The sequence below is a fragment of the Crocodylus siamensis genome, chromosome 2, assembly GCF_052110815.1.
Source record: "Crocodylus siamensis isolate JL-2025a chromosome 2, ASM5211081v1, whole genome shotgun sequence".
In the NCBI taxonomy this organism is placed as follows: domain Eukaryota; kingdom Metazoa; phylum Chordata; order Crocodylia; family Crocodylidae; genus Crocodylus; species Crocodylus siamensis.
In genome coordinates, this window is record NC_143396.1 from 265334185 (window position 1) to 265405900 (window position 71716).

General features: G+C 46.4%; 1 protein-coding gene and 1 long non-coding RNA gene across 5 annotated transcripts; one reads left to right on the plus strand and one right to left on the minus strand.

Annotated features, from left to right (window-relative positions):
• The first annotated feature begins 12217 nt into the window (after positions 1-12217).
• PSMC1 (proteasome 26S subunit, ATPase 1) lies at positions 12218-38335 on the plus strand. The gene is made up of 11 exons (XM_090033894.1): positions 12218-12293; positions 12950-13003; positions 13658-13754; positions 16552-16676; positions 18290-18475; positions 18968-19096; positions 19987-20083; positions 20277-20466; positions 22966-23117; positions 36998-37152; positions 38006-38335. The coding sequence occupies exons 1-11, from the start codon at positions 12291-12293 to the stop codon at positions 38138-38140; spliced, it is 1323 nt and encodes a 440-aa protein (XP_089890020.1). The 5' UTR covers positions 12218-12290; the 3' UTR covers positions 38141-38335.
• Positions 38336-38490: 155 nt separating this feature from the next.
• LOC149872125 (uncharacterized) lies at positions 38491-59084 on the minus strand. Of its 4 annotated transcripts, XR_016440361.1 has the most exons (5): positions 58951-59084; positions 53834-53999; positions 46002-46081; positions 43788-43859; positions 38491-41970 (listed from the first exon to the last, which is right to left on the minus strand). It is a non-coding gene; the product is annotated as an uncharacterized LOC149872125 (long non-coding RNA). The 4 variants fall into 4 exon arrangements; XR_016440362.1 differs by lacking the exon at positions 46002-46081; XR_016440359.1 differs by having other exon boundaries at positions 38491-43859.
• Between the last annotated feature and the right edge of the window lie 12632 nt (positions 59085-71716).

The window sequence follows — 71716 nt, forward strand, 5'->3', positions numbered from 1 at the left end:
ACCCCGAAGAGCCCAGGGGGAGCCCCAGGATCAGGAACCCACGGAAGTAAATGAAAATGAAAGAAAAGAAAAGAAAAACTGCTTACCTGCAGCAGGATCTGTGGTGGAGCTAGAGGCAGGGCCCACGTGGCTAGTTAGCCACGTCTTTATAAAGTTGCAGCTGGCAGGTGACATCAGCAGCAGGAGCCGACCAGCAGGAATAAAAGGTGCCACCGGCAAGGAAGAGGGAGGATGGATGCTGGCCAGAGCTCCAGCTGGAGGTGTCGCTCCAGAGTCCCTGCAGGGGCGAGGGAAGCCAGAAGCAGATTCCCCTGGCGAGGAAGAATGTGGCAGAGCACACAGCAAGCCAGAGGCTGCTGGCTGCCGCAGGAAAAGCCTAAGGCCGAAGACGATTCCGTGGGTATGGGACCCAGAAAAGAGATTAAAGAGGCACAGACAGGCTCCAATGTCAGCCGCTACAGCAGAGGGGCTACAGAGATCGACGTGATTGATGACACCAATCCAGGTGGGACTGTAGAGGGCACCAGGGAAGCCGAAGAGGCACACCCGGTGAGAGACAAGAGGCAAGGGCAGCAGGCGAGGTTGCAAAGGACGGCCCCCAGTGACGTGGCGTGGTTTCAGCGAGGTTCAGGTAGACAGATGCCCAGTGGAGGATCGCCGGTGGCCCAAAGAACCCCAAGGCAGGACAACAAGAGAGAGGAACAGTGGCAGAGCCTGCAAAAGACAACGACTACCTACCAAGCCAAAAATAGACCTTAGGGTCTGGGAGAGTTGTTGGCCCTGTCCAGGCCAAAGGAGGAGCCGGACAGAGGGGACGGAGGCCCTCCTCCCAAATTGTATCTGTTTTTCCTTTTTGGTTTAGAGTTTTGTGTTTCCCACTTTAGGAGGGGTTGAGGGTTGGAGCAGGCAGCCTGGGCATTATTAAGTCCTTACATCTGTTGTTAGCTTTTGGGGGGGAAGGTGGTGGTCTCGTAGTCTCGGTAGTTGCCCAGGCGTCCCATACAGCAGGCAGGGCAGATTGCATTGGCCTCAAAAAGTGGGGAGGGGTCAGGGGCTCAACAGTCGGGAGTTTGGCCGGAAGGACAACTGTGACCCGTCAAGGCTGGGTGTAAGGGCGAGGTATAGGGGAGGTGGAGCCTCGCAGATCACCCGGCAACTGTCCCATAGTCGAGAGAACCCCAGTAGTCAGACACCAACCACTGAAGCAAGATCCGAAGTCGTGGCAGGAGAGATTGGGAAAAGACAATACCAGGAGGAGACACCGACTTGGCGTAACAGCTGGGATGGATGGGCGAACACTACGGAACATCCAGGTCCAAGCAACACGTGACCGGATGATCGAGGCCAGACGGGCACACACATTTCATAGATTTCATAGACATTAGGGCTGGAAGGGACCTCGGAAAATCATAGAGTCCAGCCCCCTGCCACAGGGCCAGGAAGTCAGCTAGGGTCAAAGGGTCCAAGCAAGATAGGCGTCCAAACATTTCTTAAAAGAGTGCAGAGTAGGTGCTTGCACCACTTCTGGAGGGAATCTATTCTAGGCCTTGGGGGCTCAGACAGTAAAGAAATTTTTCCTTATGTCCAGCCTAAAACGGTCTTGAAGGAGTTTATGACCATTGGACCTTGCTATTCCTTGGGGCACTCTGGTGAACAGGTGTTCCCCCAGATCCTGATGCATATCCCTTATGTACTTATAGGCTGCCACCAGGTCACCCCTGAGCCTGCACTTTTCTAGGCTGAAGAGTCCCATGGCTCTCAGCTTCTCTTCATAAGGCCTGTTCTCTTGCCCTCTGATTATGTGCATGGCTCTCCTCTGGACTCTCTCAAGCTTTTCCATGTGCTTTTTGAATTGTAGAGCCCAGAATTGGATGCAGTACTCCAGCTGCAGCCTCACCAAGGCCAGTACAGCAGGAGGATGACATTAATTGATGACTCAATTAATCGAGTCAGCTGGAGTGTGGTAATTACCATGCTCCAACAGACTCCAGAGTCACATGTATCAGTGTCCCCACGCTGAAAAATAGAGGCAGGGGTGCCTTAACTAAAGCTTGTTTGATGAACTTTAGTTAAAGAGCCCCCGCCATGATTTTCCAGCGTGGGGATGCTGATACACATGACGCTCCGGGGACTTTAATTAGAGCAGCTCTCGGAGCTCTCGCTTCCCAACCCCCCCCACCCCTGAAGCATGTCTATAAATGGCTAATGTGCCAAGTCACTTTCAAAAATGGGACCTGTCTACACATCATTGTTACTGTGCCAGTCAAAAGTGCCCTCAAGCATTTTGTGCTTTTAAAGGAAAGGGAATCTTGGTAGTCAAACAATTTTTTCTTCCTTGTCTGACCTTTAAAACTATTCCATATCTTCAAAACAGTAAAACTGGAATTGAACATTGAGGCATTCAACAGGTTCCCCACTACAGTACATTTCTGCAGCACTCACTTTTACCCAGCATTGTTAATGTTAACTGGTCAAACACAATTAATATATTTTTCTGCAGGTAATTTTCCAGGTTTTTTCCAAGAATGGAGATTCCACAATTCCTCTAGGTAGCCTCTTCCAATCCTTGCCCACCCTTGTAGTCAGGAAGTTCCTCCTAATTTCCAACAGAAATCTCCCCTGCTGCAGCTTGAGGCCATTTCTCCTCCAGTTCTGCCCACTATGGCCAGAGAGTCCTGTCTCCTATGGCTATCTCTAGCCTCTCTGAAATCAACCTTCACGTATTTGAAGACTAGTATCAAATCCCTTCTCAGCCTTCTCTTCCCCAAACTAAATAGCCCTTGTTCTTTCAGCCTTTCTTCAAAAGTCTTGCCTCCAAGGCCCCTAATCATTTTCACTGCCGTGTACTGAACTCTTTCCAAACTGTCCACATCCGTCTTGAAGTATGGGGCCCAAAACTGGACCTAGTACTCCAGGTGAGGCCTCTCCAGTGTTGAATAGAGTGGAAGAATCACTTCCCTTGATTCACAAGTGATGCTTCCATTAATACAATGTACATGTTATACAATGTACATAGCCTTATAGAATAGATCTACATTATTCAATGCGTGGAGTAAAAACAATTATAATATTTTCTACAAAGAACAACAGATGATAAGTTAAAGAGCTAGTTTTTGCTTGGAATCTGTCATCTGAGCATCACTAATGATGATATCCTGCATATTTAGCTGTATGCATATTCAATCTGTACCTGAAGGGGCAAGTGCGGCCCCACCACCAGGGCTAAATCTCTGGGGACAGACATGCTGACGACCCGCCCCATGTTGCCCGCCACTGGCCATGAGAGCATGGGAGGAGTGTTGGGATGAACTGGGCAGAAAAGCATGACCCCATGTCCCTCACCAGCCTGTAGCTGAGTGTGCTGCTTAGAGCACAGGGGCAGCCAGGAGCAGTGAAGCATCAGCTGTGGGCTCCCAGAGGAGCAGCGATGGGTGCTGCTTGTGTGCAGGACACTGGAGAAGGCAAAGCACACTTTGCATAGAGCCAAGGTGCACACAGCCTAAAAAAAAAACCTTGCTGCTCCCCAGTTTAGAATCGCTGCCTTAGGACACTGCAAAGAAAAGCCCACCGATTACTTCTAAGGCCTCTTTTTCAAAAGCAGATAAACCATTTTGGCTGAAATTTTTCACCCAACATGGAAAATGTAAATTCAAACAATTTGGCAAATAGAATAGTCTTAGGGAAGTTTCAGGCAAACTTAACAATCCCACCTGCGATTCCAAACAAACATGGCTCTAGAGTCAGACTGACTGTCCTAGAGGCCAAGTGGAAGAGAACAATGTCTGGAAGGGAAGATGTAATATCAGAAATGTGCTCTGAACTTAAAACAAAGGCACCACTATTGTAACCGGAGTACACCCAAGGGTGTTCCCATTCTCAGTTGGATGGGATGGGTAGGCAGGTGGGGTGCTGTGAGAGGGATGCCAGAATTTCGAGGAGATCTCTCTTTCCTCTATAGAGTTAGCCCAAGACCAAAGTCCTTGACTATATACAATTTATTGAGTTATATACATAAAACTAAACATCATATACATATATTTACACAGTCAACATTAACCAATAACCAAGGTCAAACTCTAAATAACACTATTTAACCATCACAATAAAACAATTTCAGCAGCATCAACACAACATCACAATACAACATTTCAATTACAAAATATAAGGTGCAAACAGGCACAATCTTAATAATATCTATTCCTTAATATAGTCCCTGACCCATAGCAAGAGATAGTCTTCCTTCCAACGGGTTCCTTTGTGGGGGGTGTCCAGGAAGCACCAGGGGCCCCTCCCTTTAGGGTCTTGACTAGGCAGGGGGCCGCTCACCCAGCCCCTTGTCTGGGTTTGCCTGCCGCAAATGTCTTTCCCCTGTGGAACCAAGGGAAACGCTCCCTCAGATGGGGGTGGTCAGGGTGCAGCTTGATGGGGTCTCCTCTGCTGGAGGGCCTCTCCAGGCCTCTCCTGCATTGCTGGGCTCCTCCCCACCCTGTGCCCCACTCTGGGCACCGAGGGCTCAGCTCCTCTCAGCTGCTGCACCACTGCTGCTGGCCTCTGGGTGATGATCCTCATGCTGTAGCACTACTATTTCATCATGCCCTGGCTTTGGCACTGAGGGCTCTTTTAGCATAGGCCAGGCCCTTCAGGCTCTGGCCAGCCAGCCTCACGCTGGGTGGCCAACCCAAGCAGCTTCTGCTGCTCTCTGGCTCCCAAGCCTGCACACCATGGGACCTGGCCATTTGCCGGGAGATGGGGCCTGAGCCACCTCACTGTGGCCCCCAAGGCTCTTGCCCTGTGTGCTGCCCTGCACAGTGTGGCCCACTGGCCCTGCCAGAGTTGCAGGCTCGAGCCACCGCTTATGGCTCCCAAAGCCTGGGCTCCGTGCGCTGAACCACACACTGTGATGGGTCCGAGCAGTCTCACACTGCTCCCAGGGCCAGGTCTCCCCGCACCGTCTACCTGTGCTGTCAACAGCCTGAGCGATCTTGCACCACTCCCAAGGCTGCGCCTTCAGTGGTGGCTTCAGAAGCCTTGGACCTATTGCCTGCTGGAGGAGAGCTCCCCAGCTCTTCTTGGTTCCACTCTTCTTGAGTCCCATGCTGAGCACGCTGGGCTTTTATTTACACCAGAGGCCCCACCCCTGAAGTCTGCCAGACCTGCAAAGCGCAAAGTCTTCAATCAGGTCCAGGGGCTCCTCACATCCCCTCCACTCTGAGGAGAGGTGGGACAAGCCTCTCCTAGCTGTTACCTGATTGGTGGACATGTTCTACCAATCCGAAGAGTCCTTCTCCAAGCTGGGCTTGCCAGGCAAAAGCAGTGAGCCTGCCATACCATGTAAAACATATCTACCAAGGAAGAGAATCTTGTTAAGATCATGGAAGACTTGTCTTACCTCATTTCAAGGCACCTAAAAAAATACAAACTGCTGAGTGTATAAGAGAAAATGGAGCTAACGCGCCAATTAGAAGAAAATAAAAAGAATAGTGAATGCTATTATGTTGCAGTAAAAATAGTAGACAAGAGAAGCAAGAGAGAATCCAGAGTGTAAAATTATCCTAGCAAAACAACCACAAGGAAGAGGTAAAAGCCCTTTGCCGTTCTGCACAGTTGGGCCAGAGAGATAGTGATATTTTATAAACACAATTCCTTACCCACAAAAGAAGTCAATTGCAAAGAAATATGAAATAACAGCCTAGAAACCATCAAAGCAAAAAGCAAAGCATATGCTACATCCTACTCGCAACTCTGAAACAAGGGAACATAGTCAAAGATTCTGTGATGACTGCATTGAAACACAGTGACAGACTGAAAGAACTCAGTCCATGGGATAGATCATTCAAATAAAGAGTATAAGTATTTATAATATGATAATCTTTCCACAGTCACACTATGAACATCCTCTTCTAGATCACCCTCTAAAATAAGCAAATAAAACAAAACCTACTTATAGGCAGTATGATCCTTCAAAAAGGTAGAAGTCACAGAAATTTTGTTAAGTCCACGAAGAACTTGCTATTATTTTTTTATAGACAGGCATTTGGGTCAGAGGGCTGTTACCATAGCTTTGCTGACAGAGCTATGGCAACACAGCCCTCTAATGGAGACCCATCATGGAGTGGTAGCTTTGTTATACCGCCTTCTTGAATGAAAGCAGGCTTCTTCTGTTGGCACAGCTGCATTCAGACTGGCAGTTTTGTCAGCAAAACTATACTGGGTAGAGAGTACACTTAACCCCTAGTTAAAACAAAGGCAGCATATTTTTTTGGTACAGACCAAATATCAGATACTATGTTGGGTGGCTGGGTGGGTGGGTAGGTAGGTAAGTAAATAGCATCTAAGGGTTGTGGCTGAGATTGGGGCTCATTGTGGTAGGCACTGTACATACACAGAGTAAGAGACAGCCCTATTCAGAGGAGCATTGTCATTCCATCTAAGGTATGTAGTGGAATGCCAAAAGCACTGCATACAAGACTCAACTAGCCCTGGTACTCCCAGGTACTAGAATTATAGCTACCCTTTACCTGGGTTACTCCTCTTCCCTTTGCATACAAGCACAGAAACCTCACCTATGAGGATATGAATAATAAAGCCTCAGTGTAAAGTCTTATTTTTCATATCATCAAAAGGTACAAATTAGCATTCACTGACCTAATACAGAGAACAGTTATCTGAATGTCAAATTCTATGCCAGCAATTATTACTGGAGTTCTAGAAAAGTGATTAATCCTGGCAGAGGAAATGGCTCCAAAAAGTTGAAGTGGAACTGAAGTCCACTCCATGATATGGTAGATTGGACTCTTTAACCTGGTTGGCAGCCAGTCTAGGACTGGAGCCCCAATAGATGGACAAATGGATGATTTCCTTTGATGTAGTGGCTCCTGCGATCAGGGCCAGATTAACCCTTTAGTGGGCCCTAGGCAAACAAACTTGTGGGCCCTGGGCCAGTCGAGACCCCCTCCCCACCCTGGCACTGCCACCCACAGGGAGCAGGGCTCAGAGGCACTGCTAGGAAGCAGCCACTGTGGTGGTGAGGCTGGTGGAGGGGAGGAGAGGGGAAGGGAAGGGAAGGGATGCAGGCGGGGCCATTCACGCTGCCGCCACGGAAGGCAGGACCAGGGCCCACTGCAGCTCAGGGCCCTAGGCACATGCCTAGTTTGCCTATGCGTTAATCCAGCCCTGCCTGCGGCCAAGCTGGTTCCAAAGATATTGGCACCTGCCTTTCCTTTGGATTAAACCAGTAAGGCTGAGCGGGAAATGCTGGTGTGTGGGCAACTCCATATACACTGCTCAGGCTTTTGCGCCCTGGGGAGGTCACTCCAACTTCACTTTATCATTCAAGTGTGGATTACTTTTGGTGATCTGATATCTGACTCAGCATAATTCTATTGTCTCACAAGATAGACAGATGCCTACTACTACTAACTTGGGTGAGGACAAACGCCTCATCAAATATCTTCCAGATCAGAAAAGAAGCAATTGCTGCATGAGTGAAACTTTTTTTTCCCTCTAAATTAGCTATATGATAAAATGAACTACAAAAAAGGCTAGAAAAACCACTCACAGTGCAGCCATTTAATTCTAAATTTAAGCATAATTTCTTCTCTTTCCCCTGGTGCATCTACAATCCCACAGAGATTGACTCACTGCAAGAGGTCACAGCTGAAAGGTCACCCATTTCTCTTTCCTCCTGACAGCTTAAATAAATTCCAGTTATGGGTCCCAGATAAATTTGAACTCCTAAACGTTATATTTCTTTTCTAGATACATATATGTAACTAATGTTTCTTTAATTCATGTTTTCACTCTTTCCTCACTTAAGACTCTTTCCTGGTAATGCTCTATGCAAATAATTTGGGTTTGATGCCCCTGTTTATTTTGAAAACAGTGATGGAAAAAATATTGCCAATTTGTTATTGGAAGAAAAGCTGTTGGGTTCTTACTCTCAGGAGTCACTACCATTGCTATTGCTGGAACAGACAAAAATGCATGAACGTTTTTTGTTGGTCTGCTACCCTCCATTTCAGGACATGGGTGAAAGCAGCCAGCAGTAACAGTGCTCCGATGACCTTCATGAGTGGAGGCTTATGAGTGCTCTGTGGACTAGCCCAGACGTGGTCTATCAGTAAGAGATTCTTCAGCCTACAGTGCTGTACAAGCTAACTGTCAGTTATTTTTGTTTTTCTATCTACACACTACCTTCGTCAGACTCAAGTCTGCTTCCCTGTACACTGCTCATTTCTTTCAGAAGAAATGTGAACTTCTTTTGCAATAGCAGTCCTCATATTAAAGTAGATTTTGCAGTCTTGTCAAAACTTCTTACCAGAACAATTTTAACTTTCAGGTTTAAACAAAGATTTGGCTTTGACTTTTAAAAACCTTTATGGTTTGAGTCCTGGTTATTTAAATAATTTCCTTATCTCTGCTTTACTGTAAGACCTAATGTCAGCTGGGATTCCTGACCTGGCAATCCTATGCTTGCTATATAAGGGATACAGGTACAAACTGTTTAACTTGTTTAACTCACAAGTTATTGTGAGATAAGCTAGGATATAGGCTTACAGTACACCGGGTACTCCACTACTTGCATGTCTGCACTTTTTTAGCTTTGGTTAATGAAGTATCACTCAACTAACTTAACTGAGGGACAAGCTAGATCACACTTACTGCAGGGTAATAGCATACATGTAAGCGGTCGCCGCAGAGCAACCGATGTGCTGTGAGTTCACATCTGCACTTACCTCACAGAAACTGTTAAAGTGCCCATACCCACAGGCCCTGGACAGATGTCACATCTGCAGCACTACAAAATGCCTTTGTAGCACTACAGAAGTGGATGGGACAGATGTGCACGTCTCCTGTAGCGCTACAAAAATGGCAGATATGCTACAAAAATATGCTTGGCTGGAACAGAAACTTCTCTGTAGCATGGTTTTGTTACACCACATGTAATGGGCACACAGTGCACCATAGTGCTACAGGGGGCTCTTGGTCCCTCGGCATCTCAGTGCTTCACTCATCCACCCCCTGCAAAGGGGGAAGGAGTGTGCACAGTTAATCTGTGGCATCGCCTGAGTGTTCAGCATGTTCAAAGAAGGGGTCAGCAATCTGGACCACAGAGCTGCAGCTCTCCTCTCACCCCTGCTGCCCACCACGGGGTGTGGTGGAAGCAGAGCCACAGAGCTGAAGCTGAAAAGCCCCATGTTCAAAGAGCACAGTACTAAATGCCTTCTCTGTGACTTTGTAGTGCTCCAGCCGGAGGCTGTGCAGTGCATGCCTGTCCACCCCTTATAGCACTATATTTTTCTTGTGGTTCAAAGAACTGCAGCATTTTAATGCTACAAAAATACATCCACAGCCTCAGTCAAGGACCAGCAATTTTGGAACCTGCTACTCTGATGGTCCAACAGAACCAAAATCTATCAGTCCCTCAAGGCCATCAAAGACTCAGTCTTCATTCAGGATCTTTTAAAGAGAACAGATTGAACTGAGAGTCCTGGTATTCTTTTCAGTGCACTTGGAAGCTTTTGTAGCCTCATACACCTGCTGTTACCACAGCTTTACCAAGTTTTGCAGGCCTATTGTCAACTATGCATGGTTGAACAGACAAGAGTTTGTGGGCTGGTTTCTCATGGGGAAGGGACGTTGCCTTCCTCTAGGTTCCTGTAGGGCTGAGCATCTTGCCTGTAGTTCACTGAAACACACTGACCATTACCTGTTTGCTGACAAGTAAGTGCCTTATTACATGTTTGAGATGTTCAAATGCTGCTCAGTGTTAGCGCTCACTCCAGCCTGGAGCAGTTGCACTTTTTGGTTGAAAACTTTCTCTGACTGTCCCCCACCTGCACCTCTGTGACTGGCCACTAGAGGGCTGGCTGGCAGGGGCGGGATTACAAGCCATGGTTGAGTTGCCACTGCAGGGCTGGTGAGCCAGGACGAGGGTTGCCAACTCTGTTTGAATCTACAAGTTTCCCTTGCTTTATTCGGGTTCTAGATGTTCAAATTTGCTCTTATGCCAGTGGTCTCCAAACTTTTTAAGATCACCTTTGGCATTTAAAAGCAACCCACGATCTACTGTGTGCCGCCGCCACTGCCCCCCACTCCCCAGTAGGTAAGTCTGCGGGGAGGGAAGAGGGGGGCATATTGAGGCAGATGAATAAAAAATTATTTGGAGGTGCACCTCCCCAGCAGGTAAGTTCCACCTGGCCAAACATTAAACTTACCTTTGCTTCTGCCTCTGTAGCACTGTCCCTCACTGCAAATGCCTTGATCTAGCCCAGGCTTGTCCAACATACAGCCCGCGGGCCGCCACGTGGCCTGCCAAGGCATTTTCTGTGGCCCATGGTGCTGGGACAGGAAACAAAAGTAAACACGGTTTACTTTCATTCCCACCCTTTGTCCCTCCCTCAGCAGCTTTCTAATGGCTGCTTAAGGGCTGGGGAAGGGACAAGGTTGCCACACGCACCGCATCAGCTTGATATTGCCGATGCGGTGCGTGTGGGAAGACGAGTTGCCATGTGCTGCTCAGGACAGAATGAGCCCAGCCGGAGTGGCAGGGGCTCAGTTGCACTTTCCCCCTACCTGTGCCAGTCAGTCTCGAGCTGCACACAGCTCTGCCGCCGCCTCTGCTGCCTGGTGCTGACCCGGGCGGGTCTGTCCCATCCGGAGCAGCACGCAGCTGAAGCCGGATTCCCACGTGCTGCTGGGGATGGGAGGAGCCCAGCTGGGTCAGCACCAGCCAGCTGAAGCGCAGTGGAGCCATGTGCCGCTCGGGACTGACGGGCGCAGGCAGGGGGAAAATGCAGGTCAGCCGCTGCTGCTCCGGCCGGGCTCGTCCAGTGCTGAGCAACACATGGTTCCGCCACTGCTTCTGCTGGCCAGTGCAGACCCAGCCAGGCTCCTCCTGACCCCAGCAGCTCGTGGGAACCCGGCTTCAGACACGTGCTGCTCCGGATGGGATGGACCCAGCTGGGTCAGCACTGGCCAGGAAAAGCAGCATGCAGCTGAAGCTGGCTTCACACATGCTACTGAGGGCAGGAGGAGCCCAGCTGGGTCTGTACTAGCCAGCAGAAGCGGCGAAGCCGTGTGCCACTCAAGATGGGTCATAAGAGCTCTGAACATAAGAGCTGGGCTGGGGCACACTTGTGCATGCACCCAGGCATTCATCCCCCACCCAGCCTCAGATTCACTGCAAGAGGCTCTGAGATCTACCAGTGAACTGCGATCCCCTGGTGGTGACCACTGTCTGATGTGACTACCCTTTATATCAAAAATTCGTTATACACGAGGTAAATTCACTCTTATGCGATTGGTGTGGAGGAAGCCTGCAGTCAGCTGCTTTGTGTGGTGCATTGCGGGAGTGATGTGCATCAAAATGTGTGGATCTGTGCTGCGCGCTCGTTGTCTGCCACACGTGTGTCTGTGTGTAGCATGTACTGTCTGCTGTTGGCAAGTACCAGAATTGTCTCATAAATATGGTAGAAATGGGCCAGTACAGCTGCGGTCTCAGAACATGTCCCTAGTTGTTTCAAGTTACGCGCCGTTTTCCAGGAACGCATGTACAACATAAAGCAAAGGACACCTGTGCGCTGGGAGATTTCCGTAACAACATCGTGATCCCGGCACACCACCAACATGACTGTGTGCTCGCATCGATCAGTTGCAGAGTAGGGTGCTCAGACTTTACATCAGGAAGGCAAATGCACGTTATTGTAACATTTAAAAAACCCACTGGACTACCATGAAAACCGGATTCGAGGCTTAAATTCAGTGTTCAAGTTGTATAAATCTTTTGCCTTTTGTTTTAGTGACTGCCCTATCACTGCTCTCCCGGGTGTCTCTCAGCAGTCCCCTGGCGATGTATGTCCAAAACCTGGAGCGCCTGGAGGCCGGGCCGCAGCCCGAGCCAGGACAGGCCTGCAGCCCTGCTCTCGGGGGCGCGAGAGGTGGGCTGGCGGGGCCGGAGCACGAAGCTAGGCGGGGAATGACATGCGAGGTGGAAGGGAAACGGGGGGGGAGGAGATGAGGGCCGGTGGTGAAAGAGAAAATAAAAGAGTTAAAAAATGGAAAGAAACAAGAAAGCTGGAAGCGGAGGGAGGCGACGCAGCCCCACAGCCCGGCCCCGGGCGCAGCAGCGCGTGCGCGGCGCCCCCTGCCGGCCCCTCGCGCCTCTTGAGCCGAGATGTCGCGCAACGCATTCTCTGCCCCGCCGCGTTTGGCCCCCGCCGCGCTCCGTAGCGGCCCCTCCCCGGCCCCGCCCCATTGGCCGCGGCACTTCCGGCGGCGGTTGAGGCAGAATGGTGAGTGTGTGAGGGGCCGGACGGGCCGTGTCCCACCGGCGCCGGGAGTGGGGGAAGAACCAGGGGGCCCTGGACTGGCGGGCGCGGAGTAGGGCGGAGCGGAGCCTCCTGCCTTTTCCCCTGGGCCCCGCTGCCTGCCTGCCTGCCGGGCCAGTGCCGAGTCATGGCCCCGCTCTGGGCCGCTGGGGCGGGGGTGGCTGAAGCCGGCTGTGGTGCCCCAGGGCAGCGCCGTGGCCTCCCGGAGCGGCTCCCTCCGCGCTCCTCGTTTCTCCCCAGCTCGCAGAGGGGCCGCAGGAATCCCTAGCACCAGCTGTACCATGGGGCGGCTGCGCTGCTGGGTCTTGGACCAGCTTGGTTAGGTGACCTGATGAAGGTTTAGCAGCTTGTCAGAGCTATGCCAGCCGGCACTGCCGCCACCCCAGTAAATCCTTGCCTCTGCCTAACTCGAATCATCACAGCTGCCACCACACTCATGCTCTCCCAGACTCACATACGCTCTCCCACTCGATGACATGAATTTGCTCACAGATTTGCCTGTATTTTGTTTAGCTTCGTTAAGGTGCATCTTTCTGTGTAAGTCTAAAACTGGAGGTTTAGGTGTGCTTCCTGTGCCAGTTGCTTTCCTTCGTTTGGGGCTCACCTTTGTTTTCCTTTAGGGTCAAAGTCAGAGTGGCGGACATGGCCCTGGGGGTGGCAAGAAGGACGATAAGGTAAGTAATGTAAGGTGAACTGCACGGGGATTTCAGCAGTTCATAGCTCAATTTGTGTTATCCTTGTTTCATCATATTCTGCTATCTGAAATTCACTGTTTTACATTTGCTGAAGTAGCTGAGGTTCCCTAAATATCAGTTGCATATGCATGTTTCAGGGGTCCCATGGTTTATTTAAGAAAATAGCCTGATTTGTTCAGTGTAATTTTTTTCTTATAATATGTGTAGACTAAACTGCAAAGTACAAACTTCAAACCCTTAGTTGTTCTGCTTTGATGTATAAAGACACTGCAGTAAGTTCCCACGCTGTAGTCCTGGTACAACAGAGCGAGTGGGGATGTGCATGAACAATGTGAACCTGGAAAATGTAAATGAGTTGCCTTAATATGGTTTATACTAATGCAGAATGCAGTGGTGCCGCTGTCTGACAGCCACAAATTTTGTGACTCAGCATCCTCTTTCAGAGAGGTGAAGATGACTTAAGTTTCAGCATTTTGTGACATGACTCTGCCAAAGTTTGGAGAATGAGAAACTTCATTTATTTTATGGTAGTTTGCATTTAAAGGGAAAACTACCCTACTACTACAGTCTGGCTGTGTGATTGCTTTTTTATCATCACTGTTCTGATTACTATTTGATGATTTGACTTCAAAGGATAAGAAAAAGAAATATGAGCCCCCTGTTCCAACCAGAGTAGGGAAAAAGAAGAAGAAAACAAAGGGACCAGATGCTGCCAGCAAACTCCCACTGGGTAAGCACACTTCTTTTTCTTGGTTCTCCTTCTAATGTTACTGCAATATTAGGGGTTAAGTCTCAAATGACAAAGCCAAAAAAACAAAGGTTTATTTAGGTAAGGTTACCATAAAATTGTGGTATAGAGAGTATCTTGGCAATTCTTAACGTTTTCTGAGGAAAAAAAACTGGAATGCTCCAGAGTAGTACCGCATTTCAAGAGATGCTGTTTTGGAGCACTTTAGACACTTTGGGGATGTTTCAAAGAGCATGTATGTTTGTATACCTGGCTTTTTGAAACATTACAGTTGTTACTTCTGTCCATACATAAACACTGGTGAAACTGAGCATTTAAAATGGCATATCCATTGACACTAAAATTGGAGGAAATAGAATAAGAAATACTAAATTTTACAATTCCAGGGTTTCAGGGTCTTGTATGTATTTCAGGTGATCTACTGACCGTTCCTTCCCTGAACTGATCTACTGGATTATAATGTTGACTAGGTTGTTACTTGATTAATTGGAGGGGACTATTTTTATACACTGGGTAGCTAACTTCTTATAATCTGTGGGGTGTTCTTATTTTTCTGCTCTGTTGCCAAAATACTGAAAACCATGCGAGAACTCAAACTCATGCTGTAGACCAGCAGAGAGTTGTGTGTGATGAGATATTGGAATAGTAGTCAGCATGGCTTCTAAAGTCTGTAGTTCATAGCTATCCTCAATGTGCTGTTAGCTTGCCTATTATGTTCTGGGAGTATTGACTTTTTCACAAATAAAGTAACTGAAAACTGTGTAGTGATTATTTAGGTTTTATAGAAAAACTTTTTTAATACACCCAAACATTGACCCCAGTTACTGTTAGATGAACACATTTGTAAGAAAATGTAGATAAAAGTAGGCTATAAGTTGGTGTAGCCCCACTGAATTTTAATAATGTAAAATGTGCACAAAACATTTTAAAGTAACTACAGATTTTTATTTTAGGTCATTTGTATTTTGAAAAGTTTTGAGTGGGTGGATTTCTTATCTTCTCTTGGTGATGCAAGTGTCCATAATAAGGCAGAGTGTCTTGATCAGTAAGAATTTGGCCGAGAGTTTCTACCAGTGCGTTATTGAACAATTTCAATAATGTGTTCCTGGGCACAAATACAATCATGCATTCTAATGGGACTTTAGGTAAGCACAAGAGAGATACCAACCACCAACTATTAGCGCTGACCTAGTAAAGGGGCACCTGGAGGGGTTGGATGTATTTAAGTCAACGGGCCCTGATGATCTTCATCCTAGGGTACTTAGGGAAATAGCTGGAGTCATAGCGGATCCACTGGCGCAACTGTTTGAGCACTCGTAATGCTCAGGACAGGCCCCAGAGGATTGGAAAAGGTCCAATGTGGTCCCTATTTTCAAGAAGGGAAGGAAGGAGGAACTAGGTAACTATAGGTTGGTTTGCCTCATCTCTATCCTTGGCAATACCTTTGAGAAAATTGTTAAGGATCACATTTGTGGGGGACCAGCAGGTAAAATAATGCTAAGGGGCAACCAGCATGGGTTCATAATAGGCCGATCCTGCCTGACTAACCTGGTTTCTTTTTGCGACTGGGTCTCAAAATGCTTGGATGAAGGAATAGAGGTAGATGTTATTTACTTAGATTTTAAGTAAGTAAATAGTGTTGCACCCAATTCTTATAAATAAACTAAACAGCTGCAGTGTAGATTATTAATTACACAGTCCAGTGGGTGGAAAATTGGCTTATGGAATGCACCCAGAGAGTGGTGGTGGATGGATCTGTTTCTACCTGGAGAAATGTGGGCAGCAGAGTCCCTCAAGGCTCTGTCCTGGAACCAGTATTGTTCAATATCTTCATTAGTGACTTGGATGAGGGAGCAGAGGGCACCCTATCCAAGTTTGCGGATGACATCAAACTATGGGGGGAGGTAAACAAACTAGAGGGCAGGGAGCGAATCCTGGTGGATTTGGACAGTCTGGGGAAATGAGCAGAACAGACTAGGATGTGATTTAACAAAGATAAGTTCCATGTGTTGCATTAGGGAGGAAGAATCGTCAACACTCCGATAGCTTGGGAGGTACCATTCTAAGTAGCACAACTGCGGAAAGGGATCTCAGAGTCAGCGGCGGCTCCAAAATGAACATGAGTCACCAATGTGATGAAGTAATAAGTAAAGCTAGCCACACTCTTTCTTACATAAGGAGGTGATACTTCCCCTCTATGCAGCACTGGTCAGGCCGTAGCTGGAGTATTGGGTCCAGTTTTGGGTGCCACGCGTCAGGAGGGATGTGGATAACCTGGAAAAGGGTCCCGAGGAGGGCCACCTGTTTGGTTAAAGGCCTACAGAAAAACCCTATGAGGACCAATTTGAGGGGCCTGAATCTATTCAGCCTCCACAAGAGAAGGCTGAGAGGTGATCGTGTCACCACCTACAAACTCATTGGGGTGGGAAACAGGGGATATGATGTTTACCAGGGCGCCCATCGGGGCAACTAGAAACAATGGCCACAAACTGAAGGAAGAGCAAATTTAGACTGGACATCAGGAAAAAATTCTTTACAGTGAGGGTTGCCAAAATATGGAATACACTTCCAAGGGAGGTGGTGTTGTCCCTTTCCTTGGAGGTATTTAAGAGGAAATCGACAAACACCTGGCTGGGGTCTGACCCCAGCACTCTTTCCTGCCCAGGACAGGGGGTTTGACTCATTGATCTGATAGGTCCCTTCTGACCCTGAAATCTATGAAATGTATATACCATGTCTAACTGTGGGTCTAAAATACATAGCTTATTCTTTTTTATAGTGACACCTCATACACAGTGTAGACTCAAATTGTTGAAATTGGAGCGCATTAAAGATTATCTCTTGATGGAGGAAGAATTTATCAGAAATCAGGAACAGATGAAGCCTTTGGAAGAAAAACAAGAAGTAAGTTTTGAGGGGGTTATTACTTAGTAATAAAAGTGATACTGCTAACCTAGGCCTTTAAAAATAAAATTCAAGCATTATAAATAAGACAATTCCCAAATACTTGCAAGAGAGACTTAAATTTATAAGCCAATCTAAATGTGTATTTGAGGTTTATTTTAATTTTTTGCTAAGGTGTAGAAGATACAGCCTCTTACCCAACTGATATTTAGTTTACAATTAGAGAATGAAGTTATTTTCTGGGAGACTCATGGACTGAGCCTAGGTACAGTTCATCATAGATGAAGCAACAATGATGATTTTGTTCATGGGCCTCTGAAAGTGGAATTACATCCTAGTGGTACACTAATAGAGATTTTTTTGGGTCTATACCAATGGCTGATTTTTAAGGAACTATATTGGCTGATACCAATCCGATTCTGATAGGCAGTTCTGCAGTGTGGAGACCAGCGTCAAGCTAGTAAGTCTGGTGTGGGGGAAGGTGTGGAGGGAAGGAAGGTGCATGGGGGGAGGCACAGATCAAGGCCCCCATGGTGAGGGAGGGAATAGAGATGGGGCAGGCACAGGATGGAGCCACAAGTGGCTTGTCCAGGCGGGTGGGGGTGGCTCCTGCTGCTGTGTGCACCTTGGGAGGGCATGGGGGGCATGTGCCCCAGATCTGCATGGGGCTAGGGCTGGGGTGGCGGTGGACTCTTCCCCAAAATGTGCCGTGGCCCCCCGCAACCCTCCCCTTCCAGCACCACTGCGTGCCCTGAGAGCAACACAGCCCAACCCCCTGCCAGGAGAAGCTCAGTATTGCCCCAGCCCACCAGCCTGCCCTTGCTCTGTGCAGTTCTGGGGACATTCTCCTCTCCCCTTGCCCTCCCAGGGTATGTGCAGCAGCATGAGCCACCCCTATTCTCCCCACAACCCAGACAAGCTGCTTGCAGCTCTGTCCTGTGCACTTCCATGCCCAGCTGAGCAACGTCTGCCCTAGCCCTACTCCCTCCCTCACCACGGGGGGGGGGCCTTGATCTGCCCTCCCCACGCCCCTTCCCTTCCCTTCCCCCACCTGAGACTTACCAGCCAGATGCTGCTTTCCAAGCCACTGGGCTGTGCTTCTGGCCATGTGCATGCTGTGGCTACATGTATGCATGGGTCACTTACTGGCTACATCAGGCGAAAAAAAACAGTTGCTGATTTTGTCAACTTTCCCTGTATCAGTGCTGATATGATATGGGAGCAATGTATTGGTGCACCTCTATTACATACTAATGGCCATTCAACAGGGAAAGGAAGGAGCGTGCTAGACGCATGCATGTTCCTGCAGCATGGTACTCCTGCTTTTGTAGGCTTTAAACAGATCCTATAGTGGCCTTGCTTTGTGCTGCCAAGGACAAATCCTTGTTGCTCCCACAGCAGAGTATGATACTTTTAAGAGCTTTGGGGTCTGTACTCTATTAAATAGGTATACAAGCTTTTATTTCAGTGTCTGTTGAATGGACTGTATAACTTAGTAAATCTCTCTTTCCTCCTCATGCAGGCTCTTTTGCATGTAGCTTAAAATAGTAGGGGGCATATTCAGCAGAAGCTTTTCTTTCTGTTCTTGATTATTGCTGTTTTGTTGCTCCCAGGAGGAGAGGTCAAAGGTGGATGATCTGCGAGGCACTCCGATGTCTGTTGGCACCCTAGAAGAGATCATTGATGATAATCATGCTATCGTGTCTACATCGGTGGGTTCAGAGCATTATGTTAGCATTCTGTCTTTTGTGGACAAGGATCTGCTAGAACCAGGCTGTTCTGTTTTGCTCAATCATAAGGTAAGTTGTCTTTGCAATATGAAGACATGGTACAAGTTTTTAGTATTGTTCTGAACCAGCCTTTGTTTAGAATCTGTTATAGGAGTACCACAGTAGGGGCTCTAAGACTATGCTTCATACTGTATGAATGTATGATAGGTTTCATTCTGGACTTGTAGCACCATTCTGTCTGCAGTCTTGCTCTCCAGTAACTTATTTGATTTATGTACTGCCCTGCCCACCAGAAGCTTAGAACAGCTCCTAATAGGAGAACAGAATACCACATTAAACGGGAAAAATGCTTATAAAATGGGAGAAAACCATAAAGCAGAAACCTGCTAAACAATTTCCTAGTCTGGCTTTACTTGTTAAATTCCTGTGCAAATAGGAAGATTTTTACAGTGCTTCTAAAAGATGTCTGGGCTTGGGCTGTGATGGACTTCAAGAGGGAGGAGTTCCAGAGGTAATATTATATTCTACTTTATTTACGTTTGATATTATTGCTTTGCCTAGGTTCATGCTGTGATAGGAGTCCTGATGGATGATACAGATCCTCTAGTCACAGTGATGAAAGTGGAGAAAGCCCCTCAGGAGACGTATGCTGACATTGGTGGCCTTGACAATCAGATTCAAGAAATTAAGGTATTCAGATCTATTAACTTATTAAAAAAAGAATCTTCTAAATATCTGTTACGATATGACCTTGAACATGTAACCATAGGACTCTAGTGCATCTGAGGTCTATGTGCATTGTTCATATGCTGCTTTGAATGTTTATTTGATAAATCATATATACATAAATTCAAACAAGTTTGCTTTTTAAATTACCAGGTTACTTATCAGTACCCAATCCTGTATGCAGCAAAAAGACCAAGTCTTAGTTACTTTGGGATCTGTAACAGCATTGAGTTTTATGGATTTATGAACATCTCACCCAGAGCATTGCATTAACATGGTAGGATGAAAGGGCAGGAGGCAGTTTAGTTTTACAACTAAGCCATCCTTTTCAGAAATGACTAATGATTTTGGGTGTCCAATATTGAGCCACCTTGAAGGGTCCGGATATTCAGAAAGTGTCCTTAGAAAATTAGATTTCTTTAAGACAACTCAAAATCACTGTCTGTTTTCAAAAATATCAGTTTTAATGCTTGATAACTACTGTACTCTTGTTTAATCATCGGATAATTGAAGTGTTGTCTAATGCTTAAGGCACAGAATTGGGAGTTAGGAACTCTTGAGTTCTATATTCAGCTCTGATGCTTACTTCACATAGGGTCTTATGCTGGGCACCTGTTCTGCCTTAGGCTTCTTATCTTTCAAATGGGATCTCCTGGGTCCCTGATTCTAGTCTCCTACTATCATAGGCAGTTGCATCTCACAGTGCCTTTCAGGTTCTATTTTAAAGTGAATTAGAGTTTTTTGCCTTCACTACTTCTATTGCAAGGCTGTAATACTCAATATCCTCACCAAATTCTTCTGAGGATTAGTCAACATTTGTAAAATTTTCAGTGTTTGTTTTCCTTATGCTGCAGGAGTCTGTGGAGCTTCCTCTAACTCACCCTGAGTATTATGAAGAGATGGGTATAAAGCCACCCAAAGGAGTCATTCTGTATGGTCCACCTGGAACAGGTACCCTACATTTCAGTAATATTCAGTCTGCTCAGTTTGTCCCATTAAGACTTTAGTCACTGAGTTGTAGTGTGACATTAATTTAATTTAATATTTGCACATTAGACTTGTCTCATCTCAATTTCATGAATATTTTTTTCTTAAAATGAGCAGTTTTGGCTTCAAACTAACCACTCTACTGCTTTGAAAATAGGAAAAACATTATTAGCCAAAGCGGTGGCAAACCAAACCTCAGCAACTTTCCTGAGAGTTGTTGGCTCTGAGTTAATACAGAAGTACCTAGGTGATGGTCCAAAACTTGTACGTGAATTGTTCCGTGTCGCTGAGGAGCATGCACCATCAATTGTTTTCATCGATGAAATTGATGCCATCGGTACAAAGAGGTAGGGCCTTGCATTCCAACTTTCATGTTGAATGTTTTTTGTTCTGACAAGGACGGTAGGAGAGTTATCTGAAATGCTTCCTTTTGGGGGAGCTAGTATTGAATTTCTTCTTTAAACAATTTCTTAAGGTAAAAAATGTACAGATTTTTCCACTCTTTATAGCAATGAAAGAAGTAGTTGCTACAACGGGTGGGCAGCTATTAGTTGCTACAACCGGGGTGGGCAGCTATTAGTTGCTACAACCGGGGTGGGCAGCTATTAGTTGCTACAACCGGGGTGGGCAGCTATTAGTTGCTACAACCGGGGTGGGCAACTACTTTGGGTGGCAAGCCGCTTCCTGAGTTTCAGCAAACCATTGAGGGCTGCAAGGGTTAGCCCTGCACCCTGGTTGCCATCTTGGGATTGGAAGTCCTACCCCCTAACCCCTGACTTTTGCCACCAGAAGTCCCTCCCCTTGCTCCCAGAAATACTCCTTTCAGCAAGGGGGTTTGCCATCTTGGAACCAGAAAAAAATACCAAATTATATTCTAAAAATCAGACTTACTACAATATTTATTAATTTCATTTAAAAAAATATTTTTGTCCTGATTTACATGCGTTTGTGTAGTGTACATAGAGGTGATAGTATAATAGCTTAAAATGAAGTGAGGCGCAGGGCGGGGCACAGGCCAGCAGGGGCTGTATGGAGCTGGGCTGCACCAGCAGGGAGAGCGGGGAGCTAGACCAGCTCCACAGAGCCCCCGTTGGCCCGGCCCCATTCTTCTACCACCCTGCCCTGGGCCCCCACCAGTGCTGGCAAGGGCCCTGCTCTCCCACCCAGCAGTTGCGCTCTGCGTGCCAACTCACTGCCCCTTCCCCCTGCCTACCACAGTGATTTCCTCACTTTTCCCCTCTGCCTGCCAGCTGCTCTGGCACCACATGATTCCCAGCTGCATCGTCAGGACTGCAGGAGCTGGTCTGGCCTGGCCCTGAGGACAGGAGTGATCACCCATGGTCCTTTTTTCCCCCCCTTCCCATCTGAATTTTCCTCCAATGCAGGGAGGTGTGAAACAGCCTTAGGGTCTCAGGCCAGAAGCCTCTGCTAGGCACAGGCTTCTGGCTGGGGATGGGGAAGGTCAGGGGTGGACTGGTACTGGGTGGGTCTTGCTGTTGTGGCTGCATCTTTGACACTCAGCCAGGGGCAGATAAATATTAATTTTCTAAATTTTTTTAGGGGCCCTGCAGGCTGGATAGAATTAAATTGACACTCCCCCCCCATAGTTTGATGTCATCCTCAGCTGTTGCTGTAAAATACGCTGTCTGTGACTTGAATCAGCATGAGCACAGACATCCATTTAAAGGGGCCCTGTCAAACTTGAACTGTTGGTATTTGTATTCATCAAAGTTCAATCTGAAAATAAGATATGAGCTTTTAGGGCTAATGAAAGTGGGAAATTTGTTGCTATTTATCTTCAAAATAGGATCATTTTCTGATGCAGTGGTGCCCAACCTTTTTGCTCCAGGCCAAATGGGCACTGCCTGGTCCATCCATGGGGCAGCCATGGGGCAGCCGGGGCCCCACCCAGCCATTATGTATTATGTAGGGCATTGCAAAAAGTAGAGCCCTCCAGAGGTCCCTTCCAGCCCTGCTTTTCTATGATTCTATGCAGACTCTCCCAGAGGGGTATGACAGGCTGATTCAGCAGAATGATGATTTGAAAATGCATTAATTCCAGAATTAAAAAAAATAACGGGTACAATTATTTCTTAGGAAGGAATCAGCTAAGTGTGGGACATTCAACCAGAAGTTATTGGATTACATTCAGTAATCACTGGGAGACATTCAGCCACCTTCTTTTTAGAAGCTTCAGATTCAATGTTTGTAATGCAATGTTTGTTTGAAATGCATATGGGAGCCTCAAACTTGACTCATTTTAAAAATGTATTTTGAAAGAGTTCCTTTTAAATAGTAAGACCAGCATTTAATAAAATAAATCCTTGTGAACTTTTCTTTTAGTAATTTCCTTCTTCCCTCTGAAAACAGGAAAGTGTTGGTATGATATAGCCCTGTTGACTCTATTTATAAGCTTCATCACCATTAAGGGAGAAACTGACTAATTATGCAGGGAAGGTAGTGACTTTCAATGTTTGTTTGGTTCGTTTGATTTATTTTGGTTGGCTGGGTTGGTTTTTTTGTTTTTTTTTTTTTTAGCATTTTGTTTGTAAATCTTCCCTTCCTGTATTTTTAGTAGTTACAGGTACATCATTTAAGACCAATGTGATTTCTAAGGTGTCCCTTTTAAGACTGTGTCTTAGTCCATCATGTGCCCTGTTGGGCCCAACTATTACAGTAACTGAACTATTCTCAGTGCTTATAGCTGCATACTTTAATAATGTTCCTTTATAAACCCAGTAAAGCCTCTGCTACTGAAGTGACATAGGCTTTGTTTGTAAAGGAAAGTATATTCTGTATAGAGTTACGACATTTAATTTGATCTGCTCATATTTCCTTTTTCAAAGATACGACTCAAATTCAGGTGGTGAGAGAGAGATACAGCGTACAATGCTGGAATTGCTGAACCAGCTCGATGGGTTTGATTCTCGTGGGGATGTAAAAGTAATTATGGCCACAAACAGAATAGAAACCCTGGACCCAGCCTTAATCAGGCCAGGTAAGAGCCTTTTTGTTCAGTCATGTTTATTGTGAAAAACTTCTGCTCCATGCTGCTTTATGGTGTGTTTGAGAGTAACAACTAGTGTTTTATGTCTGTTGAAGTTATTGGCTGGGTGGCAGATGGAGGATGGTTTCTGCTCCATTCTCAAGCAACAAAATGTAAATTCTGACAATGTAAGAGCACAGAGAGAAGGATACTTTTGGTTTTATGAGAAATGGTACATTATTAATGGAGCAGAAGAGCACATGTATTATTTTTAATGTACCGTGCTGTTGCTTAGTATGGATGTTGGCAATATGTGCTGACTCGCAGAGCCACTTGATCTGACCCATCGAGCTGGAAGGCTTTGCTGGAGCTAGGGCCTGGCAGCTGGAACCTACACCTGCATTACCACTTCTCCCACCTTCCCCACCCCACCTGCATCCCCCCACTTCTGGCTGCAGTGCAGGTGCAGCTTCCAGCCAGTAGGAAACTGAGCTGGGGCTGCAGTCAGAAGAGGGTGGAGGTAGGCAAGGAGAAACAGCAGCAGGGTGGATGCAGCTTCCAGTTGCATGGACCTGGTGTGGTTCTCTACCAGCTGGAGGCTGCAGCTAAGGGGTTACTGGGGAGAATCAGTGGCAGCAGCATGGGTACAGATCTCAGCTGCACTTGTGCCCCAAGTGCTAGGGAGACTGGAAAAGCAGCATCAGTAGAGCTCCCAGTTGCCTGGTCCCATCACGGACAAAGGCGAACCCCTCTCACTCCTGATGCTACCAAAGGCATCAGATCCATGCCAGACTGAAGCCAGGTTGTTCCAGCCCACAGCTTGCAAAGGTTGCTGGCCCCTGGCTTAGTACTTAGCCACATTCTTAAATGCTTTTTCATATTTTCTGACCAGCGTAGTATATTCATCTGCAGAATGTCCCTGTGGGGCAGAGAAATACTGTTATCCTTAACGTTACAGGTAGGAAGTTGAGGCTCAGGGTTTGGGTCAACTCCTTGAAGGCCTTCATTTTATTTTCTTTGACCACAAATCTAGAACCTGCCATCATGTATGCTCTGGGGCATGCTGCTTTATTATTTAAAAAGAAATCAGCTATGCAAGCATTCATTGATTGCAAACATATATGAAGTATCTCGATAACTTGGAATTAATTCCCAGCTAGTGAAACATGAAATCCATTTGAGAATTTGTATACAGGTTTCCCTTGTGTTATGCTGTTTTTCGCGTAAGTGCGAATTCGCACATATGGAACCGTATAAAGTGAGGGAAACCTATGGAAAGTAATTTCAGAAGTTTAAAAATAAATAAAACCTGGAGCCTCACCCAAGTAAGCTAACTGGTACAGGACTAGCAGAAAGAGTAAGAGATATGGGTTTCTTCAGCTAAAAACAGACAACTAGGGGCTTGATTCACATTTAAGCATTTTGTTTCAGCAAACCCCAAACCTCAGGGACTAACAGCTCACTGGTCCACATTAAATGCCTATGAATTATTCAAATTAACACTGCTTCAGAAGAATCGCATCTACTTCAACCTAATTGTCATTTAAGCCTAGCATGTAAACAGCTGTCTTGATGCAAGTCATATCCCAGCTTAATTAGAGCCTCATTAAACTGGCTAGCTGTTTTTAGCCTTTGTTTCTTAGTGATGCATTGTTTAGTTTTTAACCTTGCTTTCCTTCACCCACAGCCAAATGAGTGTGGCAGCCTTCAAGGAATGACAAAGGACAGTCTAGTTTTGGTGGTATTTAATAATGGGGAGTGGAGAAGACTGAGGCTGAAAACAGACTTTAGGATTAGTGCTGGGGCAGATTGCCTAGGACTTTGACTCCCATCAAAACAGGCTTGGAACAGTCTTTACATGCACAGCTTGAAGAACAAGTAGCACAAATTAGCCCCAGTTGTCTTGGCGGAAAACATATTATCTCCATACCTCACAGGTACTTAAAGTGAGACAGTGGGGTTGTTGTCTGTATGGTCCCACAATAAAAGGCTTTGTGTGGAGCTAGGGAATCTGATGTCTGTTTTTCACAGGAAATTGAACTGGTGATTATTTGGGTTGGGGTTCCAGTTCAAGCCACCAGAAATAAAACTAGGGTTTCATTACTGGTTTAAACAGATTCAGATCAAATTTCTTTCACACAGCATAGAAGAAATTTCCTAATTTTGTTAACTTTAGAATAAGAATTAGGCTTTTAAAACACATTTTAAAGCTATAAAACTTATTTAGTGTTCTTTGTTTAACTTGACTGCACTTTACTTCAACTTTACATGACTGGCAGGGTTTTTTTGTTGTTAAAACAATTACTTTGTCATAAATAGTTTGTTTGAATGATCTAAAATAACATCTAATATCTGCTCTGTCATAATTGACCTCTGTGCTGATAGAATAAATTGGAGGCCTTAATATTCTTTCAGCATTCACTTGTTACCAAAACTGTCATTACCATTTTTGTCATTTGAAGCAGTTCCAGCCTAGCATTTTTTTTTGTGGTGTTCCCAGTATTTTAATGCGTCTTCCTTCTTACTGAGACATGGCTCATCTGCAAATGACTCAAGATATGGCCATATCTTTTGGTGGGCTTTCTTTTCTTTTTCAGCTCTTTTTCTCCAGAGCTTTTACCAACTTTAAGAAGAATCCAGTTCATCTGATCTTTCACTTTCAGACATGTGTGCCTTGAAATCAGTGATATAGAATCAAACTTCTGAATTAAACATTTCCATTTTTGTCCATGTATTAATTAAATGAAATGTTACCTTGACTTCCCTTCTGACAAAACGACTGATATCAAGGAGAAGATACTATTTTCAAGCAGATTTTTTCTCTTAGTTTTTCATGGAAGCCAATAAGGACTAAGCTAAAGGGTTTTGATTTCATAGACATTAGGGCTGGAAGGGACCTCGGGAGATCATCGAGTCCAGCCCCCTGCCCAAAAGGCAGGAAGTCAGCTGGGGTCATAGGATCCCAGCAAGATAAGCATCCAATTTACTCTTGAAGGTGTTCAGTGTAGGTGCTTGAACCACCTCCGCTGGCAGACTGTTCCAGACCTTGGGGGCTCGGACAGTAAAGAAATTCTTCCTTATGTCCAGCCTGAAATGGTCTTGCAGGAGTTTGTGACCATTCGACCTCGTCATCCCTTGGGGCGCTCTGGTGAACAGACGTTCCCCCAGATCCTGGTGGTCACCCCTGATAAACTTATAGGTGGCCATCAGATCACCCCTGAGCCTGCGCTTTTCCAGGCAAAAGAGTCCCATGGCTCTCAGCCTGTCATCGTAAGATCTGTTTTCCTGACCTCTGATCATGCGCGTGGCTCTCCTCTGGACTCTCTCAAGCTTCTCCACATCCTTTTTGAATTGTGGAGCCCAAAACTGGATGCAGTACTCCAGCTGCGGCCTCACCAAGGCCAAGAACAAGGGGAGAATGACATCCCGGGATTTGCTCGAGAAGCATCTGTGGATGCACGCCAGCATTTTGGTCGCTTTACTAGCCGCAGCATCGCATTGGAGACTCATGTTCATCTTGTGGTCAGTGATGACCCCCAAGTCTTTTTCTTCTGTAGTGCTAACCAACGTAGCACTGCCGAGCCTATAAGGGTGCTGCAGGTTTTTCCTCCCAGGGTGGAGAACCTTGCATTTTTTGGTGTTAAACACCATGAGGTTCTCGTCTGCCCATTTGCTGAGCTTGTCCAGGTCAGCCTGGATCACCCGCCTATCTTCTGGCGTGGATGCTTTGCCCCAAAGTTTGGTGTCATCGGTGAACTTGGCCAGTCCACTCCTGACTCCAGTGTCCACATCGTTAATGAAGATGTTGAACAGTATGGGTCCCAGGACAGAGCCTTGAGGGACCCCACTGGTCACAGGGCACCATGACGAGTGACTGCCATCAATCACAACCCTCTGGGTCTGACCACGAAGCCAATTTCCCAGCCAGCGGATCGTGGTGGAGCCAAAGCCACAACTGGGCAGTTTGGCCAAGAGGTGATCATGGGATACCAGATCAAAAGCTTTTTTGAAGTCAAGATATATGACATCAATCTCTTTCCCTTGTCCAGGTGATAGGTCACCTGGTCATAGAAGGAAATGAGATTGGTCAAACAAGACCTACCCGCAACAAACCCATGCTGGCTATCCCTTAGGATGTTAGCCTGGGCCAGTCCCTCAAGAATGGCCTCCTTAATAAACTTTTCTAAGATCTTCCCCAGGATAGAAGTCAGGCTAATGGGCCTGTAGTTAGGCGGATCCACTCCCCTCCCTTTCTTGAAGATCGGCACCACATTGGCCTTCTTCCAGTCTTCGGGCACTACACCAGAGCGCCAGGAGTTTTCAAAGATCTGTGCCAGGGGCTGGGCTATGACGCTCGTCAGCTCCTTGAGTACCCTGGGGTGCAGGTTGTCAGGGCCAGCTGACTTGAAGGCTTGTGCTGTTTCAAAATGGCATTTTAACCAAGCACTGTAAAAGTTACCCATGTTGTGTGATCATACCGAAGACTCTCTTTGTTGTTATTTTAAAAGGCTTCGGCGCAATTGTTGCGCCTTTGGTGGCATTCCATTCTGCTTCTCTCAGTTGAAGCTCATGGTTTGAGGTTGCCATATCCTGACAGAAGCCTCTGAGCTCCAGCAGTTTGTCAGGCATGTCATAAGTTTGAATGCCATCTACTTGGACAGTCTTGGGTATTTTGACTTTAATTTCCTAATTATTACCTATGTTATTGGGCTTCACAATTTTTAACATACAGATCAAGCTTTGTGAAATAGATTGGAAATGAAATGTTCCTTCAGTGTATCTTCAGCTGCAAGCTGCAGTGTATGGGTAGAACAGCCAGTCCCCCTCAATATTACACCAGTTGCCTCGGGAGATGCATGAAATCTACCTTCTTCAAGCATCTGAACCAAATTACTGTAAACTTAGTTCATATCTTCTTTTTTATAAGAATCCTCAGGCAGTACTTTTTCTGTTTCCTTTTCATTCTGAATTTGTTGTTCTGATTTCTCTGTTTCCTGGGCCATGAGCATTAACCTAACTGCTTTCAGCATGTTTGCTCCATTATCTGTTGTCATACTATATTTTGTCTGTGTGATTCCATATATACCAAGAACTTTAAGAATCAGTGATTTTTATATATTCAAAAGATTGTTTCTCTGTCATCTTTTTCATTGCAAGAGTTTGAAGAACAATTTTTTCTGCAATAATATGATGAATGTTAATCCCTAAAAGTGATCAGCCAAGTTGTATGATGTTATCCACTTCCAACAAAATTAATGTTCCCTTTAATTTCTTTTTTGGTTCATTCCTGAAAGGTGCCACTTACGTTGCCACCAATCTCCGGTATTTGCAGTATTCACTGTAAGTTTTGTTCCCAAGCCTTCTAGCATAAGGTCAGCAATTCTGCAAAATCCTGAATCTTTGTTAACTGATATGGCCTTCCATTAACAGTAAGTAATTCTAGGCAAGCATCCAGTAAGGTAGCTTCATCCATTTTTATTTGTAATTACCTTTGTTTTTGACATGGAATCCAAAGTAGCTTATGTTGTAATTGACTTCTTCAGTATGGGTTCCTCAGGATTGCATGCATGTCGTGGGGGTTATTATTTTTATTCTGTATTTCATCTCTTTCTAAACAAAGAAAGAGAAACATCATATTCCTTGGGATGGTGTCTTTCAGTGCTGCCAATCTGAATGCCACACTAAGAGGCAGAGCGTCATCTTGAAATAGAGTATGAGGGCAGGGGGTGGGGAGTATCTGCTGTGGATCAGGCTCTAGTCCTAGCTCAGGGGTGGGGCTAGAGCCACAGCTACAGCCTGTCCCCTCTACCCTGCTGCTGCTGTGCCCTGACATCTCTTCCCTGCAGCCTCTTTCCTCCATCTTCTCCCCAATATGGCCTCTGTTCCTCTGCCTGCCCTTCTCCCTCCCCCACTTACCCTTGCTCTGTGCCAGCAGGCTCCATCCATACTGTAGCCTGGGGCACAGAGCACAGCCCCAGCCTGGCCTGATAGCAGGGACATGCAGCCCACATAGCTGCTAAGGGAGCTGTGCTCCATGCCCCAGGCTACAAAAAGGACAGAGTGTTCCCACACAGAGCAAGGGGAAGGGGGATGGCAGAGGCTGGGGTGGGAGCAGAGGGGAAAGGGGAGTCCACAGCTGCAGTGTGGGGCCAAGCACAAGCAGGGGGCCAGCTGGTTGACCTCCCCATACCACCTGCCCCTCCCCCCCCAGGCAGCAGCGGCTGGTGGGCAGTGAATTAAAGACAGTTCTTTAGTGATCAGGTTCTAAATGAAAAATTATAACAAAATTATATGTTTTTCTATGTATAGAATCTAATTATTAGGGGGTTGTTTTAAATTCAGGGTCCTCTTAGTTTTCATAGATTTCGTAGACATTAGGGCTGGAAGGGACCTCAGGAGATCGAGTCCAGCCCCCTGCCCAAAGGGCAGGAAGTCAGCTGGGGTCGTAGGATCCCAGCAAGATAAGCATCCAATTTACTCTTGAAGGTGTTCAATGTAGGTACTTGAACCACCTCCGCTGGCAGACTGTTCCAGACCTTGGGGGCTCGGACAGTAAAGAAATTCTTCCTTATGTCCAGCCTGAAATGGTCTTGCAGGAGTTTGTGACCGTTCGACCTCGTCATCCCTTGGGGCGCTCTGGTGAACAGATGTTCCCCCAGATCCTGGTAGTCACCCCTGATAAACTTATAGGTGGCCATCAGATCACCCCTGAGCCTGCGCTTTTCCAGGCAAAAGAGTCCCATGGCTCTCAGCCTGTCATCGTAAGATCTGTTTTCCTGACCTCTGATCATGCGCGTGGCTCTCCTCTGGACTCTCTCAAGCTTCTCCACATCCTTTTTGAATTGTGGAGCCCAAAACTGGACGCAGTACTCCAGCTGTGGCCTCACCAAGGCCGAGTACAAGGGGAGAATGACATCCCGGGACTTGCTCGAGAAGCATCTATGGATGCAAGCCAGTGTTTTGGTTGCTTTATTAGCTGGAGCATCGCATTGGAGGCTCATGTTCATCTTGTGGTCAATGATAACCCCCAAGTCTCTTTCTTCTGTAGCGCTAACTAATGTAGCACTGCCGAGCCTATAAGGGTGCTGCAGGTTTTTCCTCCCAAGGTGGAGAACCTTGCATTTTTTGGTGTTAAACACCATGAGGTTCTCGTCTGCCCATTTGCTGAGCTTGTCCAGGTCAGCCTGGATCACCCGCCTATCTTCTGGCGTGGATGCTTTGCCCCAAAGTTTGGTGTCATCGGCGAACTTGGCCAGTCCACTCCTGACTCCAATGTCCACATCGTTAATGAAGATGTTGAACAGTATGGGTCCCAGGACAGAGCCTTGAGGGACCCCACTGGTCACAGGGCACCACGATGAGTGACTGCCATCAATCACAACCCTCTGGGTCTGACCACGAAGCCAATTTCCCAGCCAGCAGATCGTGGTGGAGCCAAGGCCACAACTGGCCAGTTTTGGCCAAGAGGTGATCATGGGATACCAGATCAAAAGCTTTTTTGAAGTCAAGATATATGACATCAATCTCTTTCCCTTGTCCAGATGATGGGTCACCTGGTCATAGAAGGAAATGAGATTGGTCAAACAAGACCTACCCGCAACAAACCCGTGCTGGCTATCCCTTAAAATGTTAGCCTGGGCCAGTCCCTCAAGGATGGCCTCCTTAATAAACTTTTCTAAGATCTTCCCCAGGATAGAAGTCAGGCTAATGGGCCTGTAGTTAGCCGGATCCACTCTCCTCCCTTTCTTGAAAATTGGCACCACATTGGCCTTCTTCCAGTCTTCGGGCACTACACCAGAGTGCCAGGAGTTTACAAAGATCTGTGCCAGGGGCTGAGCTATGATGCTTGCCAGCTCCTTGAGTACCCTGGGGTGCAGGTTGTCAGGGCCGGCTGACTTGAAGGTATCCAGCTTCTCAAGGTGTTCCTTCACGAGGTCAGCATTTATGGAGGGTAGGGGATCCCCCTCACACAGATCTCCCTGTCCCATAGCAGGCATGGGCATCCCGTGTGACTGATGAAAGACTGATGCAAAGTACCTATTTAATAGGTTGGCTTTTTCCTGGGCGTCAGTTGTCAGTTGCCCCATCTGCTTTAGCAGGGGTCCAGCGTTGCCCTTGCTTTTTCTCCGGCTCCCCACATATCTGAAAAAGGACTTTTTGTTGTCCTTGATGCCTGAAGCTAGTTGGAGTTCAGTTGGAGCGTTGGCTTTCCTGGTTTGCTCCCTGCAGGACCGGACCAGCGCGGAATAATCCTCCTTGGAGGTGAATCCCATCCTCCATCCTTTGTAGGCTTTCCTTTTTAGCCACAGGAGGTCCGCTAGGTCCCTGGAGAGCCAGGGGGGCTGCTGTGCCTTCTTGCTGCCTTTCCTCCGTGTTGGAATAGATTTAGCTTGTGGATTGAGGATCGCTTCCTTGAGGAGCAGCCACTCTTCTTGAACTCCCATCACCCTGGGGTCATGGTCCCTGAGGGCCTGACCGACTAGCCTCTTGAGCTTGTCAAAGTTGGCTTTTCTGAAGTCAAGGACTTCTGTGTTGCTGACTGACTTGCCAGCTTTACGGCAGATGGTGAAGGTGATCAGCTCGTGGTCGCTGTCACCCAGCTTCCCATTGATCACTACCATATTAGTAGACGCCGATTAGGTGACCCCGTAGCCAGTACCAGGTTGAGCAGCGCTTTGCCTCTCGTTGGCCCATAGACTTCTTGGGTCAGGTAGAGGTCATCCACACACGAGAGAGAGCTTTGCGACCGCTTAGATTTTGCTGAGTGATCTTCCCACGAGATGTCCGGGTAATTGAAGTCACCCATGACAACCAAGGTCCTGGAGCAAGCGGCCTCAGTCAGTTCCCGGGCGAACTCCTGGTCAAGCTCAGGACTTTGAGTGGGAGGCCTGTAGTAGACTCCCACCGTTGTGTCCCCTGTGCCGAATTCCCCACGAATTTTTACCCAGAGGGTCTCTAGCTGTCCATGCCGGTTGCCAACATCAGCTTGCAGGGACATGTAGCTTTCTTTCACATAGAGAGCTACACCCCCGCCCCTTTTGTCAACATGATCCCTCCTGTACAGGGTATAGCCCTCTATACCCATGGTCCAGTCATGGGTGGAGTCCCACCAGGTCTCTGTTATCCCAATGACATTGCACTTCTTTGCACTGAGCAGGAGGACGAGCTCGTCCTGCTTGTTGCCCAGGCTCCTGGCATTAGTGTACAGGCAGGCAAGTGTGCCCTTGGGGGCTCTTCCCTTGCCCACAGATTGTGCCAGGGGTGGTCTCCCTTAAGTGCCTTGGTCCGCTGGCTTTGCAAGGGTCGCTCAGCAGGCCAGCAGTGGCAGTAGTCCCCCCATTCCCCAGCGGGCTTAGTTTAAAGCCCGGTGGAGCAGGTCAGCCAGCCTGGCTGAGAAGAGCCGCCTCCTCCCCAGGGGAGAGAGGTGGAGGCCATCTCTTCCCAGCAGCTCGCTGCCTCTCTTGCCAAAGAGCGGGCTGTGGTCATGGAAGCCAAAGCCTTCCCAATGACACCAGCGCCGCAGTCTTTGCTTCACTGCGTGGATCCTCCTCAGCCCATAGCCCGAGACTGGGAGGACCAACAAAAACACCACCTGAGCTCCCAGACCCCTAAGCCCCGCTCCCAACTCCCTGTAGCGCCTCATGACCTGGCTGGGGGTGCTCTGAGCTGTGTCATTGGTGCCCATGTGAATAAGGAGCATGGGGTAGTGGTCTGTGGGCCGGAGGAGCTGTGGGATCCTCTCCGCAATGTCTCGGATGCGGGCCCCCGGGAAGCAGCAGACTTCCCGGGCTAAGGGGTCGGGGCAGCAGATTGCCCCCTCAGTGCCCCGCAGGATGGAGTCTCCCACAACAAACACCTTTCGTTTTGTCTTGGGGAGAGCGGGGCCAGTAGCTGCGGTCGAGCCTGGGTTGCCTGCGGGAGCTGGCAACTGAGCAGGCTCTGCTGGGGCTGCAAGAGGTGCGAACCTGTTGCTAAGCTCCGGCGAGGGAGGGGCCTTGGTGCGGCAAGTCTTCGGGCCCTTGACCACCTTGGTCCATGCCCCTGACTGGGCAGAGCAGGAGGTCCCAGAGTCCTCCTTAGTCCTGGAGGGAGACGGAGCTCTCCCCTGCGGCTCCCGGGGGAGAGAGACTCCTACTGCCAGGCCCATCTCCTGCTCGCAGTCCCTGATGGCACGCAGTCTCTGGACTGTGGCCTGGAGCTCCTCCAGCTGGCGCGCCAGAGACCCCAGTAGGGAGCAGACCCCGCAAGGGGAGGTGGCCATGCTCCCGGGCCCCAGAGCCTGAAAAAGGGACAGGCAGCCCCCGCAGCCAAGAGCCAGGGGCTCCGTCTGCGTGGCTGCCTCTAAGGTGCCCGATGGGGGGGCCGCAGAGCCCGAGGGGACCCTCGGGGTGCGGCACGTGCCCATCCGTGTCATGCCTCTGGTAGGCTGGCTACGGCTGGGGCTGGCTATGGCTGGGGGGGGGTCGCAGGCAGGGTCTCGTGCCCTCCCGCGCCCTCCCCCGTGCGAACTCCGCGCTAACTCGAGCGCCTGTTTACGCAGCCTGTTCGCGCAGCTTGAGTGAATATGGTAGTTTATCAGAAGAAGATTGCTCCTACTCTTTTTTCTTCCCTCCCCTTGATTTGTGGGCTGGTCTCTTTCAGTTCCGATTCTGTTCCCTTTTTATAGTTCAGAGAAAATGCGCTACAAGAGCATAAAGTGTTAAACACAGTTTGGCCATGGATATTTGAAACTAGATGGTCAATATAACATGAAATAACTGTAAAATAATGGAAATTAAGAATTAAGAGTCCCCTAAGAAAGCAGTAGTAGTTACCAGGGCTGTGCGAAATTTTGCCACCAGTTTTGTTTTGACCCATATAGAAGTCAAAACAGCAAAATCCACAGCGGGGTCAAAACTGCAGGCATGGTAGCCCCTGCTGAGGCCACAAAGCCTGCCAAGTTTCAAGGAGATAAGTGCAGGGGTTTGGGGGAAACTACACCTCAAGCTGTGGACAAGCAAAACTTGGCTCCTTTACGTATGCTATATGCAGGCAGCCTATGAAAAAGTTGATGGGATCTGTTGAACTGAAAGTTAAAGCGATTTGGTGAGATAAAAGTATTGCTGAAAAGCTAAACTATTTCTTTGACTCAGTCAGTCTTGCTGCTGAGGACATTGGGAAGATCCCTACTCCAAAACTGCTTTTTTATCATAAAAATAACCTATTTATTAGGCTTAGATCAGTGGTTTTCATTCTTTTTAGATCTGAGGCACCCCTTGGAAAATGCCAGTTCTTAGTTTTGATTGGTTTTTTTGACAATAGAACAATTATTTTATTGCAAAGAACTTGAGCCAGAATGAATTCCTATTTGAAATCTCTTATCTTGTGAATTATGTTTGCACACCTAAAAGTACTATCATTTGTATGGTACCCCATATCACCCTTGAAAGGATCTTGTGGCACCCTGGTTGAAAGTCATTGGCTTAGTGTATAGCCAAGAGTTCTAAAGTATGAAGCAGCTGAACTTTCAGCAAAAATACATAACCACAAAAAGCAGATGCTGTTCCAGAGAATTGGAGGGTAGCATTTTTTTTTTTACTTATGTTTTAAAAATGCTGTAGGAATATATAGTGAATTGCAGATCAAGTAAGGCTTGCAGAGCTTTCTGGCAAATGGATTAAAACCTGAGTTGAGCACCTAGAAGTGCATTTTATGACAGTCTGACCATTAGTTCCATCTCTAAAGGAAAATTGAGTTTGTTTATTACGTTCTTTGAGTTTATCCAATCAGTAATTGAGGAAGAATTAGCTTGCATAATAGAGCATTCCAGAAGGCCTTAACTATTTAACAAGAAGCTACCAAAGAAGTTAAGTAGTCATTGAGTGAAGGAAAAAGTATTGTCCTGGATCAAAATTGACAAGGAGTCAAACCAAACAACAGGATTAAATATTCATGCCAAGTTTGTTAAACATCTGGAAACAGGATAGGGATTGAGTAATGATGTAATAAGTTGTGAAATGACAGGTTAGTCAGGACCCGAGAGACGCAAAGAGAGGTGAATGGCCAACACATCATTAATTAGGGTTGGGGATTTGCTCAGTCAGATAAATTTGGGTCAACTGACTGCTCAAACATCAGTCAAAATCGTAAAAAAAATTGCCATTAGGTTCAAATAATATACAGAAAAGGCACAATTTTTCCATTAAGTGTGACCAATAACATCATGTTTCTGTCAAGAAAACGACAGAATAATGTAGTGTTTTGTATAATTGCTAAAACCTTTGACCCGTCAGTTGACTGGCTTGCCAACCCTAAATTCAGTATGGGAACATGTTAAGTAGTGCACATTGGATAGGAGAACTTACTCTAAATATTTTTCAGGGTTTTAAATTAAATATAAAAGTCAAAGTGACATGGGTATCATTGTAGTCAGTGATATTGTCTGCTCAGTATGCAGCTGCTGTCAGAAAAGCTCTTGGGATCACAACAAATCAGACAGTGAATAATAAAGAATATTATAATACCATTATGTAAATCAGTCTGGAATACTGTGTACACTATTGATCATGAACACAGCTCCATAGAATGGATATGCAGGACTACGGAAGGTTCAGAGAAGGACAATGAGAGTGATCAAGGGCATGGAAAACTCTCCTTTGACTTGGGTTGCTTAGAAAGGAGGTAAGGGAAGGATGGGGTAAAAATATAAAATTGTTTTGGAAAGGCAGAGTCGCAACATCTAGGCTAGGGACACAAACTACACATAAACCAGCATAAGTGATTGGAAACCGGTTAAAATCGAACGTAACAGAAGTTCAATACAGATAAACTGAATTTGGAGGGGATCTGGAACAGAAGTTCAATAAACCAATTTAACCTAAATCAGTTAAACCTTTATGGATGTAGTACCAGACTTACCCAACACTGGTTTTGGCCATTTTAAAAGCAGTTTATCTCCTAGGATGCTTTGCACCTCCTCATAAACCCCTCCTTGCAGTGTGGGCAGGCTAGCCTTGGCCCAAGCTGTCGCTTCCAGCTGAGCAGGGAGGCATGCTTTAGGCCCCCCTGACTTCTGGTCTGGGCCAGTGCAGGCATGTGGTTGCATTTCTGGAATCAAAAGTGAATTATGTTCACTTGGTTATTGGTCCAATCCATGCAGCTTACACTAGCCTGTGAAAATTGAATTAATTCAGCCTTGGGCTTTTTATGTGTCTGTACTTAGCCCTGGTCTTCCTGCCTCAGAGTGTAACAACAAGGGGACATTCAATGGGAAATTTTATAACCAATTAAAGGAAATTCTTTTTTCCTTTTAATATGCAATTGAACTGTTGAACTTATTACTACAAGATGTCTCTGAGACCAATAACTTGGCAAAATTTAAAAAAGGCATGAAAATTTATGGATATTGGGAATACCAGAGTTGCATAATCAGTAGGAGATTGTATGGAAGGGATATTAAACTTCATCATTCAGAAGCTAGCCAGATCTTTAGGTCTTAACTTGGTCTCTCATACTTAACATTTGCTCCACTTCTGCCTGCTTCATATTCTTTTCACCATCTGATGCAGTTAATGTTAGCCATTATCTCGCAACAGAATACTAGCCTAGATGATCTTTTGCCCAGTGTAGTTTGGCAGTTCCTGTGTTCTCTAGTTAAATGCAACTCAGGCTATCAGTAATCCTTGCTTGTGTGTCATGTCTGTCAAGTGTGGAATACTGCATAAATATTAATAAATCTTAGTTAGTGTCCTTAGTGCAAGTGTGGGGCCTGTCCTAGCACAGTACGTTCTTTCCAGAACATGGTCATGCTGTGTTGACAGGGATGGTGAGGCACCACAAGGAAATTCTAGACCTGAGCAGATAAAAAGCGTCAGTCCACAATCGAGTTCATGTAAACTTCTTTCCATACATAGGACGTATTGATAGGAAGATTGAGTTCCCCCTACCAGATGAAAAAACCAAGAAGCGCATCTTCCAGATTCACACCAGCAGAATGACTTTGGCAGACGATGTGACTCTAGATGAGCTGATTATGGCTAAAGATGACCTCTCTGGTGCTGACATTAAGGTAGTGTGCTAGTCCTGACTGAGGTTTTAAAAGCCATTATGATGAATGCTTAAAAATAATCTGGCATGAATGATGATTTTTTTTGTTGTATAATCTACATGGTGAGTTCCCTTTATCTGCTAATGCTCAAGAAAGGCATGATGTTGTTTGAAGTTTTACTATTTCCTGTGTCATCATTAAGTAGAGGAACTGCCAGAGCCTCCAATGTTTCTCTCTTAGCATTAATGATCTTCATGCACATTTGAATGCCAGTCAGTATTCAGGTGGCATAGTAACCTTTCCAGTTTATAAAGCTGAGTAGTTACTAAAACTCTATTTCTAATAGCTGACAGGGGAGCACTATTAGATAATGCTGAAGCATTTTCATTCAGAAAATGGAAATCATAGTAAAAACATTTTATGGTAGCACAAAGGCCAAGCAAAAAGATGTACATAGCCTTTATCGTGTCACAGATGCCCCAATTTTGTGGCTTCAGTGAAGGTGGTATTAATTTGTGCAGCAATTTAGCAGCAGGTGTTGGTTTACTTTATGGCATAAGAATACCAGCAGTCCAGAGCTGCCTGTGATCTGGACAAGCTGCTGCCCCAGCACAGGTGCTCCAAAGGCACACCTGGGAGTTCCTGTGCAGGACTGGGCCCTTTGAGAAAACTGATGCTGCAGGAAGACAGGCAATGTAGAGTGGGACAGCAGGGTACCCATGTTTTACTTCATAAAGTAGATCTACTGTTCCAGGACATTTATTTGGTGACACCTGTTTCTAACTTCACTGTTCAGTTTCGCATCTGGTCTGTCCTAGTATTTTGCTTGCACTGTTCAAATAAACTTGTGAATATCACTTTCCCTCTTTGACAGGCAATTTGTACAGAAGCAGGCTTGATGGCTTTGAGAGAACGCCGCATGAAAGTAACAAATGAAGACTTTAAAAAATCTAAAGAAAATGTTCTGTATAAGAAACAAGAAGGCACCCCAGAGGGGCTTTATCTTTAGATATTCTTGCCATACATTGGGACGTCTCACATTCTGAATACATAAAGGAGGTGATAAATATTCCACATGCTTTGAGCAAAGCAAAAAGCTTGTCACAGCCTCTTCAAGCATGTAGGATGAAGTTCTGTTGGACTGTATTTAATTTTAAGTCAGTGTGAAACATCTTATTTCCCAATAAAACATTTTGTTTCAGAATGGATTTTGTTAGTGAATTACCTTGCTATGGATTTTTAGTGAATTACCTTGCTAGTACTTCAAACTTAGCAACCAGCTCAGTTCAGAGCCGCCTGCTTTATCACTAGATCTGTAGAAGAGTTCAGAATTTATTTACCTTTCACAAAAAAGTTTGCATCTTAATTATTAAAGACAGACCCTGCAGTGGAAAGTGTGATAGTTATATATAGGCTGGATGGCAGTAGCTAAGGGAATGAATCCTCTCTGGCAGTCTTCACAAAGAACTGGTCTTTTCAGTTTCCATGTCAGGCAGCAGTTAATACTAAACATCTTTTATTTTGTGTTAATCGCATAGCAAGTTACAACTCGTAAGAAATTAAGCATCTTACACTAATGTCTTAACAGCTGTGTCTTTATTTTTTCTACACAATATTACAGTAAAGAGTATTAGTACATATTGCTTTTTAAATGGTTAGGAATTAATAGAGTTCAATCTTAAGGGTTTTTTTGTTTTTGTTTTTTTTTAAATAAAATGTAAAGGAGACCTGTAACCAGACAAAAATGAAGCCATAGCAGTTCAAACAGCATTTTTAAAATTGGTCCTATACAAAAAGAAATGCAAGAAGTATTGAGCTTACCTATTCAAAGTGCTTGAGTATAGATAGATGAGTTTAAAAGAAGCTGGTGTTCATTCAGTGATTCTAATATTATAAAAGCTTATGTCTGTCTGCCTCTGTCCGTAATGCTTTATTCACTCTGATTGGCTGACAGAAACAGCCAGAGTGCTTCAAGTGTGGGGGAACACCATCATGATGCCAAAGACTGGACAGAGGGTGGGGAGCTGGGGCCACCAGCTCTGGCCTCTGCTCCTCCACCCCACTCCCTGCAAGAGGCAGAACAGCAGCAGCATAGGGCATTAGGTGGCAGCACTCCAGCCCAGCCCCCTCCTCCCCATCCCCTGGCATTCTTGACAGGCAATTGGCTAGTATTTACATAAAGATGACATGCAGCCTGTCCTTTCCTAACTTTTATGTAAGATTATGCCATTGTTAGTTTTCCCATGTCTATACAAAGTTTTCACTTTGCTAGGTCTAATAAGGTTTATGAAAAGAGACAGAGCCTTGTGTATATAGTCAAACAGAGCCACTAATTTATTTTACCAGAACAGAACAAAGAATACTTTGTAAATGTCCAGATTTGTATAAGTTTTCTAAAGCTCTACACTGTATGTTGGACCTTCGCCTGTAGCAGAGAGCTGAAAGGCACAAAGGCTGAACCTCCTCACTAAAGGCTAGTAGTGGAGAACCTTGTCCACTCAAAAGTTTTAATGAGACACCTTAGGCTCCTTCTGCAATTTCCTGAGCAATAACATTTAACTTAATCCCTAAGGACACAGCTTGTAGTTTAACACTTCAGTAATAAGAGCGTAGTCCTTCCCTTTGAATGAGCTGGTAGTCTCCCATTTCCTGCCCCTACAAGAATAAAAATAAAAAGAGAGCTACTTAAATTACTTTACTGTATTGCCACTTTAACACAAAAAGTAAAGAGTCTTACCTCTGCTACTTCAAATTGGAGATGTTCTGCTCATCTTCTGCCCACAATCTGCATAAAAAGTGCAATGACTATACATATCCAGATAGTTGTGTAATTCAGGATCCCTAGAATACATTCCGGTTCTATAATCTACTTCCCAAAAATACTCAGACCCCTGTAATATACAGCCCATACTAAAAAAGGAAATAGATATCTAAGGACTCTTAAATTCTTTTATGTTTGGTTTATGCTCCCTACATTGATTCATATTTTGCTAAAAATAGATCTTTAAACTGAAAATCATGTCAACATAACCACTGATGTACATCATAGTTATTCTGGGAATTTGCTCACTAAAATCCCCTTGTGCAAGAATGCAAGATTAATCTAATAAATTTACAAGCATTTATTCATCATTGATCTTTTCATGATGTGTTCAAAAGTTTTCTACAGTAAACAAATATGACATACTTTAAGAAGACAGAGCATGCCCGTACTCAGCTACAGGTAAAAAAAAAAAAACCAGCTCAGCCACAGCCATTAAAAACTAATTAGAGTAACATCACTTGGGACCACATAAATTACAAAATTACAGCATTGATAAAAACTGAACACAGATTAACTGCAGGATAAAAACCTGCAGCATCCTTATAGGCTTGGCAGTGCTACGCTGACTAGCACTACAGAAGAGACTTGGGGGTCATCATTGACCACAAGATGAACATGAGCCTGCACTGTGATGCTGCGGCTTCTAAAGCAACCAAAATGCTGGCTTGCATCCATAGATGCTTCTCAAGCAAGTCCCAGGACGTCATTCTCCCCTTGTACTCGGCCTTGGTGAGGCCACAGCTGGAGTACTGCATCCAGTTTTGGGCTCCACAATTCAAAGAGGATGTGGAGAAGCTTGAGAGAGTCCAGAGGAGAGCCACGCGCATGGTCAGAGGTGAGGAAAACAGACCTTATGACAACAGGCTGAGAGCCATGGGGCTCTTTAGCCTGGAAAAGCGTAGGCTCAGGGGTGATCTGATGGCCACCTATAAGTTTATTGGGGTGACCATCAGGATCTGGGGGAACGTTTGTTCACCAGAGCGCCCCTAGGGATGATGAGGTCACACGGCTGCATGGGGGCAGGAAGAGGATGCGGAGTGGAGATTGTGGGTGCAGGGGAAGTGGAGATAATGGGATGGGCATGCAGCAGCTGTGTACTACAGCTACATCCCTGACCCTGGGTAGGGGTTGAAGCCAGAGCTGCAGCCAAATCTGCCCCTGCCCCCACCCCCGCCCATGATTTTAAGATGAGCTTTTTCCTCCATGTTAAATGGGGGGGCACCTCATCTTAGAATCTAGTGAGTATGACATTTAAAAACTAATTACCTAATTGCAAAGGGGCTGGGCAGTGGGGGCAGGAGCATGGCCAGACAGGGACTGAGCCTGAGCCTTTGCTTATATCTCCTCACACCTGACTTACCTCCCAGCACCGTTCAAAGACTCTTGCAGGATTGAGAATCACTCTATCCACGCATCTATTTGTCAAACATTTTCAAATTAAGGACAAATACAATTGTTCATAATCAAATGTCTTTGGAGATCCACAAATCTCTTTTATTTGTTCCCCAAGCAGAAAGAGAAGCTAAATGTGTCAACTAATTTATTTATTGTTAATTATTCGCTCACCTCCAGCCAAGAGTCTCAAAGTCCCTCTTATAAATATTGAAATATACATAGAGCAAACAATTTTACAGGTAGATACATCACAAATATGTACAAGTGCCCAATTGTAGGCATTTATTTGTTAAATTTATCAAAAGTTTAAAAGGTACGGTTTACCTGCCTCCATAAAAAGAACTGGGTATATGTTTTAACAAGGGCTAGTTGGCAGATATAGAGAAAATAAAAAGTGATCACAGAGGTTGGCTGAGGCTCCTGTCTTGTAACTGGAGGGGTTCTAACTGCCCTGTAAACACAAAGACAGGGTGAAATGTGTTGTTTCCAGTCTCTGTGGTTTTAAAACGACAGCACAACAACTTACCTCCTGCTCTATGTAATAGGCCACTGTAGCAATATCAACTGTCTCCTTTGTAGTGTTTCGGCTGATTTTTAGAGCTCTCGAGTGAATTCTTGCACTTGAATTTGAGAAAGAGACATTTAGCTACAAGTTATACCAATGTGGCACCCACTGTTTTGGTGATCATAGTGCAGTCAGAATACCGTTCTGTGGCCAGGACTTCGGGAGGCCCATGACACTGCACAATACACACCACATTTAATTAATACAGGGTCTGTAGAAAGATCTACAAGGTCTAGCTAACCATTCCAGAATACCCTCTCTGTCCATTACAACCAAGCCCTGTCTTTTCTCTCTGACAGGTAACATCTCATGCGATGCATGGAAAAGACTGCAGAGGCCAGAGAAAGAAATCAAATGAATTTAGAGATGGGGGTGGAAGGGTAGGGAGGACAAGGACTGTGTTGTGTGTGGGACTGCTGAAGACACACAGGACTTACAGTTATGTTTAAGATCACAGATGCCCTCACTGCAAAGCGTAGAGCCAGCTAATGAGACAACAACATTTTAGCTATTATTTGCCATGAATATTGGTTGATGAAGAACATGTTGTGGCTGGAAGGCCTTTCTCCACAGCTGAGTCAGCAGCATACAACTGCATATAGCAGCATACAGCATAGCAGGGCCACCACTCTCTCTGGCACGAAGGTTCCTTTCTAAAGACCAAGCTATTACACCTTCTCACTGCAATCTAGAATGGGAGCAGGCTGCTCAAACAATAGAAAGCGCTTCAGGTGACAGAACATGAGCTCCTTTGGGCAGTGTCTAGAATGGAGCAAGGCATTTTGAAATTAAAAAATAAACAAAGACGACATTTTTTGTAGGAAATATCCCTGCTTTGACATGCTCTTGTATTGATGTCATTTCCCCCCCCTTAAAGTGATATTGTCTGGCATGGATCCAAAAGGGAGAAAGGTATAATCCCTCAGGTGACCAAGCGGAAGCTAGAGAGGCACCTCCCTGACCCGTGTCCATTCTTTCAGAGCGTTCACCTGACACTTGGTGTTCCCACATGTATACTGGTCTGTTACAGCATCCCACTCAAGTAAAAGCCTCTTGATTTCCCCTTTTATGACTAACAACTCCCAGGCACTTCTTGCATGATAGATTGTTAGTCACCTATCCTAAGCCCACAATAGCCAACACAATACTACTGGCTTTGTTAACACTGCCCTGGACATGGCCTTCATCTTACACTCAGGTGGTTCAAAATGGTTTCTCTATCCCCACCAGAAACAGCAAGTGTGGACCCCAAGCTGTTAGAAAGGAGGACCAGACCATGCAGGGGCAATGTGTAGGGGGTGCACACGCACCCCCTGCGCATGGTGGTGCACCCCCTGCCAGAAGGTGCTGCCGACACAGCCGGTGACATCTGCAGGTGGCCCATGATCGCCCCTGGCCACCAATGACACTACTGGCAGCACCTGTGGGCGGTCGCCAACCCATGGTCAGCACTCGCCACCGCCCCCCGACAGTGCTGGCAGCGTCCATGGGAGCTCACCACCGCTGGGGTCCTACCACCACCAGTGCAGCTGTGCCCCCCCCCCAGCCTCCAGGGCCAGGCACCATTCATAAGACCATGAGTGCTCTCCCAGATCTGGCCTTGCTTCCAGAGTGAGGAAAGTGTTGAGCCCTTCCTCACCTTCCAGCCACTCTGAAGGGGGAAGAGGACAGAGCTGCATTTGCAGAGAATCAAGAAAGCCCCATGAGTTCAGGCTCTGGGATAGGTCTCCAGTGCTTGCATTGCTTTTCCTATAACTGGGAAGATTATCTGCTAGAAAGCTTGAGTTTTTTCCTCTCTCTAATAAAATGCATTAAACCTATTTTAGACAAAGGTATTTTTAACAAGCTGTGAAGTACCTGTTGGTAACAAACCTGCAAAATGCCTCTTCTTTCCCTTTGAGAAATATAAAGGCGGCCTTGAAGCTGAAGCCTATTTGGATTAAACTGCAAAATAATAACATCAGAAGCAGCCAGTGAGTGAACAAAAAACTGTTTTATTCAAACAAACAACAAGGGTCTAATTTTTACTTCTTTTCTGTGCTACAAATATATCCTTGAACTGGAACGTATTTCCTAATCTTGTCAATTATAAAGTATATTTTGGAAGCCTCAGGGGCTCTCTCATGACTCCAATGAGCAATTGAAACGATGCAGAAGGCAAATTGCCTTGGTATTATCTCAAGCTCAGCAAGGCTGACTCCGACAATGCAGGCCCTCAGAAACAGAGGTGGAAAGGTTGGGGAGGAATAAAGAGAGTAAGAAGGTGACCTTCTCAGTAGGCAAACAAATATTATGGAATATCCAGCTTGGAGTGTGCATTCAACCAAAGAGTACAACCAAATTAGCGCCAAACAAATGCAGCAGCAATAGTGTTTGCAAATATCCCTGTGAAAGCCTGGTTTGAATGCTTATTGCAGCCAATCAGGAATTTTCCAGTGAAATGTTTTCCATCAAAAAAATCTCATTTTGCCAAAAATAAAACTTAGTATGGGAATGTGCCAGTTTCAACAAAGCATTCATCAGAAACTTGTTCATCAGAAATATCCTTCTATGGTATGTTTGGATAAAATCACAGATCATAGGTTCAAGTGTGGGAGATGCCAATTCAAGCTCTGATTGAAAACAGGCACTTAAAGCTAAGTTTCCAGTGTCCCAGGTGATGCCCCAACCATTGAGCTGTTGGATTTCTCTCCCTCCCCATACTTTTCTCACAAAGTTTCTCAACAGTTCTTGTTTTTGTCCTAGAGCATAAAGAAAAGTATTTTAAGATCTCAAAAATGTTTATAGGTCCACAAAAACATATTTCCCACCCAAATTTGTTCCTTTTTTTCAGCTGACAGGAATTTGGACAATTAGGGTTTTGTTTGTACTAACATTGGAAGACAGGTTGTTCTTCACAGAAATTAATCTCCATATTCACAAGTGGACAAAAGCGTGTGTGTGTGTGTGTGCGTGCGCACGCGCGCATGCACACACATTCATGCAAGCATTTGTGGTTTATCATTATTTACCATTTCATAATTTCCTCTTTGCAGAGGGCCAATCATCCAAACATGAAGCAAAACCAATACCAGGTGACTTTGGTTAATTATTTAAGTTGTATTACTGGTCAACAAAGTGAATTGTTTGCCAACAAAACATACACCTGTTTGGTTGGCATGAACTACTTTTTGGCATATAATTATGTGTAAAGTAGAAATTAGAAACAGCCTGGCAGGAGGGAGAGATGCATTGAAGAAGTCAACAGAAGACTGTGGTATTGGTGCCATTGCGAAGGCTTCAGTTTTTTCGATCATAGTCTGAACTTCAGAGAGAGAGGCAGCAGTTTGTTGGGAAGAGACAGCCTCCACCTCACTCTGATGGAGAAAAAGCTCTTCTTGGCCAGAATGGTTGACCTGCTCAACAAGGCTTTAAACTAAGATTGCTGGGGGATGGGTGGACAATCACTAGTGCAAGCCCTGGAGGTGACAATCACAGAATCAGCAGTTAGATAACACAAGGGAACTCACTCCTACCCCAGCCCTAGGATGAGACTCTTCCAAGAGGCTAGGGAAGCCCAGGGCTTCTGATGGCAAGCTTAACTTCCTGTACACAAATGCCAAGATCATGAAGAACAAACAGAGGAACTAGCCTTTCTGCTAAGCAAAAATGAATATGATCTCATAGGAATAAGGGAGACCTGGTGGGACTCCACCTATGACTGGACCACAGGTATTAATGGCTATACCTTGTACAGGAGATATTGTGTTGTGAGGAAGGGCGGGGGTGTAGTTCTCTATGTGAAGGAGCAGTACACTTCCCTACAAGCAGAGATTTGCACCCAAGGAGGGAGACTTGAGACCTGTTGGGTTAGAATACAGGGAGAATGTGGTGAAGGGGATATAACTGTAGGAGTCTATTACAGACCTCCTAACCAGGAGGAAAAGCTTGATCATGAATTCATTAGGGAACTAGCAGAGGCTGCACAGTCTTGGTGCACAGTCATCATGGGTGACTTCAACCACCCTGACACCTCATGGGAAGAGCATTCAGCCAAACCTGACTAGTCGTGAAGCTTCCTCACTTGTATTGATGAGCTTTATTTACCTCTTGTCAGTCCATAGGCTTCTTGAGTCAAGACACTGCTGTATTTGGTACTGGCCAAAGGGGATGAACTAGTCAGCAATCTGAGGATCGAAGGGAAGTTTGGTGACAGTGATCAGTTTCTCTATCCATTGCAAAGCTGGCAAATCAGTCATAGATTTCATAGACATTAGGGCTGCAAGGGACCTCAGAAGATCATTGAGTCCAGCCCCCTGCCCAAAGGGCAGGAAGTCAGCTGGGGTCATAGGATCCCAGCAAGATAAGCATCCACTTTACTCTTGAAGGTGTTCAATGTAGGTGCTTGAACCACCTCTGATGGCAGGCTGTTCCAGACCTTGGGGGCTCAGATAGTAAAGAAATGCTTCCTTATGTCCAGCCTGAAATGGTCTTGCAATAGTTTATAACCATTCAACCTCGTCATCCCTAAGGGTGCTCTGGTGAACAAATGTACCCCCAGATACTGGCGGTCACCCCTAATAAACTCATAGGTGGCCATCAGATCACCCCTGAGCCTGCGTTTTTTCCAGGCTAAAGAGCCCCATGGCTCTCAGCCTGTTGTCATAAGGTCCGTTTTCCTGACCTCTGATCATGCATGTGGCTCTTCTCTGGACTCTCTCAAGCTTCTCCACATCCTTTTTGAATTGTGAAGCCCAAAGGTGGACGCAGTACTCCAGCTGCGGCCTCACCAAGGCCGAGTACAAGGGGAGAATGACGTCCCGGGATTTGCCTGAGAAGCATCTATGGATGCAAGCCAGAGTTTGGTTGCTTTACTAGCCACAACATCACACTGAAGTCTCATGTTCATCTTGTGGTCAATGATGATCCCCCATGTCTCTTTCTTTTGTAGTGTTAGCCAGTGTAGCACTACCGAGCCTATAAGGATGCTGCAGGTTTTTCTTCCCAAGGTGGAGGACCTTGCATTTTTTGGTGTTAAACACCATCAGGTTCTCACCCGCCCATTTCCTGAGCCTGTCCAGGTCAGCTTGGATTGCTCTCCTGTCTTCTGGTGTGGATGCTTTGCCCCAAAGTTTGGTGTCATTGGCGAACTTGGCCAGTCTGCTTCTGACTCCAATGTCCACTACATTATTGAAGATGTTGAACAGTATGGGTCCAAGGACAGAGCCTTGGGGGACTCCACTGGTCACAGGGGACCATGACGATTGACTTCCATCATTTACTATCCTCTGGGTCTGACCATGGAGCCAGTTTCCCAGCCAGCAGATCGTGGTGGACCCAAGGCCACAATTGGTCAGTTTCACCAAGAGGTGATCATGGGATACCAGATCGAAGGCTTTTTTGAAGTCAAGATATACAACATCTATCTCCTTTCCCTTGTCCAGGTGATAGGTCACATGGTCATAAAAGGAAATCAGATTGGTCAAGCAAGACCTACCCGCAACAAACCCGTGCTGGCTATCCCTCAGGTTGTTGCCATCGGCCAGTCCATTAAGAATGGCCTCTTTAATAATCTTTTCTAAGACCTTCCCCGGGATAGAGGTCAGGCTGATGAGCCTGCAGTTTGCTGGATCCACTTTCTTCCCTTTCTTGGAGATAGGCACCACATTGGCCTTCTTCCAATCTTCAGGCACTACACCAGAGTGCCAGGAGTTCTCAAAGATCTGTGCCAGGAGCTGGGCTATGATGCTTGCCAGCTCCTTGAGTACCCTGGGGTGTAGATAGTCAGGGCCGGCTGACTTGAAGGTGTCCAGTCTCTCAAGGTGTTCCTTCACGAGGTTAGCATTGATGGAGGGCAGGGGCACTCCCTCACCTGGACCAGCAGTCAGCAATGCAGAAATCCTTGACCTTAGGAAATATGACTCAAGCTCAGGAGGTTGGTTGTTGAGGCCCTGAGAGACCATGATCCGACAGGGTAGTGAGTCCACAATGAGTGGTCATGCCTTAAGGAAATAATCCTAAAAGCACAAGGAAAGTCCATCCCCGTGTGTAGGAAAGGTAGCAAAAGGGCTGGGAGACCCCCTTGGCTCAATAGGGACCTCATGGACCTCCTGAATCTGAAAAGAGAAGCTTATAGGGGATGGAAGTCAGAAACTACCACTAAGGAGGATTATGTAGCACTGGCCCACACCTGTAGGGAGCAGACCAGAAAAGCCAAGGCTGAAACTGAACTCAGACTGGCTATAGGAATCAAGGACAATAAAAAGTTCTTCAAATACATGGGAAGTCAGAAAAAACATTGGACCCTTGCTGAACCAAATGGGGCAGCTAACAACTGACATCCAGGAAAAAGCTAATCTCCTCAATTATTTCTTTGCATTGGTATTCCACCAGTCCAGTGGGAATCACCCTGCCTAATAGGATGCAAGACTACCAGACTAAGGGCGATCACACACCTATAATTGTCAAAGATCTTGTGAGAGCTTCAGAAGCTAGACATCATCAAGTCAGCTGGCCTGGATGGAATGCACCCAAGTGCATGAACAACACGTGCCCCTGGCGGCTGGGGGGCAAGGCTGTGCTGGCAGTGGCAGGAGCACAGCAGCGGTAAGCTGGGAGCTCCCACAGATGGTATTGGCAGCAGGGACTGGGGTGGGGCGGGGAGGGAAGTGGTCAGCGCTGACCAGGGGCTGTTGGCATTGGCCAGTGATGATCATGGACCACCTGCAGACACCACTGGCAGTGTCAGCAGTGGGGTGGGGGTGCATGTGCACCCCCTACGCATCACCTCTGCCCAAGAGTGCTAAAAGAACCGGTTGACCTCATAGCATGATCAATGGGGAGGATATCTGGGAACTCATGGTACTTGGGAGAGGTTTCTGAAGACTGGAAGAGAACCAGTATGGTACCTATCTTTAAGATGGGAAAGAAGAAAGATCGAGGGAACTACAGGCAAATCAGTTTGACCTCAATCCCTGGAAAGATCTTAGAAAAATCAAAAAACCCATCAACAACAGGCTAATGGAAGACAATGTTTTGAGACATAGCCATCACGGCTTTGTTGCAGGTTGGTCTTGCCTGACCAACCTCATTTTATCCTATGACCAGGTGATGTCATATATTTAGATTTCAAAAAAGCCTTTGACTTGGTCTCCCATGATGTCCTCATGGTAAAATTGGGGAACTGGAGCCTTGACAACCTTATGGCCTGATGGTTGGGGAACTGGCTCCGTGGTTGGATCCAGAGAATAGTAGCTAATGGAACCGAGTCAACATGGCACATGGTGACCAGTGGAGTCCCCCAGGGCTTAGTACTTGGACCAATACTCTTTAGTATATTCATAAATTATCTGGATTTGGGTGTCAGAAGCAAACTGGCAAACTAGTTCACGGATGACACCAAATTATGGGGAAACTCTAGAGGATAGGGTGGCAATTCAGGCCAACCTGGACAGGCTCACAAGGTGATCAAATTCTGATGACATTCAACATGGAGAAATAACCCACATCATACTTATAGGCTCAGCAGTGCTACACTCACTAGCACCATGACCGAAAGAGATTGACCACAAAATGAACATGAGCCACCAATGCAATACTGCAGCTGATGAAGCAAATACAACTCTAGCTTGCATCTACTGATGCATCTCAAGCAAGACCCAAGAAGTCATTCTCCCACTTTACTCGACCTTAGTGAGACCGCAGCAGGAGTACTGCATCCAATTCTGGGCTCCATGCTTTAGAAAGGATGTGGAAAAGCTTGAGAGAGTCCAGAGCAGAGCCACACACATGATTAGAGGTCAAGAAACCAGGTCTTATGAGGAGAAGCTGAGAGGCATGGGACTTTTCAGCCTGGAGAAGCTAGAGCTCAGGGGTGACTTGATGGCAGCCTACAAGTATATAAGGGGTGTGCATCAGGAACTGGGAGAACATCTGTTCACCAGGGCACCCCAAGGGAAGACAAGGTCTAACAGTCACAAACTGATGGAAAACCATTTTAGACTGGACATAAGGAAAAACTTCTTTACCGTCTGAGTCTCCAGAGTCTGGAATAGATTTCCCCCAAAAGTGGTGCAAGCACCTACTTTGAATACCTTTAAGAAACACCTGGATGCTTAGTTTGCTGGGGTGATTTGACCCCAGCTGACTTCCTGTCTCTTGGGCAGAGGGCTGTACCCGATGATCTCGTGAGGTCCCTTCTAGCCCTAATGTCTACAAAATCTATGAAATAATTCACAGAGAGGAAAATTGGTGGAACTCATTCAATATTTTACTTGCATCTTTTCTCATGTTTCATGCTAACAGCTCCATGTGGTTGGGCTACAAATTGTTCTTGCTGCCCTTTCTTGAAAGTACATAGGACCCAATTTAAAAAATTCTATTTGAAGTGTCAGGCACCTGGGTGACTTTCACTTTATAAACATGTCATGATCAATAGTCCTAGCAAACTGGGAATAAAAATCTAAACAGTCAAAATACATATCTAAAGATTTCTAAACAGTCTTTGATTTATAGGAACTTATGATCTTAAGAGTGCATTGGAAATTTTCTGAGGAAAAAAAATTTGATGGAAAATTCTGGGTGTGTCTACACATGCATTAAGGTGCTTTTTCTAATGTGCATCAAATTTAGTACTTTCAATGTAAGGTACTAAACAAATATACATTAGGCTGTCTTAATGTGCAGTAATGAACACGCATGTTTTTTAAGTGACGCATAATGTGCAGTAGCTTATTTTACTGCTCATTAGCAAAATCCGGGTTTTTTTTACAGCCTGCTTTAATGCACAGTAAAATAGGCTACTGTGCATTAAAGCGCATGTATAGATGTGTCTGCTGACTAATTAAAACAGAAATATTGTGCCTGAAACATCTCAGGTTCCTCTAGCTTCCACCAAATCAAAGGCAGTCTTCTCAAGCAATCTTGCCTGGATTCCTGATGACAGTCTGGGACCCTGTTCTCCCACCAGGGTCTGCAGCCCTGGAGCAGATCCACCAAGCAGGAACTCCAGGGTCCAGATGGCAACCAGCTATCTCAGGAAGCCTGAAAGCCCTGGAAACCCAGGTACCCATTGCAGCAGTGAAACCAAGAAGTGTCACTTCCACTGAGCAACTGCAGGATCAGGAAGAGTACTTCATTTTTTAAACATTCCTGTGTTAGCATTTCCCCAGATTTCTAATGCAAAAGCAGTTTTGAAATTGTTTTCAGTCCAGTTTAAACCAAAAGTAAAATCTTAAAAATCAAAATGTTAGGCAATCTGGAAACACAATTTTTCAACCAGCTCTATCCAAGAATGACACCTGTGTTCCAGCAAGGACCGAGTCTAACTACCTATGTAAACTGTCACACTCATCATCAAGTTAAATAGGTGCCTAGTAGGGCTGTGCGAAATTTCGCCACCAGTTTTGTTTCGATGCTGTTTCGACTCGTTTCGAGGTCAAAATGGCAAAAATCAAAACAGAACGCATATGGTTGAAACAGCCTCGAAACAAAATAAGGCAAGTCGAAATGTTTCGCCGTTTCGCCCCTGTTTCGATGTTTTCCCCATAGGCTATAATGGGGAAGGTTGAAACAGCCTATAACTTTGTTATTTCTGGTCTGATTTGGACAAAACTTGCAGGAATGGTAGCACCTTCTGAGGGCATGAAGCCTGCCAAGTTTCAAGAAGACAGGTGCAGGGGGTTGAAGAAACTGCACCCCAAAGTCTTGAGAGCCAAACTTGTGTCATGTGTATGTGTTAAGCCACAGCAGGATCAAAACTGCAGGACTGTTAGCCGCTGCTGAGGCCATAAAGTCTGGCAGGTTTCAAGGAGATAGGTGCAGTGAGTCTAGGGAAACTGTACCCCAAAATCTTGAAAGCAAAACTCATGTCACGTGCATGTGGTAAGCAACAGCAGGGTCAAAACTGCAGGCATGCTAGCCCCCATGGAGGTCACGAAGCCTGCCAATTTTCAAGGAAGGGTTTGGGGGAAACTGCACTTCAAGCTGCAGACAAGCAAAACTCGTGACATGGGTGACACTGTGTGTTAAGGCACAGCAGGGTGAAAGCTGCAGGCCTGCTAGCCCCTGCTGAAGTCACAAAGCCTGCCAGCTGTCAAGGAGATTGGTGCAGGGGTTCTAGCTTCTGGGGCATAGAACCCCTTTGGGGAAAACTAGGAGTAATGGTCACAGTCTGGACACCCGAGTTGTGAAGTAATTTTTCCTAATGTTGAGCCTGAAATGAGCCTGAAACAGTTGTTCACCGAGCCCTAGATGTACGCTTCTGATGTAGTGGTAAGCTGCTACCAAGTCCCCTCTCAGCCTTCTCTTTTTCAGGCAGAAGAGTCCCAGGTCCCTCAGCCTTTCCTCATACGGCTTGCCATGCAAGTTTCTGATCGTATGGGTAGCCCTTCTCTGGACTCTCTCAAGCTTTACCACGTCCTTGTTAAGGTGCAGAGCCCAGAACTGGACACAGTACTCCAGCTGTGGTCTCACCAGTGCCAAGTAGAGCCAAGTAGAGCAGGAGAATCACTTCTTTGCAATGGTTTTGCTGGCTACAGCATCGCACTGCTGGCTCATGTTCATAGTGTGGTCAATTATTACCCTCAGGTCTTGGTGACAAGTGATGGGGGATCTTCAGTCCTGCTGCCTGATGAGAGGCAGCAGTTGCACAAGCACCCATGTCATGGGTTTTGCCTGTCAGCAGCCAGAGGTGCAGGGCCCCAGAACTCAGAAGCCCTGCGCCTATCTCCTTGACAGCTGGCAGGCTTCGTGGCCGCAGCAGGCCTGCAGCTTTCACCCTGCTGCACCCTAACACAGTGTCACCCTTGTCACGAGTTTTGTTTGTCCACAGCTCGAAGTACAGTTTCCCCCAAATGCCCGCACCTATCTCCCTGAAACATGGCAGGCTTTCTGGCCTCAGCAGGGGCTAGCATGCCTGCAGTTCTGACCCCGCTGTGACTTAACATATACACGACACAAGTTTTGCTTTCAGAATTTTGGGGTGCAGTTTCTCTGAACCCCCTATACCCATCTCCTTGAAAGTTTTGACCCCACTGTGGCTTAACACATACTTATGACATGAGTTTTCCTCTCAAGATTTTGAGCTGCAATTTCTCTGAACCCCCTGCAGCTATCTTCTTGAAACGTAGCATGCTTCATTTCCTCAGAAGGGGCTACCATTCCTGCAAGTTTCATCCAAATCTGGCCAGAAACGACAATGTTATAGCCCGTTTTGACCTTCCCCATTATATCCTGTGGGTGAAATGTCAGAACAGGGTTGAAACGACAAAACGTTTCGATGGAACGGAACAGAACAGCTGTTTCAACTCGAAACAAAAGTTGAAACAGAACACTGTTCTGTCAAAACAGAAAGCTTCTGTTTCGCACAGCCCTAGTGCCTAGTACACTGTTACTGTCATGACCCATCTGCTATATCAGGGGCTGTCAACTGGGGGTACATATACCCCTGGGGTACTTGGGACGGCCCCAAGGGGTACGTGCAATGGCACGGGGAACCAGCGTGTGGTGGCACGGAGTGGTGAATGGCGGCGGCTGCATCTGAGCTCCCTGCCCCCACCATTCACTCCACATCGCCCCCACACACTTCTTCCCTGCGCTACCAACTTTGCGTCTGGCCGGCTATCAGCACCCTCGCACCCCCACATCTGGAAGGGGGTACACTTCAGAAGGGACACCCACCAGAAGGGGTGCACTCCTTTAAAAAGGTTGAAAACCCCTGTGCTATATCATAGTGCATAGGCTGATCACGTGCAGCCCTTGTAAAGAGGACAAAGTAAATCTTATTGTTATAGGAATCTTCCCCAGACACCTACACTCTGCTTTGCTCATCTGAGGACAGAGTTCATCTGTAGGTTACTTACTGCACCCAAACTAGGTGATCACATTTAGGATCCTCCCCAGTTTTATCTGTGACCCTGGCTCCAGCACTGTCCACATACCAACATTAATTAGAGTCTTCATTGCACCGCATCGATTTAAAGGTACCTTCCTCCTCGCATTTAGCATCATACTTGCTGTCCACATCAAGTCTTCTGCTGGGGTGACTCAGGCCAGTTCGACTCTTGTGCAGCATCTCCAAGTGCATCAGCCAACACTTTGGAGTTACTAAAAAAGTATAAAAATAAAATTAAAAAAAAGTGTCAGAATTTGCAGCGCTGCAGATTTCGATGTTCTGAAAAGCAAAATCATTACAGCCCATTCTCCATTCCCTCTGTATTGTACTTTTGGTGCCCAGCCACCACAGTCATGAACGTAAGAAGCGTGCAACAGGCCCCAGTCTTGGCTGTGGTGCTTGATGCCCATTAGTGGCCTGCTGAGATCCTTTGCACCCTCTGCTTTCTCTGTCAGTCACCTCCTTTACTCTTGACTGCCAAACCTTGATGGCAGTGGCACTACGAGAGGCTGCCTTCAGATCGTCCAAGGGACTGTGTCTGCCCTTCACAGCACTGCTCTTTCTGAGTCTGATGCAAGAGACCACACTGACAGCTGCCTGCTGGGTTCCCAGGTCTACTCTAGTTAAGTCCTATCCTAATTATATCCAAACTGGCGTTGGCCCTCCTGGCTCAATGTCTGATCATGGGGAGTAGGCCAACATGTAATGGTGTCCCACCAGCCTGGGTATTTATTTGACCTGGTACCTTGGTAATAGCTTCCCCTCTTAGCCTATTTAATACATCTCACCACTTCCCTCAACAGCGAGACAAGTCCTGGGGCTCATGGGCTCATAGCCTGCTCACACACAAGTCCTGGGGCCTGGGACAAATCCACTTTTTGCACTAAGTCCTGGGGTTTGGTAGAAACCTTACATAGCCACAGCTGTAGCAATCCCACTCACAGTTTGTTGATCCAGGGTGCACAGCTTGTGGCAGAGGTCCTTTCTCCTCCATGATCCAGGCTGAACTTCTTTGCTCTGTCCAGAAGCAGAGCCTGTTTATTCTCCAGCCTCTCCCTTCCTCACCACAAAAGTTGACACTTAAAGAAGCTTCCCCCTTTTTCCTTGCCTTGGTGTCCAGGACTCGGGTTTCCTGGTACGGAGTGCCAGACCAGTGGTCCATTTAGCTTAGTAACCTATCTCTGACAGTGGTAGTAGTGGATGCTTTATGGGGAAAGTACTGAACAGAGTATATCTGGAGCTGTAGTTCTCCACCTTTTTAGATGCAAGGCCCCCCTCCATAACTTCAGTGAATTGAGCAGCATCCCATTTCAAAAACTAATTTATTTATTTCCATGTTTATCCCCTTGCAGAGGGGCCAGGCAATGAGGGCAGGGCAGTAGCCAGGCAGGAAGGAGCCGGAGTCTGCACTTATCTCCTCACACCTTGCAGTATTCTTCAGAAGATCTCGTGGTGCCCCAGAACCCTGGCTGAGAAGTCACTGATCCAGAGCAATCTATCCCTGTCAGCAGCGGAGATGCCTAGGGGGTGCATGCAGGTGCATGTGCACCCCCTGAGAGCACTGGTGCACCCCCTGACTGGCTGTGCTCCCCACTTAGGCAACGGGCAGGGGGGCGGCAGGAGTGCTGGTGTCCCCCCTGCAAGCACTGGCCGGGGAGCGGGAGTGCCGCAGCCACTTCCAAAGGTGCTGTGGCCACTTCCGGAAGCCAGCAAGTGAGATCGGCTGTGGGCCCCTGCCCCGCTCCCCCTGGTCAGCAAGATTGTCCGGTTGCTGACTGGTCGCTGGAGAAGCAAGTGCCCTCCCTAAAGTGGCACCAGTCACCCATGCCTGTCAGATACTCCCTGACATCCACCATCATTGGTTTAGAAACACCAGAGGATACATCCCTGATGGCTCTGTTTTCATACCTGTTTATGAATTTGTCTAGTTCATTTTTTAACGTTTCACACACCTATACATATGCCAAACATCTACTCCAATGTCCAGCAGCTTCCGTGTCATGTATATTCAGCATCCCCATGCTTCAAAATGGTGGTGAGGTTGTTTTAACTAAACCTCATTGAACAAGTTTTAGTTAAAGTGCCCCCGCTGCCATTTTGAAGCGTGGGATGCTGAATACGTGTGATGCTGCGGGTGCTTTAATTAAGCTAATAAAGCACCCCCGCCATCACCCATGTAAAGATGCCCTTCTACACTGTCTGCCTCCACAACCTCCTGTGGTAATGAGTTTCACAAGTTTAACTGTTGTATATCAAATTACTTTCCTCTGCTAGTTTTAAATCTGTCTCCTGCTAATTTCAGTGGGTGCCACCTAGTTCTAATATTCTGGGATTTGGTGACTAACACTTCCCTACTTGCTTTGTCCACATCCTTTATGATTTTACAGACCTCTGTCATACCCCCCTCAGCCATTTCCTTTCTAAACCAGAGTCCTAGCCTTTTTTTAGTCTCTCCTCATATGGCAGCTGCTCCATACCCCGATCATCTTGGTTGACCTTCTCTGTAGTTTGTCTAATTCTACTACATCCCTTCTGAGATGCAGAGACCAGAACTGCACACAATATTCAAGATGTAGCACACTATGGATTTGTTTACTGGCATGATGTTGGTCTCTGTTTCACTTTCCAATTCCTTCTTAATGATGCTTTAGTCCTGGGGACTAAGACAGCAGCAAGGTGCATCATTGAAAATTTTAGCAGATGTGTGGGGAGTCAGGGGGAAGAAACAACTAACCACAGTAATGTTTGCTCTATTTTTAATGTTTTAAATAAAGTTGGGGACTGGGTTCCTGAGAATTGCTGTTACCGATAACTTGTTCAGGATTAAAACCACCTTGGTTTTGTGAAGACCTGGAATTTCAAGTTCATACAATTCAGGCTTCCATCCTGGTAAATGTCTAGCCAGCACTTAATTCAACTCCAAATGTTTCAAAGATACTTCAGGCCTAATGAAGTGGGCCCCACACAAACCCTGATATGGCTACACATTTGTGACCTCCATTTACTGTAACTTATTATTAAGCCAAGAACAAAGCCACATGCCATTAAATAAATCCACAGCTAGCTGCTGTAACCATATTACCTTTTTTACATTATTTCTGATTTTCCCTAACTGCTGGGTCCAGGTCTCTGTCCCACTATATTTAAATCCCAACAAGATTATCCCAAACCTCCTGAAGGATCTCTCCATAAGCTTGAGTTCTCACAGCAGCTACAGCCCATTGGAACCATATATCCAGCTTTTCTTCAAGCAGAAACATGCATGAGCACAGAGGACACAACTATTAAATAAGCAGGACCTACACTGTGGAACTGGCCCCCAAATGAGAGGACAGCGGAGCTGGACTTTGGCATTTTCAGAAACAAAGGCAGAACTTGTTTCTTCAACTTACATCCACTGCAGCAACTTCAGCCCCAAACATTTACTGACCCCTCACAAAGCAAAACAAAAAACGCCCTTACAACTCCAGATTCTACCGCAAATGTAGAAAAGGATGAGACACACTATTTTGTTAATTTGGAGAAGTGTTTTGAATAGGGGCCATGAACATGTAATATGTGTTAAAGGAATAACATTAATTAGAACAACATACATTGAAGGTGGAAAAAATGCTAGGTTGTACACATGCCAAATGTCTACTCCAATGTCCATCTATCCTTGCAGTCAAGGCAGAATGCTTCCCTGCAGCATGTCCTGCATGGCTTTGACCATTCGATTGTATAAAATACCTTCATCTCAGGTTTGGAGATCGATTCACACAAAAGGGTGTCTCATTCACCAAGTCAAGACAGACAGAAACAAAGTGACTACTGACTCTTTCAGCCACCCCTAAAAACAGCAGTTAGTCATGCTGAAAAGAAATCTGCTGGTACAATAGTGCCTATTCTAGCACTCTAGAGCTGGAAGTAGCAGTCCTGTTACAGAAGCTGGCCATGATTTGAGCATGGGGCAGGGAGGGGAAGGAAGACTTTCCACCATACTCATACGTTCCTGAGCTCAGTACAGATGGGGAAAAAAATAAAACCCCAAGTATACATTAATATCTTATACGGACAAATTTCTAAAATGCACCTGCCTGGCAGTAGAATGCATCAGCTGTTTACCGTGCACAGCCACAAAATTAAATGATGGAGAGGAATTAAAGTGGGGGAACAATATATTGAGTCACTTGAGATGGGATGTGTATTGCAGTGATGAACTGGATTCATGTACCAGCATGCTTAATAGGACAGTGCAGACAAATGACAAGTATTTTCCTTATAGAGACTTACATTGGTTCCAGTTCACAGTGAAGTTGTCATAGCTCTGAAAGATGGCTTCACATGCCCCACACCTATTCAAGTGACAGGTCACATTCATTGTACTGGCAGATGGTATCTTCACACACTTCATCATATTCACAGTTCTCATGAGCAGGCAATGAATGCATCTGAGCACTCATTTAAGAACAAGGTTTGCTTTCATCAAACAGTATCTTTGGTCTTCCTGGTAACTGGCATTTCCCAATTAACTGCTCCAAATATCACTAGAGAATCTCAGTCATACAAATAGTCTTGGGAATGAAAGACTTCAGATTTAAAAACTGTACTAAATAATATGATTAAAAAGTGAAATGAAAGCAAATACAGAAATGTGGGAATAACCCCCAATATATAGATCTGAAAGTGCTTTAAAAAGCAGTTGATAACATTAACCCCAAACTGAGGCCCATTCAGGGGATGCAACTTACTTAAGGTCACTCAGCAAACTGGTAGGGCAGAGCTGGAATCTGGAGTGAGCTCTCCTAATTCTCAGTGTAGTGGACTATCCACTATCTTACACTACTTCCTAGATATGGTTAGTTGGGAGTCAAACCCCAAGCTCTTTCAAGTCCTTTAAAACTAAACTGATTTGGGTCAATCAAGCTTCCCAGAAAACTTAAAACCCCTGAGAGATTCTGGAAAGAAAGGGGAGGAAAATGCAAACCACTATTCCACTTCCAAGGCAAACAGAACAGTTTAAAAGACATCTTTCAATGAAATCTGTACTATCCAGAACCACAGAGAGCAAGTCAATGTTCAGTAAAGAAACATCTGCTAAGTTTCCTTTTGAGCAGTGAGAAACCCACCCCCCCAGTTATTCAGTATTACTACCAAGCGTTGGCTTGAGTCCCTTTTGCTTACCTGGAACAGAAAACACCTGGCAGATCAATTCTAAAATGACAACTAAAAACAAAGCCCTGTGGAAATGCGTCCTCCTCTTCGCCATGTGCAACAGAAGCAGTGAATCTCACAGCAGCTCTGAAGTCTCTTTTTCCGTGTTTGCCTCTGAGTAGCTGGCAGCCTAATACAACAGTCAGTTCCAGTTCATTAAAACTCCAGTTTTTCTTTATATCTTCTAGGCACAGTTAATTACAGAGGTGTGGAGCTACATATTTTAAACCCAAAATAACATAGGACATTTAGAACTGAACACAGGCACCGTGCATTTTAGTTGTCTAGCTTTTTTTCCTCAGCACAAAGCGCTATTCGAAGGAAAAATACAATTTGCGGTATGTGCATGTGCAGCTCATGAATTTTGTGAGTAGTTATGAAATTGTTAGTGAATTCTCTTGAATCACTCAACGCCCCCATTTGTGTGCACCCCCATGGGCTAGGAAGGCTGAGACACCTCTCTGCCACTCAGGACAATGGTTAGTCATTAGAAATCAATGACTTGGGTGTGTATTACCTTTACCCACGCTGCAAGAAGAGACTTCCTTCTGTTATCTGAAATGAGGTAAAACTGTGAACAGTGGAAAGTTGCTAAAGGCAAGCAAAGCAGCCAGGTGACAGAAGGAGGCATGTTAAGGAGGTCTTAGACAGACACACAGGAAACTGGACAGAAAGTTGAAGTGGCTGAGCTGGCTTCTGGAGCATTGCAAGGCCCGGTACAGCGGTAGCAGTGATCAAGGTCGGAGAAAATAAGACATGAGCTGCCTGCATGCTTTCCAAATGCAGGAGGACATGCATGGACTTCAAAGAGGGTGAGCTAGACCATGTTAGGGCATTGTGCTCAGAAAGGTGGGGTTTTGTTGTTTTGTGCAATGATCTGTAATTTCAGGTGCTTTTTTTCCCCATAAAAATGCAGGATGTTCAAAACCTCCTTTTCCCCTCTATGCAGCATTGGTCAGGCCACAGTTGGAGTACTGCATCCAGTTCCGGGCACTGCACTTCAAGAGGGGTATGGCTAGCATTGAGAGGGTCCAGAGGGGGCCACTCGCATGGTCAAGGGGCAGCAGAGGAGGCCCTATGAAGAGAAGCTAAAGGGCCTGAACCTATTCAGCCTCCACAAGAGAAGGCTGAGAGGGGATCTGGTGGCCATTTGCCAACTCACCAGGGAGGACCAGCGGGAACTGGGGGAGGCTCTGCTCCCCTGGGCACCGCCTGGGGTTACTAGGAATAACGGCCACAAATCGTTAGAAAGAAGGTTCAGGCTGGACATCAGGAGACATTACTTTACAGTTTGGGCTGCCAGGCTCTGGAATGGGCTCCCAAGCGAGGTAGTACTCTCTCCTACCTTGGGGGTCTTCAAGAGGAGGCTGGACAGATATTTGGCTGGGGTATGATCCTGGCACCCCTTCCTGCCCAGGGCAGGGGGTCAGACCCAATTATCTGTTTAGGTCCCTTCCGACCCTACGTACTATGCTAACCTATTTGCATCCATATGTCTGTCTTCTCCCCTCTATCACTAGAGGTAGATGTTAACTTTGAAAGCTCTATCTTGGCAGGATTTGGGAAAAGGATGCATTAGCTATGGACAGAGTTTTAAGAGTCCAAACTAACCAATTGGTTCCAGTTTTAGGGATGATGTGGTAGAGTGAGAGGTCTGTACTCTGGGGGCAAGCCTAGTCTCTCTGAAAGACAGCGTGCTGGGCTATATTCAAACTCCAGAGATGTTCTGTAAAACACCCAGATATGCTGTTTGGGGACTCGGCTACATCTGGCTGAATGCCCCGTGGTGACCATTCATCAGATTTCAGTTGAGAACTGTAGCCCTTGCCTAGCATTTTTCATCATCAGATCTCAAATTAGCTTACAAAAGAAACAATTGACAATGTCTCCACTTTAGAGAAAATGAGTGAAAGTAAGATGCAGAGAGGGCAATGTGACTTGCCCAAAGTCACCTAGTAAGCACTGGGGAAGTTGAAGCCAATTCTCCTGATCCCCAGTCTAGTCCTAGGCTACATTGCATTGTGCCACAAAACCCAAATTGACAGTCTCTCCACTTCCATGCAAAAAAGCTGAACCATTAGCTCCAGATGAGTTTCACTGTATGGGCCAGATTTTTAGCTGATGGAAAACTGTCACTTAATAATTTCACTTGTTGGCTTGGCTTTGTCTTGAGACCCTTAGCCCCACTAGATGGACATAGATTTTGAGTTGAACTACTACCTTAGGATCTAGCCACGCACAGAATCAGGTACTCATTGCATTATTAAGTCAGGAGAAAAAGCTCTGGGCCTCCCCACCCCACTGTTCCAGACCCCACAGAGAAAGGAGCTCTGGGAGCTGCCTTTACAATAGTCAATAGAAGGGAGGTTTTAACCTACTGAGGGCAAGCCTGAAGCTGGAATTTCCCAAGTGAAAGACAAGAGGAGGGAAGAGGAACTCCTGCCCCCAAAGCCTCACAGGATTAAAGGGCTGGAATGGACTTCCTGGGTCAGCATCCAGTCCTCTGCTATCACAGCAGCCTTGTATATTAATCTTAATGGAACTTACTGAGTTCTATTTTAAAACAAATTTGGTCATTTTCCCCTAGTCACCCCATGAAAGGTAGTTTCAGAACATCTTGTAGGCCTTGCTGGAGCACTGATCAATGCATACTGCTCACACAAAGACTTTGCTAAAGCTTTGGCCAAAGCAGGCCTTAAAAATAAACCTGACCTATGCATGAATTCCTCACATAAGTATGTAGGCCAGATGTGCATTCCTGCCAGAAGACGGGAGGAGGAAATGGCTGTACAAGCTGTAGAAGAATCCAGTACCAGGATAAGGCTAGAATAGCAACGGCCAGGTCAGAGTGTTACCATTCATGGTACAACATTCAAGAGATAGATGGAATGCAATCTGGAATTTGATCATGTATAAAAGGCGAACTGGAAATCAGTTGGGGGAGCCTGTGTTGTGCTGTGCAGACTACCTTTTCACAGGTACAAATGCCTTAACTCTTGGTCTGATGTCTTTGTTAGGCCTAAACATCTTAGGGCTGTGTTTGTAGACATTAAACCTAGCTGAATCTTTGCCACTGAACTGAATCTTTAAGACTGGTGTTTGGAATCTCCTGGCTGCAACTTGTCGATGCTGCAGTTCCTGAGACTTTAACACTGACAACACATCAATAACTCTCGAAAAAGACAACAGCAACAACAACACTGATAACCCTAGATGATATCTTTTCTCTGATGATTAGACACTTTCTTCTAATTTGCATCTTGGCTATTCATGACCAATCTACACCCGCTTTCTCTCACTCCAAAATAATCCATTGGCTTCAATAGATTTTTTTTCCTCTCTGGAGTTTACCCTGCTGCTCTTCCCCCCCAGACAGAGAATTGTTTTGCATTTCACTTCAGTTACAGTGCCGCAAGCACAAAGTTTAGCACCCAGCCCCACCCACAAGTTTAGAAAAGGCGTGAAAACAGCATACCAGTCTGACATCACGAGGAGTGGGGGGGAGGAGAAGGGGAAGTCTTTAAAAGCCGTGCCAAGTCCGCACCACAGCAGAAGCCATTTTGAGACCTGGCAGATCAGTCCCTTCTGCCGCGGTCTTGCCAACCGCATCAGCGCTTCTCCGCCACTGACTGTCCCAGCGTACCCCTTCCCTGCGCACCAACCCGATTTGCGATCCGCAAGTAGAGAGAGAGAGAGAGAGAGGGAGTCGTTGATTTGTTATGTAAACAGAAAGTGTTTAATCAAGCTACCGTACCTATGCGTCTCGTTCAACAGCGTGTAAGTAAACAAATAAAAAAGTTTCTTGATTACAATTTACAAAACTTGTGCCCTGTTCTGTGATCAGGAGGCTCCGTGATCCACAAACACAGAAAAACCTCTCCCTCCCTTAACGGCAAAATGAACCACCTTAGAGTGCCTCAGGTCCTGACCTAGCAGAGCACACAACATGTCGTCATGAACAGGATGCCAGAAAGGAGCAGAGAACATGGAGGGGATGGTGGTGAACCTCTGCCCCGGCGGGAGGTCTCACGCTCAGTTACTGATTCTGATGAACTCTGGGCTCACATCGTGTACCATCAGAGTGGGGGAGTAAGCCAGAAGAACAAAATAACTTGCTACCTCTCCCTGAAATTGCCGGAGGGAAAAGAGTGGGCAGTAACCTTAAGCCCCTGCAGCATTTGGGTGTATTATGCGGTTGCCTGCAGTCATTTACTGACCACAAGAGGCGACTGCAACATTAAGCCTGAGCAAAGTAAAAGCGGCAAGGACCGTCAACCCCACCCCGGCTCAGGAGTTTGCCCGCCGTATTCGGCGTGTTAAGGAAGGCGGTGAACCAACCCCGCCTGACAAGTTCAATTGCCCGGGACTAGAAGAAGGGTCCTGAGGGCACGAGTTACTAACGCAGTGCTGTGAAAGTTTAGAATCGGACAGCCGCACAGCCACGAAATAGTCGGCACCAAAATGGGATAAGGGGAAGATAATGTGCTGTTCCGCACGGTGTCCATCCTGCTGCGCGAGAATGACCTCACATCCCAATTAAAAACAATAGCACAGGCGGCTACTGAACAAGCCACGGGGCCAGTGCCCAAAGATGGCGGCGGCAGCGTGATAGCGCCAAAACCTGAACATGGAGGGAACAGGGCGGAAGGGAAGGGGAAGCCACTCTCACCGACGCATGAATCGTCCACGGGGCCGACCGTGCCACCCCCTTATGTAGAAGAGGGAGGAGTTACCGCCAAAACTGAAAAGAAAAGGTGAAAGTCTTTACCCAACCCTTCCTCCCAGAGGACCTGAGCCGTCACCACCCACGACTGCCTACCCCATCGCTTTAGTTAAGCAAGTGACCGACGGCCAGGGTGTGACCTGTACCACCACCACATACCGCACCCGCATTCGAGCGGAGATGCAGGAATTACACAAAGAGTCGAAGATTAAATCCAACAAAACATTAATGATTTGGCTGGGTCACCTCGTCGTAGAATATAGATCGGAGCAACTAGATTTAGATGAGTCCTCCTACCTAACCCGTCAAGCTTCATGGAGTGGAGGACACGTTATTGATCTAACAGCCGTAATGAATAACGTACATTGGAAACATCCCACTTCCATCCCTTGTCGTGAGACAAGTCAATCATAAATCCCATCTATGGCACAAAGGAAGCCCGGTCAACCCTACCGCCGAACAGCTACTACTAGGTATCATAGGGACATCACATAGTACCTGGAATCCCAGAGCATACCAACTGGGATTAACCGCAGCTCAGCGAAATGGACCATGGCCTCATCGGTTCCTAAGAAATCTGGGAGCCGTACCAACAACCATTGAGGCAGTAGAGGCCTGCGTAGAAGTGTACGGAGGAGACCACGCCATCACCCTCCACCTCCTTTTAGCCCCACTAGTCAGCTAGCCCACAGGAAACATCCTAAGCCAACTACCACGACTCCAAGCACTCCCGAAATCTACAGCTACTACCCAAGCACACCCCGCCGTTGCCACGAATGCAAGGAATTGGAGTGTAATGATGGCCAGTACCCCAGCCCAAGGCAACGATAGTGAACGGACAGGGCCCCAGGAGGCCCTTCATGAGTGGGCCATCTGGTTCGAGAGAACTCCATGAGAATGAGCCACGTTTGGATTTCTACTTGCGAAATCCAGACTCAGCAAGTCGCAGCTCCGAGTTCTTGGGAACGCTGGACAAGAGAAACCGGCCGAGGCATTAGGATTCCGAGACAAGGCAAAAAACAAGTAGCTGCCGCCGGTCGCCCCAGCAGCAATGAAGATCAACGACCCTATTGCAGCATCAATGTACAACACCCAGATAGCCAAAGACCACCAATTACAGTGCGATTCCTATTAGATACCGGAGCCCAAGTTAATGTTATACAATTGACTGTCCCTCATATACTAACCTCTGGAAAAATCCTCATACAAGGCCTTAACTCAAATCGATCAAGCACAGCTAGTCAAATTCTTTCCAAGCCACTACCCAAAAGGCCTGACAGCAGTACTGAGGACAATCAACTTACTTGGAATCCTGGGAGTACGAGCCCTGCAACTGAAAGAACAAGTCCTTCAGGCACTACCCATTCAAGTGTCACAGATACACATGCCCAGACTTACTCACCTTAGTCGTTGGCGTTACAAACCAATTCCAACAAAAGAAACCTATAGAGCTGCTCTAGAAATACTACTTCAAAGCCTCCTAGATGAGGGTAAGATACAACAGGCGACAACAAGTACATACCTGTCAGCAGGATGGGGAATACTAAAACCGGGAAACAAAACAGCAGTTCGTTTTGTTATCGATTATAGAGAAGTCAATAAAAGGTGCCACACCTTGGGCCAACCCCAGTCCAAAACCCTGTCACAAATCGTCCACGAAACGTCATGAGCACAAGCCAAAAATTGGGTGGGCAGTACAATCGACCTAAAGGATATGTTCTTCTTAGTCCCCATCAACGACGAAGAAGGCCTCCTCAACATGTGTATTGAGGGAAGCATGTATAAATGGAATGTGTGTCCCCAGGGTTATAGAAACTCTCCAGCTCTAGCGTGTTCCGAAATGAATGCTACTCTGACGGTTTATGACAAAGGCAGGGGAAGAAGATCAAGATGTAAAGGTCTGGAACTACATCGATGACCTTGCTATTATGGGCTTCAGTTGAAATAAGGTCAAACAAAAGGCCAGCAATTAGTCACTCATTTACAATGAGAAGGGTGGACAATTAACGACAAGTCAAACCTTGAGCTGACAACATGCATTCAGTTCCTGGGTACCACCTTCAACGGATCGACCCGCCAAGGGATGGCACATGATCTTCCCAACCAGTGGAACTGGAAAACTCACCCACCCCAGACACGCCAGGACTTCCAAACCCTACTAGGCCAACTAGTATGGCTTCGTTCCTACATACCCTCTCAGCACTTGCTGGCCTTAGCCAGGATACAAATTCAACTGCGAAATAAACAGCAGAAGAAACACCCTTGAACACCTCGGGACACAGAAAAGCTATCAGACCTACTCACAGCCTATAATCCGAGCAAACCAATACACATTATAGTGGGATACACCAGCACACATGTTTATGCAACCGCAAAAAACACCGAAGGAAAATTGATCTTTAATATGCACAAGACACTCCAGACTTGCCAATTCCACTACGGGATTATAGGGAAAGCACTACTCGCTCTTCAATTAGCACAACCCCTACACCAAGGACAAGGGTCAGTCACCCTGCCAGGAGGAACACTATTACCACTTGTAGACCTGAGCCGGCCAGACCCTACTTTCGGAGAAGTGTCCACGTGGAGCACTTTAGTACTCGAACACCACTACTGTTGGCACAACTGGAGCCACCATAATTTCCTGTCCCCACCAGAAGAAATACCGCAGAAAGTAACCCTTTATGGGACGACTCAAGCAGCGTGGATGGCATCTGACGGTACATCCAAAGATGGACGAGCCTTTGGACTTTACTGCAGACCCTACCATAAACTTGATTTACATCATGCAGAGTCTGGCGACTCTCCACAACTATGTGAGTTACGAGGATTCGCCCTTATGTTACAACACTGTCTCAACGATCATGATAACACTTCACCTGTTCCAGTTATGGCCATCGACTCCCAATACATTTACTGAATAGTAACGGGGACAGCTGATCCCTCCGAGTACACAGACCTGTGGGAAGACGTTTTTGCAACACTTGAAAGATTTAAAAAACCACCACTAATTAAACACACTAAATCCCACCAACCTGAGACAGACCCCGTTGATGAAGTCGTCGACAAGATGCTCCAAGACCCACTTCGCACATATACCGTCTACACTACATCCATAACACACTCTGAACCATATATCAGATGGCTACACAAAAACTGGGGCCACCCAGGAACCAAGGCCACATACGACTGCTGGCAACACACGGAAGGTAGTCAAGAACATGGTCCACGACACCTCTGGAGACAAGTGGCGATGGGATGAGAACAATGTGCAAAAGAAAAAGCACATCCCCACAAAGCAGAACAAGGTGCTAATGACCCAAAATACTTCGCCCCGGGAAGGTCTGGCAGGTCAACCTCATGGGACCCCTGCCCGGAGCAAAGGGGGCATCCAAGGGACATGTCGCTGTTGATCTAGGAACCCGGCAAATTGCAGTACTACCCCTTCATAAGACCCGCGGCAGCGATGTAACTAAAGCTCTCACAAAAACCTTTGCATTTTGGCAGACCCCAAAAACAATCCACTCTGATGGAGGACCACCATTCACTGGAAAAACGGTATCAACTTTTGCCACATTACACAATATTGCCTGGCACCATCACCTCCTGTACCACCCTCAGTCCAATGGAGTCGTAGAATGCGCCATCGGGTTAATAAAAGAACGAAGACAAGTCAAAGGGAATGGAACCTACAGAAACGGGACCGAACACCTAAGCAAAGTTGTTCTCAATCTAAACATTGGAAAAGCCCTATGGGAACCATGAAACACAGAAACACCTCTCCCATGGGCTCCAAAATTTCAACCTGGAGAAGTTGGCTGGATCGCAGTACCACATCCTACACAAAAACACCCACGAGTATCTCAAGGAGAAATCATACGAAAAAAGAGACCATCCGAACACCTATATAGTCAACATAAAAGACTCTAATAGCCACCTGTTAGCTCACCACAACTGGCTCTCCGGGCACTCAAAACAGAGTGTTAACCTGTCCTGAACTCAGTTACTGTTCTCCCCTTTCTTATGTTATTTCCAGGTTCACCTTCGCCAATATGAGACTACTCTTCACTCTACTCTCGCTCGCCACCCTGCCGGTGATGAAATGCACAAGCCTGAGTCCCACTGCTGACACCCCCATCCATACTGACAACACGGTTCTGTGCCTACTGTCGCTGTGGGCCAACGCTTTGGGAGACGGCGGAATGGGAGAAGGTCTAACTGCACGCCTCAAGATATCTTTGTCGGTTACAGACCCTGTCTTGATCCCGTACCTTAAAGTTTTAAATGTTTCAGATTGTTTTTCCCAGGTCTCAAAGGGTTCGCTGACCTTGATGAATATCTCCACACCTTTAGAGGGCGGAGGTTCTATCTTTAAGGATTTCACCTTGCCCCGCAACTTTACCCTTGCGAACCTCTCCAATACCACTCTGCCCCCTCGTGAGGATTGTTTCAAGAGCGAAGCCCCACACGCTTGCTCTGCCATCCCCTGGGGAATAAACCCACAAGGCATTGACCGGTCTCGCCCTGACATGTCGCTTGCCTGGGACCCCCACTCTATTACCCCACCCTGGTATGTCTCACTTACACCCAGCGGTGCCAAATCCAAATCTGAGGTCACCCTTTCCCCCCTTACCAAGCCCACTCCTTTGGTTCACTGGAACGCTTCCTTGGCCATTAACCTAACCCACCAAGGGCCCCTCAGAAATAACTCCTGGTTCGGGTTCTATTACCCAATTTTACAGGCAGCGCTAATAAGTGCTGCCTGTCACAATGTCACCTTCCCCTTCCGACAGTCTGGCCCGCCAGAACGAGCCTCTGAACTTTTCAAGTTTAGTGGTACATGTTCAGAATTGGCCACACCAGCACCATTCGGCCTCGTCTGGGCATGTACTGATGGCCGACTATATACTCTTTACCTGCCACATTATCAGGTCTCCAATGCTTTCTAGGCTCTGACTCCTTTTGTCCCCCCTGCAAGCTTCTACCGCTCATCCCATGAGTCCACTCCTCGACAGACACACTCGCTGCAATAATCCTGCGTGGAGTTCACTTACATACGGCGAAAAGGTAGCCCAGGGTTTAAGTTGGGCCTTTGAGGGTTTCTTTGTTTGGGGGTTGGGCATAGCAAAAGCTTGCGTGGCTATCGCCCAGCTCACGGAACAAGTCAAACTTCTTGCCAACCGTACCGCAAGCAGCCTCAACTTACTCGACCAGCAATTACAGGCAACATCCCGAATGACCATGCAGAACCGCCTCTCCTTAGACGCTATGCTCATCCAACACAGAGGCCTTTGTCAATACTTAAACCTGTCCCGTGACATGTGTTGCATCGCCATCCCTAATGTTTCCCTCCCCCTTCGAAACCAGATCACCAAGATCCGCCAGCTTGCCAAAGATGTCAATGCTATCTCTGGTGTTGGCCAAGGGTGGTTGTTGAGCGTGTTTAAGTGGTTGGGTTGGGATGCCTCGTCATGGCTGTTAAACTTACTCACCCCACTGTTATCCCTCTTATTTCTGATTGTTGTTGTGACTTCTTTCGCTTGTTGTGTTTTTCAGATTTTGAAACAAAAGTTAATAACGCTATCCGCTTTTGTGTACACCTGCTTGCCGGTACAAGATCCCGAATCCGTAGAAAGTGGAAGTGAGATGCAACTTTGTGCTGTATGGCAAGGGAGCATGTTTTGTATTTCACTTCAGTTACAGTGCCGCAAGCACAAAGTTTAGCACCCAGCCCCTCCCACAAGCTTAGAAAAGGTGCGAAAACAGCATACCAGTCTGACATCACGAGGAGTGGGGGGGAGGAGGAGGGGAAGTCTTTAAAAGCTGCACCAAGTCCGCACCATGGCAGAAGCCATTTTGGGACCCAGCAGATCAGTCCCTCCCGCTGCGGTCCAGCCAACCGCGTCAGCACTTCTCCACCACTGACTGTCCCAGCGTACCCCTTCCCTGTGCACCGATCCCATTTGCAATCCGTGAGTAGAGAGAGAGTCGTTGATATGTTATGTAAACAGAAAGCGTTTAATCAAGCTGCTGTACCTACGCGTCTCGTTCAACAGCGTGTAAGTAAACAAATAAAAGTTTCTTGATTACAATTTACAAAACTCATGCCCTGTTCTGCAATCAGGAGGCTCCATGATCCACAAAGAGAGAAAAACCTCTCCCTCCCTTAACGGCAAAATGAACCACCTTAGTGTGCCTCAGGTCCTGACCCTGCAGAGCACACAACAAGAATAAGTCATACTCCTCTTCACCTTGGTTCACAAGGCTCAAGTCAAGCTTTTAGCCCTCCTCTTAAAATAGTCACTCCATTCCCTTGATCACCCTTGAAGCTCCTCCCTGCATTGTTCCTACTGAGATGGATCTTTCTTGAATGTGGGTGACTGGGATCATGCAGTGTTCCAGGTGAGAGCTCCACCACTGCTATCAGTTTGCTAATTCCACAAGTTAGAATGATTTAAAAAAAAAAAAATCACAAGATTCCCCCACAAAAAATCCATGAAATTAAAAAAAAAAAGTTGTCCATGTGTTTTCCGATTTTTGAGGCTGGGCTCATGGAAGAAATCATCAGCTCCATTGTGCATTGCATGGTTCTAGATTCAAAATTCAACCTTAAATATAGGCAAAACAATATGGCCATCTGAAAAAGGAGGGAATTCCCCACTCTGTTTCCTGCTCTTCCACTCTCCTGCCCCATTCACATTTTTTTCCCATATTTCTTAAAAGTTTCTTGTCCTTTTTGTATTTCCTGTCCTTTTCCCCTTCAGCTGGTAGCTCTTCACACATTCTCCCTATGTTCCCTTTCCTTCTTTCTTTGCTTGTCTGAATTTTTTACCCATTTCATAGTGTCCCAAATTTCACATACCCCAACTTTTTAGTTTCCTATTCAGTTTTTTTAATTTATGGTGTTGTTCGCCACAACCTCCAAGAAACCCAACATCAGGCTTATTGTGACTATTGAGAGGTGGCTGCCATTTTCACTAAGGGCAGCCTCACTTCCACAGCAAAACCTGTCAAGGCATACAAACATCTTAACCAAGGATATCCTAATGGTAACCTTCATTCAAAAGGGATGTTTCTAGACTAGCAATTCCCAAAGGATGTGCTATGGTACACTAGTGTACAGCAAGTGACACAGGTGTGCCATGAGATCCCCCTGTGCAATAAGGTTAATTCTCTAATCCCCTTCCCAGTACCCTACGCCTGCCCCAGCTACTCTAGCAATGTCAGCAGCTGTTCCTCCAGAGACTTACACCACCACTGCTGCCTTTCCCCAACCTTTCCCAGCCCCCAAGCAGCCTCTGCACCAGCACTCTCATGCTTCCAGAAGCATACTGTGCTGCGAGTGAGCGGACACACAGATGAAGATGGACTTTGCAGCCTAGTTCATCTTCTCCACTCTTCTCACACTCCTGGGGCTGGCAGGAGGGGCTGTAGGGGTGGGTTGCTGCTGTGCAAGACCCTGCAGGAGCAGCCTTAGCAGCAGGGGCTGCCCTCATCCTGGTGTTTACAGAATCATAAAGTTAGGGTTGGAAGGGACTTTGGAGGTCATCTAGTCCAGCCCCCGCTCATAGGAGGACCATTTACAACTAGATCATCCCAAACAAAGCGTTGTCTATATGGGTCTTAAAAACTTCCAAGGATGGAGCTTCTACCACTTCTCTGGGTAGCCTCTTCCAGTGCTTTACTACCCTCCTTGTAAGAAAATTTTTCCTAATAGCCAACATAAAATTTCCTTGATGCAACTTGAGACCATTGCTCCTTGTTCTATCATCTGCCACCACTGAGAACAGTCTAGCTCCATCCTCTTTCGAACCCCACTTCAGGCAGTTGAAAGCTGCTATTAAGTCCTCTTCTCTAGATTAAAGCCCAGTTCCCTCAATCTTTCCTCATAAGTTACGTGCCCCAGCCCCCTCAATTTTGTTGCTCTCTGCTGAGCTCTCTCTAATTTGTCCACATCCTTTCTGTAGTGGGGGCCCCAAAAATAAACACACTTCTCAAGACATGGCCTCACCA

What these genes read in the sequence shown, in the direction of transcription:
- PSMC1 (XM_090033894.1), top strand. An exon ending in CTTTGGAAGAAAAACAAGAA is followed by an intron (nt 16,677 to 18,289) that starts GTAAGTTTTGAG and finishes TGTTGCTCCCAG; the next exon opens with GAGGAGAGGTCAAAGGTGGA. An exon ending in TCTCTGGTGCTGACATTAAG is followed by an intron (nt 37,153 to 38,005) that starts GTAGTGTGCTAG and finishes CCTCTTTGACAG; the next exon opens with GCAATTTGTACAGAAGCAGG.